Genomic DNA, 72089 nt, shown 5'->3' with positions numbered 1-72089 from the left:
AGGCGTAGACTGACCACGTGGGTGGAACAACGGAGTTAGGGTCCTAGGGGTATTGCTTTACTTTGTCCTTATTTCAGCGTCACGTTCCTGTACTCGGGACTTACCCACTCATTATTTTACGTTCTGGGCACAGAGAACGTAACTTTATCATCGGCCAAAAAAAATCTGTTATTTTTACCAGGGTGGCCTTGAAATTCGGTCCTCATGAATCCGGCAGTGCTAGGACATAATCCCAGCCAGATTTTGGCAAATCAGATTCAGGAACTCACTCAGATGGTTCAGGATCTTACCCTTCGGGTGAGATCGCAGGAAGATCTTTTACGATCCTCCCCGGGTATGATTCCTGAACCAAAGATACACCTTCCTGACCGCTTTTCGGGTAACCGAATAGATTTCTTTAATTTTAAGGAAGCCTGTAAACTTTATTTTCGTTTAAGGCCCCGGTCCTCAGGTACTGAGTCTCAGCGGGTGGGCATAGTGATGTCTTTGCTTCAAGGCGATCCACAGACCTGGGCTTTTGGCTTGAAATCCGACGATGCAGCCTTGCAAACAGTAGATGCCTTCTTTAAGTCGTTAGGCCTTTTGTATGATGACCCAGATAGGGAAGCGTCGGCTGAGAGCCACCTGCGTGCACTTAAACAGGGTAAAAATCCTGCAGAGGCATATTGTACAGAGTTTCGCTGTTGGTCGAACGACTGTGGCTGGAATGATCCCATCCTGCGCAGTCAGTTTTGCCTTAGTCTGTCTGAAGTAATCAGCGATAGTCTCCTTCAGTACCCAGCTCCGGAGACTTTAGATAAGCTCATGGAGCTTGCTATTAAGATTGACCGTCGTCTCCGAGAGCGGAGGGCTGAAAGGGGGTCTAATTTCAGGTCTAGTCCATGTGTGTATGCTCTCCCTGAGGACGTCGAGGAGCCCATGCAAGTGGGTCTCTCCCGGCTATCCCCAGAAGAAAGAGCCAGAAGGCTAAATTTAGGGCTCTGCTTATATTGTGGTGGCAAGGGACATGTTGTGCGTAACTGCCCAAATAAACAGGGAAACACTCTGACCAAGTGAATTGTGAGGGGGTTCACTTGGGTCTGCAGTTAATCTCCTCAAATGATTCCTTGTTAGTTCCTTTAAAAATTTCTTTTGGAAGTCTCAGTTCATTTGTTTCAGCCTTCATTGACAGCGGAGCTGCCGGGAACTTTATGGATCTTGCTTGGGCTCAGGCTTTGGGAGTTCCGTAGCTTCAATTAGATAGACCTATCACTATGCACGGACTAGATGGTGGTCCACTCTCTAATGGGGTAATTACTCATCGGACCCCTCCAGTACAACTGACAGTAGGGGCCTTACATTCCAAAAAAATTTAGTTTTATCTCACCCATTGTCCGGCTGTGCCTGTCAGCTTAGGTCACCTCTGGCTTGCCCTTCATAATCCCACCATAGATTGGGGGTCTGGGGAAATTTACGGGTGGGGTTCCTTCTGTGTAAAAGAATGTATTTCTTGTCCAGTCCGGGTCACGACTGTTACTTCGGAACTCATACCTTCGGTATATCAGGATGTTTTCTCTAAGGGTAACGATGATATCCTGCCACCCCATCGGTCAGATGACTGCGCCATTGACCTTGTCCCTGGTACCACTCTGCCTAAAGGGAGGCATTATGCTTTGTCTGGCCCCGAGACAATGGCCATGGATGACTATGTACAGGAAAGCCTGAAGAAAGGGTTTATTAGGCCCTTGAAATCTCCGTTAAGTGCAGGGTTCTTTTTTGTTGAGAAAAAAGACGGATCTCTAAGACCATGCATAGACTATCGGGCCTTGAATAAGATTTCTATTAAAAACACCTACCCCTTACCGTTGATTTTAGTGTTGTTTGATCAGCTCCGCACTGCGGTTATTTTCTCCAAAATCGATCTCAGAGGAGCCTACAACCTCATCCGAATAAGATCTGGGGAGGAGTGGAAGATGGCTTTCAGTACTCAGTCCGGACATTACGAATATCTTGTGATGCCGTTCGGGCTGTCTAATGTTCCTGCGGTATTTCAGGATCTTGTTAATGACGTCCTCCGCGACTTTTTAGGGAAGTTCGTGGTCATTTATTTGGACGACATTTTAATTTACTCTGAGTCTCCTGAACAGTATGTTGTCCATGTGCAGCAAGTGCTTCAAAGGTTGCGGGAAAACCATTTGTACGCTAAATTGCAGAAGTGTGATTTCCACATCACTGAGGTGTCCATTTTAGGGTATATTATTTCTCCAAGAGGGTTTTTATGGAACCTAAGAAACTCCAGGCTATCCTAAATTGGACGCAACCCACTAACTTGAAGGCAATCCAGCGTTTTTTGGGTTTTGCGAATTATTATAGGCGTTTTATTCATGCCTTTTCAGATTTAGTTGCTCCTATTGTGGCGTTAACAAGGAGCTGATCCTTCCAACTGGACGCCTCAAGCCGAGTCTGCCTTCCTGGCCCTAAAACAGGCCTTTGTCTCAGCTCCAGTTCTCAGACACCCCAACCCTGATCATCCCTTTATTGTCTAGGTGGACGCCTCAGAGGTTGGAGTGGGAGCCATTCTCTCTCAGGAAGACCCCAAGTCTCTGGTGTTACACCCTTGTGCCTTCATGTCCAGGAAATTCTCTTCTGCTGAATCAAACTATGATGTTAGTAATCGAGAGTTGCTGGCAGTCAAATGGGCTTTTGAGGAATGGAGGCACTGGATTGAAGGAGCGAAGCATACCATTACTGTGTTCACTGACCACAAGAATCTACAGTATATTAAATCAGTAAAATGGCTTAATGCTCGGCAGGCGCATTGGGCACTGTTTTTTACACAATTCAAGTTCATCATCACCTACAGGCCCAGTTCTAAGAATACTAAGGCCGATGCCCTGTCACGTTGTTTTCTTCCTGATCACAATAACCACTCTTCCACAACTCCCATTGTCTCAATGTCCGTCATCCGGGTCGGCCTAACACAGGATTTGTTCCCACAACTTGTCTAGGTTCAGCAGCAGGCTCCCAGTGATATTCCTGTTGGTCGTCTCTTCATTCCTGAATGCTTGAAAGGCAGTGTCCTCGCAGAGTTTCATGATATTAAGGTTGCTGGTCATCCTGGTATTGCTAAAACCTTGGAGTTAATCTCTCGCTCGGTGTGGTGGCCTAATCTTTCCAAGGATGTAAGGGAATTTGTCCTTTCCTGTCAGGATTGTGCTAAGCACAAAGTGTCCCGATCCTTGCCGGTCGGGCAACTCATGCCTCTTTCAATTCCGCTCAGGCCATGGTCACACATTTCCATGGATTTCGTGGTGGATCTTCCTCTTTCATCTGGATTCCGGGTAATTTGGGTAATTGTGGACCGTTTTAGCAAAATGGACCACTTCATTGCTTTACCCTGTTTACCCTCCGCTCAAGTTCTGGCAGTTCTGTTTCTCTGCCATGTCTTCAGGCTTCATGGTTTACCCGTGGATATAGCCTCATACTGGGGACCACAGTTTATTGCCCGTTTTTGGAAACATTTTTGTGCCTCGTTAAACATGAAACTCTGTTTAACATCTGGATACCGTCCACAGTCTAACGGGCAGACGGAACATGTGCATCAGTCACTAAAACAATATTTACATCTTTATACTGCCAAACTTCAGAACAATTGGTCAGATTTTCTTCCTCTGGCTGAATTTGCCTACAATAACTCTTGCCATTCTTCCACCAAGGAATCTCCATTCTTTTCGGTCCTGGGCTTTCACCCTATAGCCAATTCCTTTACTCCCCATTATCCAGCTTCTGTGTTGACCTTAACCTCCCGTCTCAGAGTCATTTGGAGAAAGGTACACCTTGCTCTTAAGAAGGCTGCTTTCCGAGATAATTTTTTTTATGACGCCCATGCACATTTAAGGTAGGGGATAAGGTGTGGTTGTCAACCCTCAACATCAAGCTCCGACAACCCTTGGCTAGATTGGGACCCAGATTTATTGGACCATTCCATATTGTTAAAAAAGTCAATCCTGTAGCTTTTCGGCTGCAGTTGCCAAAGTGGCTTAAAATCGGCAACACTTTCCATTGTTCTCTATTGAAGCCATATGTTTTTTGCAGAAGATTTCCTTGGAAGATTTTCCAGGGTAGACCTCCGGTGGATGTTCAGGGTCAACAAGAATTCCTAGTGGAGAAGGTCTTAGATTCTAAATTTTCTCATGGTCGGCTCTATTTATTGGTTCATTGGAAAGGGTACGGCCCAGAGGAAAGGTCTTGGGTACTGGACAAGGATTTGCATGCCCCTAGGCTTAGGAGGATGTTCTTTCAGGATTTTTCTCATAAACCCGAATATAGGGGTTCTTTAACTTCTCCTCAATGGGGGTTACTGTTAGAAGCGGCGGCTCGCGCCAGTGCCTGACCGTTGCTAAGCAACGGTCCTGGCATGTCACGTCCGCAGCTTCTTCCCCTGCTCCCCGCACGCGCCTGGCAATGCAAGGACGCTGTGCGGACTGACCCGCCAGATTCTTGGCAATGGACCGCGTTCCCCATTGCCAGGTAATTAAATTAGCACCTGTCAGCATGTGGTCATGCAGCAGGGCACCTGCACAACATTTTCAAATTAGGTTCTCTGCAGCTATTGGTACAGGGACCTGTTATAGTCTCCTTCAGTGCCTTACACAGATGCCGGTGATAGCTTCCTGTGAGCTGTTCCTGCTCTGGAGAATTCCCTGTCTGGTGTTCAGTTATCCGGTCAACCTCGTTCCAGTGGTCCTGTGTCCAGGTGTTCAGAGGCTTGTCATTGGAGTCCTTCCAGCCCTCCAGTCAGTGGAAACCGGTGTCTATGATCTCAGGATTCTCGTTCACCTGCGGTTTGTCCCCCGGTGTTGTGAGTTGCGGCGGTTGTCGCGTCTCGCGGCCTAGGCCATAGTATTTGCATTATATCTGTTGCTGGTGTTTTTGCAGAGGTCTCCGTCCCAGCTGTCCTCTCCGGTTCATGACGGTGCCGTGTAGGGTGTGGACAGTGTACCTTTGTTGCCTTTTTCCATTGGCGGCCGTGCCGCACATTCGTTTAGTTTTTAATTCAGTAGTAACCCCTAGATCTGTTTGTTTAGTTAGAGGTCCCCTTGTTCCCATCCAGTCTCAGTTTACGCCTTGTCTCATATTAAGACCGGGGGGCATCGGAGTTGGGCAGACCTAATCCGCCCTTCAAACACAGATGCTATGGGCCCAAGAACACATAGTCTCACAGACGTAGACTGACCACGTGAGTGGAACAATGGAGTTAGGGTCCTAGGAGTACTGCTTTACTTTGTCCTTATTTCAGCATCATGTTCCTGTGCTCAGGACTTACACACTCAGTATTTTACGTTCGGAGCACAGAGAACGTAACAGTGGCACTATTAATAATAGCACTGTTCAGCAATATGGATCAGACAATAGAAGAGCAGGAGCAGCAACAAAGTAGTAGTGTTGCAGCTGCTGCCAGTCATGGTAGTGCAGGTGGTGCCTCCCTCATTGTTGCTGTTTTTCCTCCTAAATAGGGTATTTGTTGCGCCCTACCTATAGCTCAGGTTGTTGAGGTGCAACAACATACATAGCATGCAATACACATCTTCACCACTGGGTGACTAATGCTCCACTAATCCAGTACTGTAGATAGTGTAATAGTGTACTGTAATAGTGTACTCTTAGCAAGCTCTGGCAAATGGCAAGTTACAACTGTAATGTTATACACACAGACCAACGGTCAGATGGAGAGAGTCAATAAGGAACTTGAAATGAATAGGACGCTGTAGAAAATATTAATTCTCTGTCAGAACCAAAAAAATAAATCAATAAATAAAAATAGTGTATACAAACGCAGACTTATGTGTTAAAGCAATGGTCCATAGCTCAGTCTTTTAAAAAGAAGACTCTTGTAATTTTAAAAGTCACACTTGTATATTTGTGTAATAAGTAGCATCTACATTTTATTTTTCTTATTTTGACTTTATATCTGTGTGCATGTCTGAGACTGTATACAAAGTATGACAGGACTTGTTTTGGCAAAATTAGAAAAAAAAACTGTGGATGCTTGTTTTTACACAAATGTACAATACAAGTGTGTCCTTTGCGGGAATTGAACCCTAGCACACGGGCATGTGTATAACTCTGAACTGTGCTTTTCTTTGTGTGCATTGGAGACACTGAGTTAATTTACAGATGTGTCCTCTTACATCCTTGCTTCAGTCACTCTAAACAGCCCTTGAAGTCACACCTTGTTGCGGTGGGACTCAGTAATAGGACGCACAAGCAGCTTATGCTGATTAAAATGAAATGCAGCATGCCTATATTCTGGGTGTGACTTCAACTGTATTTGCATACAAAATGCTCTGCTACAGTGTTTTCCCACAAAACACTGTAACATTTCATTTTGGATGCAGATAGAGCTGCTATTACACACAGAATAGTGAAGTGCATGGTAACCATCGGCGATACCACTAGACCAACATAGCCACAGATATGTACAGTAAAGTAGTTCTTGCGCTATATTGTATTTCACTGGAGACCTCACTCATGTGCAATGGTGATTATTGCACTACTCTTATTTTATTGGACTCCTCACACATGCGCAATGGTGATTTTCAAAAGCGGCATCTGGTGGATGAACGCTGGTATTACACTCACTGGTAATGCCATACACCACACTATGCTCTTTGCGCCACCCTGCGACCAGGCACACTGCGACTCCGTGATCGGAACAAACACCATAGACGGTATAGATGAGTGAGGCTCCATCTGTACTTCAACATCTATTAAAAGTTGTCCTGTGGACACAAAGTTTAAAATAAGGCACCTGCAATGTAAATATGTCCCAATGTTAAAGAAAACATCACCTCTAACAATAAATAAAATGTTTACTGCTAAAAAAACATATATATTTTTTTAAGCAATTTTTCTTTATTGAAGCATATGATGTATTTCATATAAAAAACAAATTTGACATACATGACAATAATGTTATGTGCTATAATAACTGCATGAATCACATATGTATTTAGAAAAAAAAACATGTGAAATATAAACCATGTCAATATCATAAATTTTATAAGAATGTCTGGGCCTGTGAATCGTGGTCATCCGGAGGGGTTGAATTCTTTTGGGGGGATCCTAAGTGTATACTCATGTTTCATACCATATTGTACCACGAAAACACTTCCGTAATTGGTCCCCTAAGTTGTGAGGATAGAGTGGCAATGTACTGTATCAAAGAAGTACTGAATTTTTCTTTTTTTCAGTTAGGCTACTAGCCAATCCATCCTAAAAACATAAGAATTGCTTTTCTAAAAATAAAAGTGAAAATGGTCTGATGGCTGGTTGCATCAACATTTGTAAAATGCATTCCTTGGCCATCGCTGATATAACCAGTAATAATATGCATACTCCCTTTGCCATACGGGTGTTCCTATGTAAAATGCCAAATATAAGTGGCGATTGGCATATCTCCATATTTGGGACCAAAACCAGTATATCACGGGGAATTCCCAAAGACAATGTAATAGGTCTACCCTCAAGGAACCGCATCTGGGACAAGAGTGATCCTCTGCTATTCCAATTATATATCTGCAGTGAAGGGAAGTATATGTTTTGTGGAGTATGTTAATGAAAATTTCAGCATATGGCCATGCATGTATCATTCTAATTGAATTGTTTAGTGTTTTGTAAGAGTGTCTGCAGAGTTAAGTATAGATATTGAGCTCTCAATTGAGCAAGCCCAGTTGTTATCATGTCATATTTTAGGGGATTGTTTAAAAATAGATAATGAATGGATATGTCTTTATAACTTGGAGCAGTAATTTATCCAGGGGGTTATTCCTTTCTGCTAGTGGCATTTTTCTAGAAAGAGTCATCACATAATTTTAGGCTTGAAAATAAGCTAAGAAGAGTAGGGATTTCCTAGTCAAGGAGTCTGTAAGTTGCCGAACAGAGGTAAGGGCTATTTCAGATGATAAAGTAAAAGGATATCTCAATTTTGAAAGTCCGTGTTATGTATTAGGGGGGGGGGAGAGAAATAAATGGATTTAATGCGAGCTGGTGTCAGAGGATATGCCAAAATCTGTGAGTAGACATTAGTAATGGATTAGATTGAACCCATAAAGGAATGTCGCTATCATGTAAATGAAGAAACGTGGTCATGTGACTCCATCTAAAGAATCTAAAGATATGATTGCATACATATTGCTGTTATGTAACCAGTCTCTCAAATAATGGAGTTGAGCAGCATATAAATAGTTATATTAGGTAAGTTAATACCCCCATTTGTTATACTTTGTTGTAGTCTCACAAGTCCTATTCAAGCTCTCTTACCATTTTAAATAAAGACGCAAATCAACTGTTCAATCTCGATAGTGTCTTTTCTGGTCAATAAAACCAGAAGGGACTGAAGGGGATAAAGTAGTCTAAGAAATAAAATAATTTTTACTAGATTGGCCCTGGGCACCTCCTCCATGTTACTTTATTTGCAGTGAGTTCATGCAAGGTATTTATCAAAATCTGAAAAAATCCTGAAACATAAAAACAAGCAGTCCAGTATAAGCTACCAGCATTTTGGTCTGACAAATGCACTCTCCACCGCCAACACCCTTACCATCAACCTCCGTATCAATGATTGGAAGTAATCCTTCCAAAAAACTGGTTTGTGGTGGCCCAAACAAGCCAAGCACTTTAGCCAAAAAAGTGTCAGACCCTGTTGCTAAAATGCTTAGTTTGTTAATCTGAGCATGTAGCATGTCCTTTTTAATATAATACATAAAGGTAGGTGGGAGAGCCCAAGGACAATTCCATTTTCCACCACTTTTCTGTTAAACTGAGCTTGTATCATGTCCTTTTTAATATAATACATAAAGGTGGGTGGGAGAGCCCAAGGACAGTTCCATTTGTCACCACTTTTTTTTTCATTATGGGTTGCATTTTTGGGGGGGGGGGGGGGGGGGGCATTGGGTATGGTATTTTTGCTTAGACAAACTTTTTTTAGGTTATTACTCTACTACATTACTAATTTGCCACACATTTTTAACTAGAAAAGAATACAATAATAATATCCAAGGATTCCATCCTGACAAGGTTTGTAACAAAAGAGAAGCAAAGAAATTGCATAGTTGTTGCAGAGCTATTCAGCCTTTCTTACATTTTTGGAATCAGTAACCTTGCCCACCCTTCAGTATGTACATTGAAAGATTGCTTAGCACAGCAGGAACATTGTGAGTGATTGATGTAGGAGACTACTACCTATAAAAGTTAAGTAATTGGTGTTCACCAAAGGGAACTACAAATTGTTTAAGGAACACCTTAGTTATCCTTTAAAATGGGTATGCAAGTCTAGATTCCAGTGGGGAGGAACTAATATTTGGGGAAGAAAATTATGATTTTTTTTTGCATCAGTTTAAGCAAAAATGATGCCTAGGACAATGATGATGAAATAGTTATTGTCAATATTGACAAAATAGCTTCTGAGCCCCCTGCCCAAAAAAATGTAAGACATATTGAAATATTTGTAATTCTCATTATAAAACTATTACAGAATGTTGGTTAACTTTATTTTGGTACAATTTGCAATAAAGAGCAAAAAAAAAAAAAAAAATCTGAAAATTAATGTTAATCTTATTTCATATTTCTTTTGAGTGGACCCACCCAAAAAAATTAAACACTGTCTGCAATACAAAAAAAATTCATTCCCTATGTCACAGCAGAAGTGACAAATCCAAGCCATTTTATTGGTCACTTTATAAGTTTGCTTGTTGGAATTGGAGGTGTAGAGTTTTCAAAATAACAATCATCTACATAGTTACAGATACACATTTCTTCTTCATTGTGTGATTGAGAATTAAATTTTAAAATAAAATGTAAAATAAATAATCACTATAAATTAAACAATAATGGATGCAAGATGTTCATGTAATGTTCTCCAGAGCCCTGGCTATCAGCACCCTGACCCAAACCCCAGAGGAGGGGGTGCTCCAGGTGCTGAAAGCCTGTGTCCTTTAGAACATTGCACATACAGCATGCAGTCTTCATTTGTAAAAATAAAAAGTGGTGGGTAGTGGAACTGAAAGGTGAGGGGCTCCTCTCACAAGTCTACAGCATTGTTATTTCTTCCACAAAGCCAAACTTCTTAATCTTTGCCTAAGAGGATGCTCATGATGAAGATATGGGGCTTGATGTAATGCAGTCCGAGTTAGCCGGAGGGTGCGGGATGCCGGCCGAACTCAGACATTTTTTAAAGTGGCAATCATTTACAAGGTGCCTCAAAAGTGATTGCCCTTTTAATACTATAGAAAAAAAATCTAAATAATCAGTTACCTCTTTTCCACTGCATTTAAATTCCCAGGTTTTTGTACCAGAATGTGCATCAATTAGGAATTTAGTTTAGTGATAAAGGAAACAATCTAGACCACAACCCTGCTCACTACGGGGGTTGGTGCTGAGACCCAGGAACTTGCTGCACCTTAGTCCTGGAAATTACTCGGGTCAGCAGTAGAAAAATCGTATTAGAGTAGGAAATATCTAACAAAGACTGCACTGGAGAGGTATGGAGAGGATATCAATTTCCTATCTAGGATAACATATCCAGCATTAGAAAGTATCAAATAAATACTGGGACCATACTAAGGATCTGATTTTGTTTTTGGATTGAAGGGGGTTATTCAGAGATGGATGCAGATCTTACATCCGCAGCAAGATCAGCGTTCATCTACTCACATGGTGGGGGCCACCCAGCCCAAGGTAAGGCCGTCCAACATGTCTGTGGTGCCACCCCGCGATGGGTTCGCAATGTAATTGCTCATGTATCGATTTAAACAGATATTTGACACAGCGCACTAAATACTATTGTTTCAGCGAGCTGTTGTATCTAGGTGACCAGCCTATATGCAAACAAGTAAAATAGAATGATGCAGCGCTCAACTTAGGTGAAGTTTAGTATGTGCTCGATTGACAAATCAGAAATAAATGTACATGCAAATGAAAAAAAATTTTAATACAGCTTTACTGTATGCAAGGGATGCTAGATCAATGTCAAAACAAACCAATGCGTTAAAACAAATGCGGTGGTGTATAGGGTGCAAGATGTCAAACTAGTTAGTTCAATAACAAATAAAAAGTTCTGTATGCTCTCTTTGAATGAGACTGTGATACGTCCAGATAGGTGACTGTAACAAAGACTTGGCTTTATGATAGGAATAGTGTCTTTTCTACTTCATTGATGTAGTGGCGTAGTAGGCTGCCACTAGTCCTGTGCATCTTTTAGAGTTGCAGAGTGCGGCGTCCCGCTAACTCTGTACAGTGTACATTGGGAAGCGGTGGCTTGGGTCGTTGGTTGCGGTGTTGCCCCAGGGTTAGGACATGGGTGATGCTGGGTGGGTCAGAGTGAAATGGGGCTCCGGACTTTCTCCTGTCCCTAACAGTGTCAGCTCCCAAATGCTTGTCACGGTACAGACATAGCATAGGGGGCCAGACGCCCATGGGACGGAGGTTGTCTTTGGCGGGGACCCGCCGGGTTAGGCCTGTATCGATTTAAGGTCGACCCCTGGCTGCACTGGTAAGCGGTCAGGCACCATTTTTTTCTCAGAGAAGCTGCATTTGACATCATGTAGCCTCCTCAAAAAAAGCTCCCGTCATGCCCCCGTTTTGTCCGCCACACACCTGTAATGCTGCATCTCCACCCAAAATGCAAGCGGCTTTGCATTTTCATCCATCTCTGACTCAGGCCCTTCATTACCAAATCAGAATCAGGCCCTAAGTGTCATCACCTCAGAATTATCATTGTGATAGACAGGAGGAGAGTAGTCATTTCTAGGTGAGGGAGAACAACCATGATATAGCATAGGATTCTTATACAAGAGCCACACCAATTTGAATCAACTTGGTTCAAAATTGGTGTTGGTGAGTATAGCCGGCAATTTACACCCAGCAAAAAATGTCCATGACCTTAGCCAATATAAAGAGATGGCCTCTGCACCATAGGCAAAACATGAAAAGGAATTGATAGACAAATACAATACCAGTACCAAAACAAGGTGGTCATCCCACATCTCTACATGATGATGATGCAGATTATTATTATTATTATTATTATTATTACTATTATTATATTAGAGTGATAAGTATTTTATCCAAAACAAGGAATCAGTTTATCAGAAATTGATTTCAATGTTGTTTATTTTGTAACAGACCCTACTTTTTATGTTTCCTTTATATTTATAAGAGAATTAAGTATCAAATTTAGAATTACAGTACCTACTTTAGTTGTTAGGGACAATTATCACTTGAAGAAGCTTACTAATCTTATAAATACAAATTTTTTGCTTTTTATTTATTCATCAATAAATGTATAATTATTTTTATTTAGATTTAGATATATTTTTATTTGCATGAATTTATAAATATTTGAATTGGTTTTTTTTAATTGTTTTTGTAAATAATAATAATAGTAAGTCTGTGATATCATTGTTTTTAATTAAATCGTTTGTGAATCATCAATATTGTATATTGTACAAACTTTGTGTTCAGTCTATTGTGGCTGATAATTATTACTGCATTATATTGCATTGCTGTGTGATCATTTCTGTCTCTCTTACATTCTCTAAGCTGAATATTTATAATCTATAGGGGAAAATGTTTCATTTTGCATTTATGGCATAAGGTATTTGATGATGGTCAGCTTGTTAGCCTATCAGTATTGGAATCTTTGGTCATATGATTAACAAAGGTATCCTCTATTATCAAAATATTCTCCTTAAACTGCTATGTGTTTATGTGTGGATTTAAAAATGAGCAAAATAATTTTTAATTATCTACTAAAAAAAATGTTCCTGGTAAATAATGTAATAGAAAAAAAAAATCTTTTGTACTATGGTTTGAGGATTGTGGATTGAAGAATCTTATTTTTGGCTGGTGATTAATACTTTATTAATGAACTTTGCATTGATTGGGTGAATGAAGTTTAGAATGAAGTAGCAATTGAATGTCTCTAATGAAACCTCTGTCGATTGCACTTGATATCTATGTGGGTATTTGTTTTTACGGTGAGCTTTCTAACCATATGGTATCTGATTTTAGTGGGTTAATTACTATCCTTACACAGATACACTGAACAGAAGAGCAGCAGTATGGTAAGCCTAAATTATACTCAATGATTATTCTGCTTGATTAAACATTAATGAGATCCAACGTTACAGGCTCAGTGAATCGAATTTACTATATCTTTATTTATTATCTCATAATATGTGTTTACTCTTGCCTCTTCATTGAGTTTATACTCTGTTTCCAAACAAGGGACTTGCCAATCAGTGCATGTGAGATGAGTGTATAAACTAGAAAAATCCTTACACTTAATACACACTATAATATTATCTATCCAGTATTTCTGGTTTGAACGAAAATCTGGTAATGTATGGGAGGAAATGACAAATGACCACTTGTTCCCAAACACTGGAAAACAGATAAAAATGGACGTACAAACAAATCGGTTAAATCTATTTGATTTGATAAATGCATCTGAACAAACATTTTTTTCCATTTTTCCGCTTTTGGGAACAAATGGTCATTTGCTCCCATACATTACCAAATTTTAACTCTAACCAGAAAGATTGGACAGATAATCTTATAGTGTGTATCCAATTTATTTGTGATTAAAGTATGTGTTCCTAACCTTTTAATTAATTGAAAATATTTGTTTTATAAACTCCGAGGAAAGTCAATATACAATATAAGGATTTTAATGTTCTTTGTATGTGTAATAAAGAACTTTAAACATTAGGTTTAAAAAACAAATTTTTATGAATAACATTGATCAGTCTTTCAGTTTATTTTTTATTTTTCAGTGCATTTGACAAAATAATTCAAACTATTCACAACTATTGAATAGTGCGGTGTATATATAGCATACATGAGGAAAAGCTGATGTGCATAGAAAATAAAATAAAAATATACACTATATGGCAAAGACAAAAAGGCATCAACAATTGCTATGTGTAAAATAATTAGACAAAGTCACTATTTACTTTTTCTTTGGTTTTGGTTTTGCCAAAACCATGCTCAGTGTTTTGTTTTTGTTTTTTTGTTTCTGCCAAAACCACTCTCAAGTGTTTTAGCTCAGATTCAAATTAGTTTTTGAATTTGTTGAAAATGTATAGAAACATCTAAAGTCATGTCATTTGTACCTACTTTTGTTCCTAGAGAATTATTATCCTTTAACAACATTCATTTCAAGTCATTTCCAGTTAGTTTTTACCATCTCACAGATGACAATATTGTTCATCAACATTAGCCAAAGGCTTCAGCAAACTGGTTGGCTAAACAAAATGACAGAGCAGACAAACACACACCAGTATTTTAAAAGAATACACTACATACAGTATATGGAACATTGCTGCACAGCAGTGGCAGACAGGATGACAGTTTATTAAACTGTACGACCCATACAATGTTTCATTAAAAAGAACTAGATTAGAGGCTCAAAGGCAGTACTTCAATCACAGAAATTGCTACTTTTGTGGCTGAAATGCTTGGCTTGTTTGGCATCACACAAAAGACCACAACTTTGTGGTTTGGTTAAACCAAGCTACCAAAGGGATTAAGGCAGCTAACAGTGTTGTTATTTATATTCGTATATGGAATATGTCAGACTCATCTTCCTCCTTATCCTCCTCTTCACTCTTCTAAAATCATCATCATCATCATCATCATCATCATCATCATCACCACCACCACCACCACCACCACCACCACCACCACCACCACCACCAACAACAACACCACCACCACCACATAGTATTACCTCATCCCCACTGGAATCCACCATTATAGAAGACATTTCTGTTTGTTGTTATTGGTGGCACAGGTCTTCAACATATAATTTCTAATTAATTTTAATGAATATCAATTTTTTTCAATTTTTTGGAAGTAGCCTCATACACTGATGGTTTCCAAGGTTCCAAGCTGTTTGGAAAACTCTTTCCGAATACACACTATAGGGTGGGCAGCTTAAGCACACCAAAGTGCGTTTGCACAAGAGGCTCCAAACTGCCTTTTCTCTTACGTCCTAGAGGATGCTGGGGTCCACATTAGTACCATGGGGTATAGATGGGTCCATTAGGAGCCATTGACACTTTAAGAGTTTAAGAGTGTGGGCTGGCTCCTCCCTCTATGCCCCTCCTTCCAGACTCAGATTATAAATTGTGCCCGGAGGAGTCGGTCACAGCTAGGGGAGCTCCATAGGAGTTCTTTTAGTTTTATTATTTTTGTTAGAGTTTAGGCACAGGGAGGCTGCTGGCAACAGCCTCCCTGCTTCGAGGGACTAAGGGGGGGAGTAGTGTCCGCCATGTGGGGTCTAAGCCACTATCTCCACTGACAGGACACTGAGATCCTGAAGGGATTAAACATTCGCCGTCACAGGGGATCACTCACCCCAGCAGCATGCCACCACCCCCTTACAGAGCTAGATGATCAGTGGCGAGTTAGTCACCGCCCCCCCTGGCAAGCGGGGAGCTGGTGTGAAGGTACACAGTGCGGCGCTGTGAGGGGTACCCTGAGCCAGTGCCTACACCCTACACTGTCCAGGTAGCCTGTCAGGGTCCCAGGATCGCTGCCAGCATAATTCATCAGGCCTGTATAATCTTCAGAAGAGCGGGAAGCAGCACCATGAAAGGTGGCGGAGCTTCTCCCCAGAGCATACCCAGTAGCGTTCAGCGCCTTTTTCCTGCCTGCAGAAGTGCTGACAGGGAGAGCTGTCCCTCCAGATCAACTCCAGATGCCTTGTACGGTTCCAGGGGGTTGTAGAAGGGGTGGGGAAACAAAGGTTACTATTCAAACCTTTTTGTGGTACCAAAACCACATGGTTCGGTCAGGCCCATTCGGAACTTAAAATCACTAAACCCTTTTCTGAGGTAGTTAAAGTTCAAAATGGAGTCCCTGAGGGCGGTGATATCAGGTCTGGAGGAGGGGCAATTCCTGGTATCCCTAGATATCAAGGATGCATACCTCCACATTCCAATTTGGCTGCCGCATCAGGCTTTTCTCCAATTCGCACTATTAGACTGTCACTATCAGTTCCAGGCACTGCCATTCAGCCTGTACACGGTACCGAGGGTGTTCACCAAGGTGATGATGGAGATGATGGTTCTCCTCTGCAACAGGGGGTGAATATAATCCCGTATCTGGATGATCTGCTGATAAAGGCATCATCCAAGGAGAATCTGATGCAGTCCATTGTTCTCACGACTTATCTGCTCAGGGAACATGGTTGGATCCTGAATTTTCCAAAGTCACATTTGGAGCCGACCAGGAGGTTGTCTTTTCTGGGAATAATCCTCAACACAGAAGTGCAGAGGGTGTTTTTTCTGGAGGAGAAAGCGTTGGTGATACAAACAATGGTCCGGGATGTCCTGAAGCCAGCTCGGGTTTTGGTCCATCGGTGCATTTGACTTCTGGGGAAGATGGTGGCCTCTTACGATGCTCTGCAGTATGGGAGGTTTTATGCTTGGCCCTTCCAACTGGATCTCCTGGACAGGTGGTCGGGATCTCATCTACACATGCACCAGAGAATACATCTGTCACCGAAAAACCAGGATTTCACTCCTCTGTTGGCTGCAAATGCCTCACCTTCTGTAGTGCATTGTTTACACTATCTACAGTACTGTATTTCTAGTTCCAAATTGTACTGGACTGGACTTACTTGTTGGGTGCAGTGTGGTGGGGGACAGAGGCTGCTGGTCCTCCTCCTCCATGGCCTGGGGCAGTGTAGGACCTATGAAAACAAAAATGAATGCCAAAAAAAGTTAATTACATGAAATACTTTCTTTGACACAATACAGTACAGTACATGTAACTTTCAATTGCATTCTCACTGCAAAGTCCACACATGCTGGACAGTATCCTCACATCTTCTGTACAGTATCAATGGCCTTTTCCTTATAGACTGTAAGCTTGTGAGGAGGGCCTCCCCACCTCCATGACTGTCTGTCATTACCCACTACAGTACTGTTACTACTGTAAGTAAAACACAGCAGAGTAAAAATGTACTCCCCACACACTCACCAACTACTGTACCCCCCAAAAAATAAAATATAGTTTCAGTACAGTACATTGCTTACACTGTCTACAGTACTGTATTTCTATTTCCAAATTGTACTGGATTGGACTTACTTGTTGGGCAGTGTGGTGGGGAACAGAGGCTGCTGGTCCTCCTCCATGGCCTGTGACATTGTAAGGCCTGTGAAAACAAAAATTCCATGAAATACACTTTTTGAAACGATTTCTGTGTTGAATATAACAAAAATTGAGTCAGGTTGGAGGAGAGTAGATTTCGCACACAGAGACAAAAAGGTTTCTTCACAGTAAGGACAATACTGTATGTGTTTGGAATTCCCTGTCTGAGAGAGTAGTAAAGGCGGACTCGGTCAATACATTGAAGAATGGGCTACAGTAGATAAATTCCTAATAGATAAGGATATACAGGATGGTGGTTAGATTGCGTACTACAGTCAAAAAAAGCAGGAATAAACACAACGGCCGCCATCCACAGCAGATAAACTTAGTACAAAAAATATACAGCATACAGTAAAAGACAACAAATAGCTTTAACCCAATGGGCAAATTGTCTTTTTTTCAAACTCAGAAACTACAGAACTGTATGTTACAGTACAGAACAGTACTGTAGATTACTGTACTTATTGCACTGGTGCTCCTTCTCAGCCTCTACCTCCATGTCAAGAATGCAGAGGTCAGAATCAGGGGATAGTTGGGGAGGGTTAGGATACCGTATCTCACCCTGTTGGGATTGCTGCAATCAGGATGCCGCTGTCGGTCACCTGACCGCTGAAATCCTGACTGCTGGTCACGCGAACCCAACCCATTGGTTTAACACAATGTACAGTACGGTACAATACTGTAGATTACTAACCAAGTTGGGGAGACAGATTCTCCTCTTCCTGCTCTCCCTCCTCTTCTTCCTCCTTGCTGTCAATTATAATTACTGAATGGAAAATAAAAAAAAAGATTATAAACAATATACAGTAGAGTACAGTTACTACAAAATTGCACAGTAGTCTTCAGTAGTACAGTGATACAGGAGGCAGAGATATATTCATAATACAGTAGGAGCAGAGTGACTGTCCAGTGGTAGGGGACATACAGTACTGTACTGTACCTGTATTTAAAATACCGGCTGTCGGGATCCCGACATTCAGAATGCCAAGTCTGGAATCAAAGTATGATTGGAGGGTTAGGCTAGTGGAGGGTGGGTAGGATGCACTATTTTGGGTACCATACTACAAAATGGATATTGTGGAACTAGAAAATGTTCAGAGGTGGGTGACCAAACTCATCAAGTGGATTGAGACGCTGAAATATGAGGAAAGGCTTGCTAGGCTAGGCATGTTTACATTGAAAAAGAGGAGATTAAGAGGGGACATGATTAACCTTTACAAATATATAAAGTAAGGGGACAATACACAGAGCTTGCGGAGCAACTGTTTTTGATAAGATCGACACAGAGGACACATGCACATCCGCTCAGTTTGGAGGAGAGGAGATTTCACACACAGAGGCGAAAAGGGTTCTTCACAGTAATGGCAATACTGTACATGTTTGAAATTCCCTGCCTGAGAGAGTAATAAAGGTGGACTCGGTCAATACTTTTAAGAATGGGCTTGAGAAATACCTACTGGACTTACTATACTGTGACTGTGGCTCCTCCTCCCCCAACTCCTCCCCCGACTCCACGTAACTGATATCTGTGTTGAATATAAAAAAAATTATAAACCAAAAAAGAAATGTCAAATTTTACATTGTTATTTCCAATACTATTGGGCTATAGTATTGTCCAATACTTTACAGTAGTACAGTGCCACAGGAAGTACAGTACAGGAGGCAGAGAGACATTCTTAGTAGGAGTGTAGAATGACCGTCCATTGGTAGGGGGACATACTGTACCTGCATTTAGAAAACTGTACCAGCTGTCATGACCCTGGCATTCAGAATGAAGATGCCGGAATCAGAGTATGAATGGAGGGTTAGAGTGTAGTGGAGGAGGGTTTGGATACCGTACCTCAACCTGATGGGATTTCTGCAATCAGGATGAAGCTGTCGGTCACTTGACTGCTGGAATCCTGACCACTGGTCACGCGAACCCAAGGCATTGGTACACAATTGGAAAACTCACCTCTTCAGACAAGCCTACTGTATCAAATTCCAGACCAACCCATATAACCTTCAATGCTTCCCTATCTAATTACATCCTCTCTGTACAGAACACATAACATCACATATTTTCTCTTTCTTTACTCTCACACCCTCCTGACCCTTTGATAACATTACAGGATGATCATATCATACAACCCATTAAGAACCTAGCAATCTGGCGGACCATTATGCAATAGGTACAGTAGCATCTACTGTATGCTTGTGAATCAATGCCTATTTCCCTATAGATTATAAGCTTGCGAGCAGGGCCTTCCTACCTCTACTGTATGTCTGTCTATTTTTACCCAGTTTTGTTCTACAGTATTACTGTTATTCTAATTGTAAAGCGCAACAGAATATGCTGCACTATATAAGAAACTGATAATAAATAAATAAATAAATGTACAATACAGTACAGTAGAGTACTGTACAGTAGATTATAATTCTTACCAGGCTGGCCTAGTTTATACTTGACTGTTTGGTTTAACAATTCATACCATCAGAAGTTTGCTATTATAAAAATCTAATTTTGCTGAATAATCACATACATAAAATAGACAAAATCAAACCAAGTCTCAAGGACCTTGTACTAAGAGATGACAATCTACAACCACCATCAATAACTGCATGATGTGGGTATAACATAGAGTTAATAAAAAAAAAAAACACCTGGTCTGTCTAAAATGATCACAATACTCATAATATTTAAAGGATATACAAAAACAATTTTAAAAATTACATACAAAAATATCCTTAGGTTTATAATTTCTTATAAACAAAATACAGAACATCTCAGCTACATAATAGTACTGTTTGTGATGAGTCACAGGAATACTGAACAACCCTCCAATTTCAGATAAGTAGTTCAAGTTTTTTGCATCCTACCCCTGGTCCTATACATACAGTATGTGAAACAAAACATGGATTCATTTGTGGAAGCCATTACACATCTTTGTGATTCAATGCCCATATAAAAGCTGTAATTTGGAAAATCCATCCTTAAGATTAAACAAATACTTTATATGTACATATATCTGGTTCAGTATGCGTTACTGATGGTTGGGATGTCAGCCGTCCGTATACCGACAATGGCAACCCAGCTGTTAGTATGCCGGCAGCGAAGCTCGGCATACTATTTTAGCTAAGGAATTGTGACGCTCCTTCAGCAGTGATCTGCAAAACTTATGCCATCTCTCACTCCATATACGAGTGATGCCATGTGGTGGGGGTTCATGGGCGATGGTTATTTTGTCAGTTTGCTACAGTATGCGATAGAGACTGTGCCGTAATGTGCATAGACCTCACTTATCCCTATCACCCCTGTGTATTTTAGCTAGGGGATTGTGACGCTCCATCAGCATTGGCCCATAGCCTGCAAAATCTGTGCTGTTGCTTGCTCCGTAGCCAAGGGCCTCCATGGGGCAAGGAATCACAGGCGGTAGCCATTTCAATTGAGTCTGCCCTGCTACAGAATTGTATGAGTACCGTATGGTGCATAGAACCTTAACAGTAGAACTGCTCCTGAAGCTTTGCCCTGGTTTATGTAAATAAAAAAAATAATAAATTGTCTGGAAAAAACTAACATGCATTCGTACTTTAGGAATCGAACCTGGGACTCTAAGTATAGGAAGCGGAACACTTCACCACTTCGCTGCAGACAGATGACTAAATCCATTGGTTTTGATTATGCCATAATGGCTACGGGATTAGGACGCTAACATACAATATTCCTAATATCAATCGGCGACAATGTACTTCTAACACGTCCATTTCTGTCAGTGTACACTACTGGTTTTATGTTGCTTTGTCTGCGGGACTTGGATGCTTACATATTTCTAAAGTACTGTAAATGGATCATATATGCTGTGCTATTTGCGTCTGTACTGTATATACTGTATGAAATAATGTAGCATAATGAGACACTGTATTTACTGTATGCAGCGTAATGAGACGCATTAGTAAAGTAATTCCTACTATGTATTTCAGTATTTTATTTTATGGGAGACCACACGCATGCACAGTGGTTATTGTAAAAAGTGACATCTGGTGGATGATCGCAGGTATTACACGTAAAGGTAAAGTCAAACGCTCTGTGCGCCTCCGTTCGATTAGGCGTGTCTCTCTGTAACTAGGTGCGCCTCCCTGCGATCCGGTACGCTGTGTATGCCCGATCATGACTAACACCTCAGCCAGTCAAGATAACGGAGGACCCATCTGTATACAACATTTATGAACTTCACTTGATAAATCTTTGTTATTCAGTCAAACTTGTCATTTATTATATTTCAAGATGCTGACACACCCGGGATTCAACCCCAGTCAGGCACTCTATTCATTAAGCTATCTGCTCTTACATGGAGCATTGTCTGAATATCAGCAGAAGTATCAAGAAACATCCTCTTTCGAGCCATATTTCACAATGTCAACAGTTAGGTCAAAATAGGAAGATTTCAGTTAAAGAAATTGAACAAATAAAGTGTACCAATAGAGGGGGGATAGGTTCAGCAGATTATATAAGAGGGAGGACTTTTGGATATACTGTTTAAACACTTTGGTACCCTATGGCCTTAATGATACTTTAGAGTTAAATCATTTATAGAGGAAGAAATATATTGATACCTCTGCTGATATTATGTGCATACCTGTGTTTTATTATTTTTTTTATATCTTATTCTTATTTTTTATATCTTATTTTTATTTGTATTATTTTTTCTCTCTATGCTATGTATCTAACAGAAGGAGCACTACAAGGGCTCTGGCTTTTTGTGATCTATTTTAAATAGTGTTTGTTTGAGCATCCATTGTTGTGAAAAATATAACAACATAAAAATGTTTTCACAGTTTATTGAGTATTGAGAACAAAGTCATGCTTTGCTAAATATAATATCTGGTGAAAATAATATATCTGTATAAGATTAATTGGTAGTAGTAATTCTATCCATTTGCTAGATCTGAAATTAATATGTATGTCTTAAAGATTACAGAGTATTTATATTTAGCAATCCCTTGTATACATGGTTATGCTATGTGGGTATTAGATGCTTGTGTAAGAAAATACAAAACAGTTATCAAAATGTATCGAGAGAGGGGATATTCTCCTCCCATTATTTCACACAGCTGAAAAAAGAAACTGATCATTTAATTAGGCAACACATGTGTATTCAGTCCTGAGGCAATAAATGGAATAGAGGGACTCAAACGTAATTGATCTGAGGAAGCCGCCAATGCTGTAAGCAGGAAAACGCGTCATCAATACCTTACACCATCGTGAGCTGGCCAATGCACGCCATGCAGGCATTTGTTGTGTGCGCTGTAGAGCCGAGGCGAACTACTGCACATGGAGTGTAGAGCGGAGTCAGCCGGCTGTGTGCTATGGAGAGGGAGGCAGCCTAACTATCATTGTGCAGTGGTGATCTGGGAATACAAGGTTCCCTGTGAGTGGGGGTTTCTGTGGTGGAGAACGAGCCTCTTACATCAGCAGCTGCTGCTGATGGCTCCAAACTGAGGGTTGGCGGACATCCTCACTTACACCGAGGAAAACACCTCAGGATTTAATATTGGACCCCACCCAGACAAGATCACGCCTTGAGTCCTATTGGAGAAAGAGCACTATATAAATAAAATTATTATTATTACTTATTACTTATATTGTAGCAAACAGTGGCCTGAGGACCTTGGAACAACTCAGGATTAAGGGTAACACCAACAAACTCACATATATATATTCATTCAGCCTGTTATTTAAAATTCACAAACAAGCACATTAGTGCTACTGACTGCTAATCATTACAAGTACTGGTTTGCTGAAATACTTTTTACATCTGACTCACTGCATATCACTAAAGAGCTGTCTGTATACAAATGTGACAGACCTGTCTCTGGGCTAAAGTAACTTTATATTGTTGCAATATTAGACCACAAGGCAATAAGCAGAATTATTTTCAGCTGCCACACAGAATTTGATCATTATTATGTATCTCTGGACTAGGGGAATCTTTACATAGTAATGTATATTGTTGTGATTTTATAATACTCACTGGCCGGTGAAATTTTTACTTATGCTATATATATATATTTTGTGATGATAGTTTGTTTTAAATAAAATGTAAGTACTTAAATAAATATTGTTGTTGTGCTAAATTCCGGTGCTTTTCAAACACTAGCTTTTTGGGGATTCCAGACTAGAAGTGACTGTCCCAGCATCAACCGGGAAGAAGGTAAGAGACCACCAGACCACCACACCACCGGGGATTGTTTGTCAACATTTCATCATGTCTACATATTATCAGGATAGACTTGCTGATCGTGGACATAGTCACTTATGACATGCTGAGCAAGCTGACATGCTGAATGTCAACAGTTCAATCCTGTCGACATTCTCATGTTGACCTGATGACTGTCAACATGATAACTATTGACATACCACACCCATATAAACAGATGTTATCAGATTTGCCTGTATTTACTATACAAAATATTTCATGTATTCAAATAAACTGATAATTGGGACACAGGAGGGCTGTGAACCCATTGTGTGAGCACATTAAAAAGTGCATTTACTTGTACATGTCTAACATATGCTCCATATGTATTCCAGGAATTACAAGTGTATATAGTCACACACCATAATAGCATAGGGAAGTTTGGTTATACGGGGTTATTCAGTTTTGTTACCAAACCAAAAATGTTAGCAACTTGGCAAAACCATGTTACACTGCAGGTGGGGCAGATATAACGTGCAGAGAGATTTAAATTTGGGTGGGTTATATTATTTCTCTGCAGGATAAATACTGGCTGCTTAATTTCTACACTGCAATTTAGATTCCGTTTGAACACACCACACCCAAATCTAACTCTCTCCGCACATGTTACCTCTCATTGACCTGCTGTGAAACATGACTTTGCCGAATTACTAACTAATTTGGTTTGCTAACAAACCTGAATAAGGACCATAGTGTAGACATAGCATGGAGATGTGACTGGACAGTATAAAAACTTGAAAATTCACATCACCCTATTTGTACATAAAATTATGTTTTGAAGTTTCAAATGAAAAATAGAGAATAGAATCTATACAGATACTAACAAATGCTAGAGTTAAGTTTGGAACATATTTTTAAATGAAAACAAAAATTAGAGCTAGTACCACTGATCATAATCATCATCCTTGAGTCTTACACCAATGAGAGATTGTTGCCTCCCAACCACCTTATCAGCATTATTGCCAAGCTCTAGCTTAGTTGCAGTTACAGTATGTGATCATTTTCTTGCTATTCTCGACTAGGCTTCCCAGTTATCCTGTAGGCAACTAGTAGCCAGCAATTTTAAACTGTCTTTTATTGTAGTTCTACTGAGGACTCAGATCATATTGCCAAGTTCGGATCTCAGATATAAAAACCGAATCTTGCATGTTTTGGATTGCGTGTGAGTTCCGTCTTCAAAATTTCAGGTGCTATTTCACAATGAAAATAATTGAAAATGAATGCTATTGACATTAATAATGCTGTCTGAACATAAACAGGTGTTCAGCTGTTTTTATAAATTTTTAAAGAATTCCAGAGTCAAAAACAAAAATCTTTACGGCGGTTTTGCCAAAACCAAATCTAAAGCCAAAACATGACAATGATTTAGAACAAAAACCAATACACGAGGGTCTGCATACATCTGTAATTCAAACATGTCAAGTCTGTTAACTTGATATGTTAGAATTCAAATGCATTTATGCCCTGCCATAAACTACCAAATTATAGCTCTCTTTTTTCTCATCTACATTTGTAATAGCTTATTAAACAATCTAGTAAAATACTAACATGTGCAGCAATCATTAATCTTTAATAATACTTTAGCCAATTACAAGCCTGCTTTTACATTAATAAAGCTATCTAACTTGTAAACTGATGTTCATTAGTTACTGATAAAAGATAAAAAAATTGATGACTTGACTTGCAGTCAAAGAATCTTACAATTATTCATAGAAATCAAACATTTGTTCACCCTTAGATGTTCCTGCAGTTTGTCTATATGTTTACTAAACTTCTAAAAATAGTTTAATAGTACAAAGTTACTTTTCTCTTCGTTACTTCTTTGTCAACTTCTGGTTATAGCAGGTACTTTCTTTCTTTAATGTAAACAACCACTTTGCAAGTTCTTTGTAATTATAACTAGTGGATTACAAGTTATACACAAGTTATTTTAGTATAAAAACTAATAAACTTTAGTAGCAGACAGATGTACCTGTACTGTATAAAAATAGTTTTCAACAGTATAAATTTAGTATAAGACTCTTTATTACTTGGTATCTTAATATCTTGTAGTTGTGTAGTACAAATGTACTAGAAAGGTGAAAAATATAGGCCCTCATTCCGAGTTGATCGCTCGCTAGCTGTTTTTAGCAGCAGTGCCAACACTAAGCAGCCACCCTCTGGGAGTGTATCTTAGCAGAAGTGTGAACGAAAGGATCGCAGCTCTGCTACAAAAAAAGATAGTGCAGTTTCTGAGCAGCTCGAAACTTACTCCTACCTTGCGATCACTTCAGACTGTTAAGTTCCTGTTTTGACTTAACAAACACGCCCTGCGTTCGGCCAGCCACTCCCCTGTATCTTCAGCCACTCCTGCGTTTTTATCTGGCAAGCCTGCGTTTTTCAGCACACTCCCATAAAAACGCTCAGTTACCACCCAGAAACACCCACTTCCTGTCAATCACTCAACGATCAGCAGTGCGACTGAAAAGCGTCACTAGACGTTGTGTGAAACTACGTCGGCTTTTGTGAAAGTACTTTGCACGTGCGCACTGCGTATCATGAGCATGCACAGATATGCCGATTTTTAGCCTGATCGCTGCGCTGCGAACAACGGCAGCTAACGATCAACTCGGAATGACCACCATAGCCAGGTGCTAAGAGCAAGGTAGTCATTCAAAGCCACAGGTCAAACACACATAAGCATGCTGGCCTGATGAGCATCATCATCTACAAGGGCCATGATGCCGAAGCAGCATGGCTCTACTCCTCCCCCACTGCCACTTGTCGCATCCAACATCGGCAAGTGTGTATGCACACTTGCCGATGTTGGATTTGAGCCGATGTTGGATTTGAGCCAAATTTGTGCTGTTTCTACGCCTATACTTTTTCTGTTAGTCTGTTTATACGTATATAAATTGGCAATGTGTGCTAACAATAAGCTTCTGTTCATCACTTGTTTACAGATCATTACCATCAACTGCATATTATGAATATTCTACCTCTAGATCTGCACCAGTGCACTGTGGCTCAGTGTGAAAAGTCTGCACTGCTGTAACCAGTCCAGCATACCCCAGTTTCCAATTAGGCATTCACCAACAACACTGTTAGGCACTTTTAGGATGGTATTTATTAGAGATGAGCAGCTTCGGTTCGTCGATAACCGCCCCCCCCCCCCCCCCCCCCCCGAAATTCACGTGGTTTACACGGGTCCGAGGCAGCCTCAGTTCTTCCCACCTTACTCGCAAAACCCGAATGAGGGAAACCGTCATCATCCCGCTGTCGGATTCTCTTGAGATTCGGATTCCATATAAGCCACGCGGCGCCGCCATTTTCAATTGTGCATTGTAGATTGAGCGGAGAGGACGTGGCTACGTTCTCTGCCTGAATAGCCCAATATCAGCTAAATATCAGCTAAATATCTGTGCTCAGTATCAGTGCTGCATTGTGGTGACCAGTATACTACAGTACAATTGTCCATTGCTGTATCTTGCTGCTCCGTGTCAGTTCTAGTATCCTGAACAGTGCTCAATATCTGTGCTCAGTATCAGTGCTGCATTGTGGTGACCAGTATATAATACTGCAGTACAATAGTCCATTGCTGTATCTTGCTGCTCCGTGTCAGTTCTAGTATCCTGAACAGTGCTCAATATCTGTGCTCAGTATCAGTGCTACATTGTGGTGACCAGTATATAGTAGTACAGTACAGTAGTCCATTGCTGTATCTTGCTGCTCCGTGTCAGTTTTAGCATCCTGAACAGTGCTCAATATCTGTGCTCAGTATCAGTGCTGCATTGTGGTGACCAGTATATAGTAGTACAGTACAGTAGTCCATTGCTGTATCTTGCTGCTCCGTGTCAGTTCTAGCATCCTGAACAGTGCTCAATATCTGTGCTCAGTATCAGTGCTGCATTGTGGTGACCAGTATATAGTAGTACAGTACAGTAGTCCATTGCTGTATCTTGCTGCTCCATGTCAGTTCTAGTATCCTGAACAGTGCTCAATATCTGTGCTCAGTATCAGTGCTGCATTGTGGTGACCAGTATATAGTAGTACAGTACAGTAGTCCATTGCTGTATCTTGCTGCTCCGTGTCAGTTCTAGTATCCTGAACAGTGCTCAATATCTGTGCTGCATTGTGGTGACCAGTATATAGTAGTACAGTACAGCAGTCCATTGCTGTATCTTGCTGCTCCGTGTCAGTTCTAGTATCCTGAACAGTGCTCAATATCTGTGCTCAGTATCAGTGCTGCATTGTGGTGACCAGTATATAGTAGTACAGTACAGTAGTCCATTGCTGTATCTTGCTGCTCCGTGTCAGTTCTAGCATCCTGAACAGTGCTCAATATCTGTGCTCAGTATCAGTGCTGCATTGTGGTGACCAGTATATAGTAGTACAGTACAGTAGTCCATTGCTGTATCTTGCTGCTCCGTGTCAGTTCTAGCATCCTGAACAGTGCTCAATATCTGTGCTCAGTATCAGTGCTGCATTGTGGTGACCAGTATATAGTAGTACAGTACAGTAGTCCATTGCTGTATCTTGCTGCTCCATGTCAGTTCTAGTATCCTGAACAGTGCTCAATATCTGTGCTCAGTATCAGTGCTGCATTGTGGTGACCAGTATATAGTAGTACAGTACAGTAGCCCATTGCTGTATCTTGCTGCTCCATTTCAGTTCTAGTATCCTGAACAGTGCTCAATATCTGTGCTCAGTATCAGTGCTGCATTGTGGTGACCAGTATATAGTAGTACAGTACAGTAGTCCATTGCTGTATCTTGCTGCTCCATGTCAGTTCTAGTATCCTGAACAGTGCTCAATATCTGTGCTGCATTGTGGTGACCAGTATATAGTAGTACAGTACAGCAGTCCATTGCTGTATCTTGCTGCTCCGTGTCAGTTCTAGTATCCTGAACAGTGCTCAATATCTGTGCTCAGTATCAGTGCTGCATTGTGGTGACCAGTATATAGTAGTACAGTACAGTAGTCCATTGCTGTATCTTGCTGCTCCGTGTCAGTTCTAGTATCCCGAACAGTGCTCAATATCTGTGCTCAGTATCAGTGCTGCATTGTGGTGACCAGTATATAGTAGTACAGTACAGTAGTCCATTGCTGTATCTTGCTGCTCCGTGTCAGTTCTAGTATCCTCATCAGTGCTCAATATCTGTGCTCAGTATCAGTGCTGCATTGTGGTGACCAGTATATAATGCTACAGTACAGTAGTTCATTGCTGTTCTCGCTGCCCAGTGTCAGTTCTAGTATCCTCATCAGTGCTCAGTATCACTACTCATTGTCTTGTGCTGCATTGTGGTGACTAAAAGTCCAGTGTCTTGTGCTGCATCTTGCTGCTGTAGGGTGCAGTGGTAGTGTCCTGTCACTGTGCATAGGTCATCATCATTCCAGTCACAGTGGTATCTAATTCCAGACATTACTGCTGTCTAATTCCAGATATATTACTGGCATATAATTTCACACATTAAAAAATGGAGAACAAAAATGTGGAGGGTAAAATATGGAAAGATCAAGATCCACTTCCACCTAGTGCTGAAGCTGCTGCCACTAGTCATGGCAGAGACGATGAAATGCCATCAACGTTGTCTGCCAAGGCCGATGCCCAATGTCATAGTAGAGAGCATGTAAAATCCAAAAAGCAAAAGTTCAGTAAAATGACCAAAAATCTGAATTAAAAGCGTCCAGTTCCTGATAGTCAAATTGAAGATGTCACTGTTGAAGTACACCAGTATGAGGATATGGATGTTGCTGGCGCTGAGGAGGAAGTTTATGAGGAGGATTCTGATGGTGATGTGGTTTGTTTAAATCAGGCACCCGGGGAGACAGTTGTTGTTCGTGGGATGAATAAGGCCGTTGACATGCCTGGCCAAAATACAAAAAAAAAATCACCTCTTCGGTGTGGAATTATTTCAACAGAAATGCGGACAACTGGTGTCAAGCCGTATGTTGCCTTTGTCAAGCTGTAATAAGTAGGGGTAGGGACGTTGACCACCTAGGAACATCCTCCCTTATACGTCACCTGGAGCGCATTCATCAGAAGTCATTGACAAGTTCAAAAACTTTGGGTGACAGCGGAAGCAGTCCACTGACAACTAAATCCCTTCTTCCTCTTGTACCCAAGCTCCTGCAAACCACACCACCAACTCCCTCATTGTCAATTTCCTCACTGGACAGGAATGCCAATAGTCCTGCAGGCCATGTCACTGGCAAGTCTGACGAGTCCTCTCCTAACTGGGATTCCTCCGATGGATCCTTGAGTGGAATGCCTACTGCTGCTGGCGCTGCTGTTGTTGCTGCTGGGAGTCGATCGTCATCCCAGAGGGGAAGTCGGAAGACCACTTGTACTACTTCCAGTAAGCAATTGACTGTCCAACAGTCCTTTGTGAGGAAGATGAAATATCACAGCAGTCATCCTGTTGCAAAGCGGATAACTCAGGCCTTGTTAGTGTTAGACGTGCGTACGGTTTCTACCGTTAGTTCACAGGGAATTGTTTGAGGTAGTTTGTCCCCGGTACCAAATACCATCTAGGTTCCACTTCTCTAGGCAGGCGATACCGAGAATGTACACAGACCTCAGAAAAAGTGTCCTAAAAAATGCAGTTGTACCCACTGTCCATTTAACCACGGACATGTGGACAAGTGGAGCAGGGTAGACTAAGGACTATATGACTGTGACAGTTCACTGGGTAGATGTATTGCCTCGGGCAGGAACAACAGCGGCGGCACCAGTAGCAGCATCTCGCAAACGCCAACTCATTCCTAGGCAGGCTACGATTTGTATCACTGCTTTTCAGAAGAGGCACACAGCTGACAACCTCTTACGGAAACTGAGGAACATAATCGCAGAATGGCTTACCCCAATTGAACTCTCCTGGGGATTTGTGATATCGGACAACGCCACCAATATTGTGCGGGCATTACATGTGGACAAATTCCAGTACGTCCCATGTTTTGCAATTACAATTAATTTGGTGGTGCAGAATTTTTTGAAAAATGACAGGGGCGTGCAAGAGATGCTGTTGGTGGCCCGAAAAATTGCGGGCCACTTTCGGCATTCAGCCACCGCGTGCCAAAGACTGGAGCACCAGCAAACACTCCTGAACATGGCCTGCCATCAGCTGAAGCAGGAGGTGGTAACGAGGTGGAATTAAACCCTCTTTATGCTTCAGAGGACGGAGGAGCAGCAAAAGGCCATTAAAGCCTATACATATGCCTATGATATAGGCAAAGGAGGGGGAATGCACCTGACTCAAGCACAGTGGAGAATGATTTCCATGTTGTGCAAGGTTCTGCAACCCTTTGAACTTGCCACACGTGAAGTCAGTTCAGACACTGCCAGCTTAAGTCAGGTCATTCCCCTCATCAAGCTTTTGCAGAAGCAGATGGAGAGATTGAAGGAGGAGCTAAAACGGAGTGATTCCGCTAGGCATGTGGGACTTGTGGATGGAGCCATTAATTCGCTTAACCAGGATTCATGGGTGGTCAATCTGTTGAAATCAGAGCACTACATTTGGGCCACCGTGCTCGATCCTAGGTTTAAAGCCTACATTGTATCTCTCTTTCTGCAGACACAAGTCTGCAGATGTTCAAAGACCTGCTGGTGAGACAATTGTCAAGTCAAGCGGAACGTGCCCCGCCAACAGCTCTATCATTTTCTACCGCCACTGTGGCTTTATTTTACCTAAGTTGTCCCCCCTCCAGTGTGTACTCCGAAAGAGTGTTTAGTTCAGCCGGTCACCTTGTCAGCGATCGGCGTAGGAGGTTACTTCCAGAAAATGTGGAGAAGATGATGTTCATCAAAATGAATTATAAATTCCTCCGTGGAGACATTTACCAGCAATTGCCTCCAGAAAGTATATATGGACCTGTGATGGTGGATTCCAGTTGGGAAAAATTAATACTCAGTGAGGAGGATGTACACGGTGAAAAGTGTGAGGAATCGGAGGATGATGATGAGGTGGACATCTTGCCTCTGTAGAGCCAGTTTGTGCAAGGAGAGATTGATTGCTTCTTTTTTGGAGGGCGCCCAAACCAACCAGTCATTTCAGCCACAGTCATGTGGCAGACCCTGTTGCTGAAATGATTGGTTTGTTAAAGTATGCATGTCCTGTTTATACAACATAAGGGTGGGTGGGAGGGCCCAAGGAAAATTCCATCTTGCACCTCTTTTTTTATTTATCTTTGCATCATGTGCTGTTTGGGGACTACTTTCTTAAGTGCCATCCTGTCTGACACTGCAGTGCCACTCCTAGATTGGCCAGGTGTTTGTGCTGCCCACTTGGGTCACTTAGCTTAGTCATCCAGCGACCTCGGTGCAAATTTTAGGACTAACAATAATATTGTGAGGTGTGAGGTATGCAGAATAGACTGGAAATGAGTGGAAATTATGGTTATTGAGCTTAATAATACTATAGGATCTAAATTACCCACAAATTCTATGATTTTAGCTATTTTTGAGTTTAAAAAAAAAAAATCATCCGAATACAAAACGCATCCGAATCCAAAACCCGAAAGGGTGGTTTTGCCAAAATGCGTCTGAATCCAAAGCATCACCGCGGACCTGAATCCAAAACCAAACCACAAAACACGAAAAATGCCCGCTACACATCTCTAATATCAAATACAGGAATAAAAGCTTGTCCATATGTAATAGCTTATCACATCAGTTCAGCAATCTCTTGGAGGATGAAATCTCTATGCATTGAACTCTGTGCTGCCAGCATTTGGACATGATGTGACCAGAGGTCAGCAGTGGAGAATCATAAGGGATAGCTGAAGAAGTTGTTTTTTTACAATGAAATACAGATGCTTTTAAAAAATTGTCATCTCAACAGAACCGTATTTACTGTATATGTATATGGATTGGAAGAGGGAAAATTGTACAAGAGTTTACAAAATAATACAGTATAGTACATATTGTGAATCTCTGCTCCCAAAATATAAGTATTGTCAAATAATTTCTATAATGTGCACTCATGCAAGGTGTCTTTGCACTGAATGCAAAACTTCAGCCTAATGCCCCTATCCACCACCAATACCCACTCCCCAGCCATCAGAATGAAATTATGACTTAAAAGTCCTCAATCATGACTTGCATTAAATACAACAAAGATGTTTCTTTCCAAGACATCCTTAATTTTGTGATAGGCAGACTCAGTAGCACCCTCAGATCCTGGTGCCCTAAGCAGCTGCCAAATGGTAGAGCTGGCTCTGCTCATGGAAGGTACAGTAAGCTCTAGTATTATAGTGTTAATATTTTGAAAGGTATAGAAAGTATTCTTTATCGGGGCACATACTTTTAATACTGGTATATGTTAAAATTTTACTTTTCTTTATATTCTTTAATACAATGTATTCTAAAACCCTATATAATGCGTATTCATTAGAAATGAGCGGGTTCGGTTTCCAGAGAACCGAACCCCCTGAACATCCCGTTCTGAGCCCGGAGCCGAGTTCTGCTTGGGACTTCCTGCCAAACTCGGAAACCAGAGCAAGGCTAAACTTCATCATCCCACTGTCGGATTCTCACAGGCTTTGCGTCACCGTCATTTTCACTCTGGACTTGGAGAGTGAGGGAGACAGACCTCTGTCTCTCTCTGTGGTTGGTGGCATCGGGTGGGGTTAGTGGGTCCTCAGTAGAGGTGCTGCTGCAGTAACTGTGGTGTACCTGTGCTGTGTTAGTGGTGCTGTCCTGGCTGTCCTAGCTGTCCTATCTGTCACTGGTGTTTCATGTGCTGTTATGGCCTGATGCTGCAGCTGTACATTGGTGTTGCTGTTCTGGCTGTCACTGTGTTGCACAGGGTGCAGGGGCACTGTCCTCCTGTATGCTTTCAAATATAGGGGTGTTGCTGGCCCTGTGTGTTGTAAAAATTCAAGAGTGTAGTTGTTTAAAAATTACAAGCACACTGCTCCTGTATGCTGTAAAATATAGGTGTGCTGCTGTTCAAATAACATTACATTGGTCCTGTACATTGTAAAAATCCAGGGGTGCAGTTGTTAAAAATTACAAGCACACTGCTCCTGCATGCTGTAAAATATAGGGGTGCTGCTTCATGTTGTAAAAATTCAGGGGTGCAGTTGTAAAAAGTTACAAGCACACTACTCATGTATGCTGTTAAATATAGGGGTGCTGCTGTTAAAATAACATTACACTTGTCCTGTATGCTGTAAGAATACAGGGGTGCTGTGAAACTAAAGGGGTACTGTTCTGTGTGCTGTAATAATAAAGGTGTGCTGTCCTGTGAAATGGAGAACAATTTGGATAAAAAAATAGTGGGAAATCAGAAACCACTTCCATTTCCTAGTACTAGTGCTGAAGCTGCTGCTGTTACCAGTCATGACATTGACAATGCAATTCCATCATTATCGTCTGCTAAAGTCGATGCCTAATGTCATAGAGGGCATGCAAAATCCAAGAAGCAAAAATGAATAATCAGAAAAAAAAGAAATTATCTGATGAGAAATGTAAATTTGGCAATATGCCATTCATGACAAGCAATGGCAAGGAAAGGCTAAGGCCTTGGCCTATGTTCATGACTGTTGGATCAGCTTCTTATGAAGATGGAAACCCTCCTCCATCTCAAAAAAAAAAAAAAAAATAAGTTTGTTAAAGCACAGGAAAAAACAACTGTGCATTCAGAGATATCACAAATCCCGAGGAGAGTCCAAGTGCATCCACGGTTGCAGTGTCTAGGCCTGACCTTCCCAAGACTGTATGGAAAGAGGAGGCTCCTACCACCATTTGCATGCCACTTGCAAGTGCTGGGAAGAGCACTGCCAGTCCAGTTGCTGATATTGAGATTGAGGAAGTCACTGTAAATGTACACCAAGATGAGGAGGATATAGGTGTAGCTGGTGCTGAGGAGGAAGTTGACGATGAGGATTCTGATGGTGATGTGGTTTGTTTGAATAAGGAACCAGTGGAGACAGTTTTTGTCCATGGGATGATAAAGCCCATTGTCATGCCTGGGCAAAATTCCAAAAAAGCCTCCTCTTCGGGGTGGAATTATTTCTCCACAAATCTGGACAACAGGTGTCAAGCCATGTGTTGCCTTTGTCAATCGGGAATAAGTAGGGGTAAGGACGCTAACCACCTATGAATATCATCCCTTATACGTCACCTCCAGCACATTCATCAGAAGTCATTGTCAAGTTCAGAAACTTTGGGTAAGGGCATAAGCAGTCCACTGACACCTAAATCCCATCTTCCATTTGTACCCAAGCTCCTGCAAGCCACACCACCAACTCCCTCAACGTCAATTTCCTACTCAGTCAGTAATGTCAATAGTACTGCAGGCCATGTCACAGGTATGACTGACGAGTCCTCTCCTATCCAGAATTCCTCCTGAGGATCCTTGAGTGGTAGGCCTACTGCTGCTGCCGCTGCTGTTGTTGCTGCTGGAAGTCAATCGTCATCCCAGAGGGGAAGTCGGAAGACCACTCGTACTACTTCAACTAAGCAATTGACTGTCCAACAGTCCTTTGTGAGGAAGATGAAATATGACAGCAGTCACCCTGTTGCAAAGTGGATTATTGAGTCCATAACAACTATGCTGGTGTTAGACGTGCATCCGGTATACACCATTAGTGCAGTGGGATTTAGACAGTTGATGGATGTACTGTGTCCCTGGTACCAAATCCCACCTAGATTCCACTTCACTAGAAAAGCAATTACAGGATTGTACAGGGACATTAAGAAAAGTGTCCTCAGTGACTTGAAAAATGCAGTTGTACCAACTCTCCACTTAACCACGGATATGTGGACAAGTGGTGCAGGGCAAACTAAGGACTACATGATTGTGACAGCAGACTGGGTAGATGTATTGCTTCCCACAGCAACAACAGCAGCAGCACCAGTAGCAGCATCTCACATTCGCCAACTCATTCCTAGGCAGGCTACTCAGTATATCACCAGTTTCCATAAGAGGACCACGCTGACAACCACTTATGGAAACTGAGGGACATCATCGCACAATGGCTTACCCCAATTAGACTCTCCTGGGGATTTGTGATATCTGACAATGCCAAAAGAATTATGGGTGCATTACATCTGGGCAAATTCCAGCACGTCCCATGTTTTGCACATACAATTAATTTGGTGGTGCAGATTTTTTTGAAAAATGACAGGGGCATGCAGGAGATGCTATTGGTGGGCAAAAAAAATTGCAGGCCTCTTTCGGCATTCAGCCACCGCATGCCGAAGACTGGAGCTCCAGCTATCACTCCTGAACCTGCAGAGCCATCACCTGAAGCAAGAGGTGGTAACGAGGTGGAATTCAACACTCTATATGCTTCAGAGGATGGAGGAACAGCAAAAGGCCATTTAAGCCTATACATCCACGTACAATATAGGCAAAGGAGGGGGAATGCACCTGACTCAAGTGCAGTGGAGAATGATTTCCGTCTTGTGCAAGGTTCTCCAACCCTTCGAACTTGCCACACGTGAAGTCAGTTCAGACACTGCCAGCTTGAGTCAGGTCATTCCCCTCATCAGGCTGTTATGCACACCAGTGCCTGCAGGAATGTACTGGTGTTTGAACTGTTATGCAAAACAAATGGACTCACAGACAGACTGGGGAATATGACATAACGTACACAGAAGGTAATAGGGTAACAAAATACACACAAAGTGAACAGAGAAGCCCAGAGGCTAAGGAACTGGGTGTCTCCCTTGTATTAGTAATGCTCAGATGAGAAAAGCAAGATGTTGTGTTTTAATACGTAGAGAACCCGAAATGCTGTTGCTAAGGGCAACAGCAAAACCCTAAAGGGTTACCAACGGGTGTGGCAGTAAACTCCTTGGTCAGAGATGGAATGATAGACACAAGGAGAGTCTCCACAATCCTAATTCTCACTTGCAGTGCACAGGTTCAGCTTACTGCCACTAAACTGACCCCTGACACCTAGCACAGTGAGACAGGATTAGACAGGCAAGTCTTAGAATACAGCCGCAAACTTGCTAAGTTCACAGAGTAGTAACAGAACCCCAGCAAGCTAAACGACTGACTCCAGTCTTACTGCTAGGTCTGGATTGGCAGAGTGTAATACCAAATCCCCAGGCCTATTTGCAGTAAGCAACAAACAAATACAAAGCTACACAGTACTGGCTAACTTTCAGGAACTGACTAACCAACAAAGATTCAGCAGCATCTGCTTACCCTAAGAAGAGGCCTTATAAAGCAGGTGCTGTCCACGCCCCACTCAGACCTCACAGACTGTGAGCACAAAAACCAGCACCGGATCCCCTACCGTGCACAGAGCCTGTAACCACTGCACAGCAAAAGACCCGAACCGGAGTATCAGCTGCGCTCAGGTTACTCTGCTAGCACTTGTCTCCCGGTTGCCATGACGACGTGGCAGCACAGGGCAGGAGACCCTAACAGTACCCCCCCTCTGACGAGGGGTCAAAGAACCCCTACCACCGGGTTTATCGGGGAACTGCGAGAAGAAAGAGCGTATCAGTCTGGGGGCATGAAGATCACAACTGCGCACCCACGACCGCTCCTCCGGGCCATACCCCTTCCAGTGCACCAAAAATGACAGCCGACCCCGAACCACCTTGGAGTCAAGAATCCTTTCAACAACAAACTCCCTCTGGCCACGTATCAGAAGAGGGGAAGGTCTTCCACTGGAAGAAGGATTACTAATCGCCCGTTTTAAAAGGAAACAATGAAATGTTTTATTGATACCCAAAGAACGGGGCAGATCTAACTGAAATGCCACCGGATTGATAACCCTGGTGATCTTATAAGGGCCGATGAACCGGGGGCCTAACTTATGAGATGGCTGTCTCAACTTCAAATTCTTGGTAGACAACCAGACGAAGTCTCCTAATTTGAAGCTGCAGGGTCTTTTCCGCTTATCAAAAACCCTTTTGGTCACTAATGACACAGACACAAGGGCTTTCTTCACTTTCCGCCAAATACCTCTAAGGACCGAAACCACAGAGGAACCACCAGGCGTGGAGTCCAGGGGGTCAAAAGAATTGGCCTTAGGATGATGCCCATACACACAAAGGAAGGGAGAGATCCCTGTAGCAGAGTGAGCCGCGTTGTTATAGGCAAACTCCGCCATGGACAGATGAGCAACCCAGTCAGTCTGACACTTGGAGACATAACACCTGAGGAACTGCTCCAAGGACTGGTTCACCCTTTCAGTCTGCCCATTAGACTGCGGATGGTAGCCTGACGACAAGCTGACAGAAATCTGGAGATCGGAACAAAATGCCCTCCAGAATTTGGCCACAAACTGGGATCCGCGGTCAGAGACCACATCAAGTGGCAACCCGTGGAGACGCACAACATGCAGCATAAATAATTCAGACAGGCGTCTGGCCGATGGCAGCCCAACCAGTGGAACGAAGTGCGCCATCTTCGAAAACCTGTCAACGACAACCCAGATGGCTGTCATCCCCGAAGAATTTGGGCAAGTCCACCACAAAATCCATTGAAATGTGGGTCCATGGCTTAGATGGGATAGAGAGTGGATGTAATGGGCCAACAGGAACCCCTCTAGGAGTCTTATTTCGGGCACAGATGTCACATGCCCGAACCCACTGATCCACATCCTTAGCCACCGAGGGCCACCACACCGCCCTAGATAGCAACTCCCGAGTTCTGGCAATACCCGGGTGACCTGCCGACTTCTTGGCATGGAATTCCAGGAACACTCGCTGTCTTAACCTAGGAGGCACAAACAAAAGACCTACCGGAAGGTCTGGAGGAGCCTGCTCCTGTGCTCTAAGGACTAATGATAAGAGGTCCTGGGTAATGCCCACTTTAATACATGATGGGGAAACAATGGGCAACGGCTCCTCGGTGGTCTCCTGGATTGGAGCAAAACTCCGCGAGAGCGCATCAGCCTTGATGTTTTTTGACCCAGGGCGATATGTTATCAAAAAATTAAAGCAAACAAAAAACAAAGCCCATCGTGCCTACCTGGCATTGAGACGCTTCGCTGACTCTAAATATGCCAGATTCTTATGGTAAGTGAGAATTGAGACCACAAACTTAGCCCCCTCAAGCCAGTGTCTCCACTCCTCGAGTGCATCCTTAATAGCCAACAATTCCCGGTTACCCACGTCATAATTCATCTCGGCAGGCGAAAATTTACGGGAAAAGTAAGCACAGGGATGAAGGCGATTATCAGACACTCCCATCTGAGAAAGCACTGCCCCAATACCCATCTCAGAGGCATCCACCTCCACCACAAAAGGACGCTCTGGATCTGGGTGTCGCAGCACCTTGGCCGAAACAAATGCCCTTTTGAGACAGGCAAAAGCCGCTTTAGCCTCACAAGACCAGTGAGCAACATCCGCCCCTTTCTTAGTGAGTGCCACCAAGGGCGCCACTATAGACGAAAATCCAGCGATAAATCGTCTATAAAAATTCGCAAAGCCCAGGAAACGCTGAAGCGCCTTCAAACTAGTGGGCTGCACCCAATCCAGGACTGCCTGTACCTTGGAACCCTCCATTTGGAAACCTTCTGGGGAGATAATATATCCTAGAAATGCGATTTGCTGAACTTCAAATTCGCACTTCTCCAGCTTCGCCCCAAGCCGGTGGTCTCTGAGTTTCTGGAGGACTAAGCGTACATTCTTCCGATGTTCCTCCAGGGAATGGGAGAAGATTAGGATGTCATCTAAGTATACAACTAAGAATCTATCCAAATATTCCCTGAGCACATCATTCATGAAATCCTGGAAGACTGCCGGGGCATTACAGAGCCCAAAAGGCATCACCAAATATTCATAATGCCCTGAGTGGGTATTAAAGGCAGTCTTCCATTCATCCCCCTCTCTTATTCGGATTAGATTGTACGCACCGCGTAGGTCAATCTTAGAAAAAATGGTGGCAGTACGAAGCTGGTCAAACAAGACCGAAATGAGAGGCAGTGGGTATGAGTTTTTAATCGTGATACGGTTCAATTCCCTGAAGTCGATGCGGGTCGCAACAAACCGTCCTTTTTACCCACGAAGAAGAACCCCGACCCAACTGGAGACTGTGAAGGTCTGATAAATCCCTTAGCCAAGTTCTCCTGAATGTACTCTGCCATAGCCTGAGTCTCAGGACGTGACAGGGAGTACAACCTGCTCTTGGGAAGCTTAGCATTTGGCAACAAATCAATGGCACAGTCATAGGGGCGATGGGGAGGTAGTACCTCTGCAACTTTTTTGGAGAACACGTCCGCAAAATCTGCATAACACCCTGGCAATCCTGGCAAACTTAGCTGCGAGAGCCTGACTGGAAGGCTCAAGCAACTCCTGAAACAATCAGTACCCCAACTAAGAATCTCCCCAGAGACCCAGTCAAATTGAGGATTGTGGGCCCTTAACCAGGGTAACCCCAACACCAATGGGGCAAAAGTACAGACAGTCACATAAAAGGACAATTTTTCAGAGTGTGTGGCTCCAATAAACAAAGAAATCTGGCTAGTGCAAGAGGTAATTTTACCTTGGGATAATGGTTCCTCGTTTAACCCACAAATCTCAATTTCCGATGCCAAGGGTACTAAGGGAACAGAGTGTTTCAGGGCGAATTGGCGGTCCATAAAAACCCCGTCGGCCCCACTGTCCACAAAGGCCTCAGTCTTGACAGTTTGACCGAGGATCTTCAAGGTCACCGGAATGATAAAAGTCTTCTTGGGAAATTCTGACTTCTGGCCTGACAGGATATTTCCCATCACCCTCAGGCCCTGAAGTTTTCCGGCTTTTCTGGGCATGATACTACCACATGACCTTTATTCCCACAGTACAAACACAACCCCTGCTGTCTCCTCCGCGTCTTCTCACGCGAGGAGAGGCGGGTAGCCCCAATCTGCATAGGCTCCTCGGAAAATTCCTCAGAGTCTGAGGTTCCCTTGGGAAGGAAGGAAATCTCAGTCTCCCTTTCAAGCCTACGCTCTCTCAGCCGTCTATCCACCCGGATGGATAACTGCATGAGCTGATCCAAGCTATCAGGCAAGGGATATTGTACCAGTTGGTCCTTTATCTGGTTAGAAAGACCTCTTCGGTACTGGTGTCTCAGGGCTGGGTCATTCCACTGGGTATCATGGGCCAACCTCCGAAACTCAGTACAGTAAACCTCAACTGGCCTTCGCCCTTGCTTAAGGATCGAAATCTGAGCCTCGGCTGAGGCCGTCTTGTCAGGGTCATCATACAACATGCCCAGTGCCGTAAAAAAAGCATCAACACTTTTAAGCGACGGACAGTCAGGCTGCAACCCATATGCCCAGACCTGTGGGTCTCCTTGTAGCAAGGAAATCACTATGCCCACCCGCTGAATCTCCGACCCAGAAGACTGAGGCCTAAGCCGGAAGTATAGCTTGCAGCTCTCCTTGAAACAAAAGAACTGCGAGCGATCTCCACAAAAACAATCCGGGAGATTTACTTTCGGCTCCTTAACCCCTGCAGGTGCTGCTGCTGCGGGAGCTCCGCCAGCAGCCTGGGAGGTGTGCATTTTAATGGACAAATCATTAAATTGTCGAGTCAGGACCTGCACCTGATCGACCACCTGTTGCAACGTATTTTGAGGGGTATGCTCCATATTCCCAGAAAATTTCAACAGGAGTATTAGGCTGCTGAATATGTTATGCACACCAGTGCCTGCAGGAATGTACTGGTGTTTGAACTGTTATGCAAAACAAATGGACTCACAGACAGACTGGGGAATATGACATAACGTACACAGAAGGTGATAGGGTAACAAAATACACACAAAGTGAACAGAGAAGCCCAGAGGCTAAGGAACTGGGTGTCTCCCTTGTATTAGTAATGCTCAGATGAGAAAAGCAAGATGTTGTGTTTTAATACGTAGAGAACCCGAAATGCTGTTGCTAAGGGCAACAGCAAAACCCTAAAGGGTTACCAACGGGTGTGGCAGTAAACTCCTTGGTCAGAGATGGAATGATAGACACAAGAAGAGTCTCCACAATCCTAATTCTCACTTGCAGTGCACAGGTTCAGCTTACTGCCACTAAACTGACCCCTGACACCTAGCACAGTGAGACAGGATTAGACAGGCAAGTCTTAGAATACAGCCGCAAACTTGCTAAGTTCACAGAGTAGTAACAGAACCCCAGCAAGCTAAACGACTGACTCCAGTCTTACTGCTAGGTCTGGATTGGCAGAGTGTAATACCAAATCCCCAGGCCTATTTGCAGTAAGCAACAAACAAATACAAAGCTACACAGTACTGGCTAACTTTCAGGAACTGACTAACCAACAAAGATTCAGCAGCATCTGCTTACCCTAAGAAGAGGCCTTATAAAGCAGGTGCTGTCCACGCCCCACTCAGACCTCACAGACTGTGAGCACAAAAACCAGCACCGGATCCCCTACCGTGCACAGAGCCTGTAACCACTGCACAGCAAAAGACCCGAACCGGAGTATCAGCTGCGCTCAGGTTACTCTGCTAGCACTTGTCTCCCGGTTGCCATGACGACGTGGCAGCACAGGGCAGGAGACCCTAACACAGGCTTTTGTAGAAGCAGCTGGAGAAATTGAAGGAGGAGCTATGATGGAGCGATTCTGTTAAGTATGTGTGACTTGTGGATGGGGCCATTCAATCGCTTTACCAGGATTCAAGGGTGGTCAATCTGTTGAAATCAGAGCACTACATTTTGGCCACCGTGCTCGATCCTAGGTTTAAAGCCTACATTTTAACTCTCTTTTTGGCAGACACAAGTCTGCAGAGGTTGAAAGACCTGCTGGTGAGAAAATTGTCAAGTCAAGCGGAACATGACCCGTCAACAGCTCCTCCTTCATTTTCTCCCGCAACTGGGGCTGTGAGTAAAAGTATAACATTTCTGAGCCCACCCGCTTGTGGTGATGCAGGGCAGTCAGTATCAAGTAGCAAGTGTTGGCATCTGGTACGGACTGAAGTAGTTGCCAACTATGATGTTCATCAAATTTAATTATATATTATTTTTAACCTACACTGTCAATTTGTATATTACAAGCTATATTGTATTGTAGGATGATACTTTATTGTAACTTTGAAATAGTTGGTAACTGCTGTCTCAGTGTTTGTTTTAGTTGAGTTTTATGGCATGCTCTGTAACTGGGGGTGGGGTGTTAGGCCTTGATTGCAATTACCAGACACACATGGATACTTACCATTCATAAGGAAAGATGCTAGGCTGAACAGCAGCCTGGCTGAACAGGGTTGTCTTAGAAGTGTTGTTTTAAAAGGGTTAAGAAAATCTTACAATATAGACTTACCAGGACTTACCAGGACAAAAACAAACAGAAACATCCCACCAACATTGCAGAAAAACGACCACCCTTCCTTTCATTCCAAAACAAAATTACCTGTGCAGTTTTAGCGTATGTATATATCTTTCCAATTATAATCCTCATGACCTCTAAGAACAGAATGTAACCAAGTTTGTACAAAACCCTTTACATTGTGATTTGCATGTGACTGTACTGTACATACCCATTGGTCATTTTGCTTTGCCATGCTCAGTTAACATACAGCGGAACAACACGAGTAAATAGGCACCTGAACATTTAACTTGAACAAGTGAAACCTTACACTCTCAGCCTAGATAACTGGTTTAATCACAAACAAACTATGTACCACAAATTGATTTTCTGCATTGCTCTTCATGGAGTATTCATAAAGACCACTACATCATTCAGTCTCCCAGCAACTCAGCCCTCTGTGCATTTTGTCCCCCTCAATTATACACTCCCCTCTTATTAGCACTCATGAGCTGTTTACTTCCCTATATTCATTGACAATAACATCTAATACCTCTCACCATAAAAAACTTTCACAAACCTCTGACACCCACATTTATCTCTCTCTTCTGCTTCTGATAGCTGGTGACATTTCACCAAATCCTTGACCCAGCCACTTGCATCACTCACATTCACCTGATTCACAGCAACATATAATTCCAGCTTACCTAATAAACATCACATGTCTTCCATCATCCTCCAGATCACCAAAATGTGCCTTATGGAATGCACGCTCTGTTAGTAACAAATTAACATCCATCCTTGACCTCTTCATATCTAACAACTTCAATCTGCTGGCTATAACAGAAACCTAGCTCACACAATCAGACACAGCTTCCCCTGCAGCACTGGCACATGGTGGTCTCCACTTTACACACACCTCCAGGCCTGGTAACCATAAAGGAGGAGGAGTTGGACTTTTACTTTCCCAATCTTTCGCATACACTGTTCTACCACCGGTTCCATCACTCACATTTACATAATTTGAAGTACATTCCATTAGGGTTTACTCTCCTTTCTCTCTGCGTGTTGCAGCTATCTGCCACCCACCTGGGCATCCCAAACAATTTCTGGAAGATTTTTCTGCCTGGCTCCCTCACTTCCTATCCTCTGACATCTCCACCACTATAATCATGGGTGATTTCAATATTGCTATTGATTGTCCAAAATCTGCTGTTCACGCCTCCAAACTACTCTCTCTAACCTCCTCTCTTGGCCTCTCCCAATGGACTGACTCCTAAACTCATCAGGAGGGACACTGCCTTGATCTAGTATTCACCAGACTATGCTCCGTCTCTGAACTCACTAACACTCCTTTCCCCCTCTCAGATCACAACCTTATCACCTGCATGCTCTCCTCAGTTAATTCAAACTCTGTGTCGCTGAAGTCCTGCAGTCCTCTTTTTAATCTTAAAGAACTTTCCACTTCACGCCAACAACTGCTTTCACCTATTTCTGCATTCACCTCTCTTGAGATGGCTGTATCACACCTGAACGAGACTCTAGAACTAGCCCTTGATGAAATGGCTCCAGCTACCCATCACACTCTACATAGGCATGTCAATTATGGCACTCCAAATTAACTAAACAACTACAAAAACTCACATGAAAACTTAAACATCAGTGGTGTAACTCTCGTATTTCAAGTGACTTCCTCACATATAAGACTGTCTACCACTCTTATAGAAATACCCTGGATACTGCCAAACATATTTCCAAACTCTTATGTCTGCTCAAGCCTCTAACCCCAAACGACTCTTTAATACATTTAAATCACTTCTGAATCCTCCCTCACCTAACCCACCAGCCACTATCAAGGCACAGGATCTTGCTTCCTACTTCAAGGAGAAGATTGATAAAATCGGAGATTAAATGGTATGCTCTTTGGCAGCCAGTGACCTGCTCCGTTCTTTATCTGAAATCTCTGGCACTCTCTCTTCATTTGATCCCACAAATGAAGATGAAGTATCATCACTCTTCTCATCCTGCTTCTCTACTACCTCTCCTCTTGATCCTTTACCCTCACAAATAAGTAAAGCTCTATCTCTGGTGCTCATCCCTACCTTAACTAACATCTGCAATCTCTCTCTCTCTACTGGTATTTTTCCTTCACTCTTCAAGCATGCAGTGATTACTTCCATTTAAAAAAAACAAAATTCTGACCCTAACGCTCTCTCAAACTACCGCCCTATCTCTCAGCTCCCTTGTCTCTCTAATAGTGTTCATGCTATGCTTTTTTAGCAGGGCGTCGCGCCCTGCCCGATTTTTTAAAGGAAAGATCCGCCCTGCCCTTTCTGTGGTGCCCTGCTAAAGCAGCCTGCCTACTTCCTGCTCTCCTAGCGTGTATAGATTTTATGGGAGAGCATTTGGGGGAAGCCCAGCACCTCCATAGGTCCTAGGCACACCCCCTTTTGTGATGCTGCTGGCCACCCATGCCCCCTTTAGTGACGCTGCCGTCCGACCCTGCCCCTTTAGTGACGCCGCCGGCCACCCATGCCTCCTTTATTGACATCTGTTGGGGCCGCACTGCCCGCTCTAAAGATGTCTTAGAGCCATGCCCCCAATTTGCATAGCCATGCCCAGTTTTCAGCCGCTCGCACCTGTGCTCCCACAGACCGGCGCCCTGCCCTCAAAAATTCCTAGAGGGAAAACTATCTCTAAGCTACTTGAGAGACTTGCCTACACTCGACTCACACACTTTCTTAACTCACACACTTTATTGGACCCACTTCAGTCAGGCTTCCGTTCCTAACACTCCACAGAGACAGCACTGACTAAAGTGGTTAATGAGTTGGTCACTATGAAGTCTAAAGGCCACTACTCATTACTTATTCTTCTAGATCTATCTGCTGCATTTGACACTGTTGACCACTTTCTTCTCATACAAACACTACAATCCCTAGGTCTTAAAGACACAGCCCTTTCTTGGTTCCTATCCTACCTATCTAATCGCTCCTTCAGTGTTTACTTCTCTGAATCTACCTCCTCTTTGCTACCTCTTTCAGTTGGAGTACCGCAAGACTCAGTCTTGGGTTCTCTGCTTTTCTCTATCTATACCTCATCTCTTGGTAAACTAATCAGCTCTAGTACGCAGATGATACTCAAATCTACCTTTCCTCCCCTGACTTGTCCCTATCTGTACTGGGCCGTGTCACTGAATGCCTTTCTGTCATTTCAACCTGGATGACATCTTGCCACCTCAAACTTAATATTTCAAAGACATAATTATAAGAGTTAATTATATTTCCACCGGCCAATAGTAGGTACCAACCTGATATCTCTATCACTGTTGAAAACTCGACTATCTACCCTACCACACAAGCTCGCTGCCTATGTGTCATTCTTGACTCTGATCTGTCCTTTGTTCCCCACATTCAATCTGTCTCAAGATCATGTTACATGCATCTAAAAAACATATCCAAAATACGACCATACCTTACACAAGACACTGCTAAAACTCTAATCCACGCTCTCATTATCTCCCGCATTGATTATTGCAATAGTCTCCTAACTGGTCTTCCCAAAACAAGACTCTCCCCACTACAATCCATTCTGAATGCAGTGGCGAGGCTAATCTTCCTTGCTAGACGTTCATCGTCTGCAGATCCACTCTGTCAGTCCCTCCATTGGTTACCTGTATTCTACCGTATTCAATATAAAATACTTTTACTCACACACAAGGCCATTAACCAAACTACACCAATGTACATCACTTCACTTATCTCTGTGAGGAGGATGTACACACTGAAAGGGGTGAGGAATCGGACGATGAGGATGACATCTTGCCTCTGTAGAGCCAGTTTGTGGAAGGAGAGATTATTTGCTTCTTTTTTGGTGGGGGGATTAATTGCTTCTTTTTTTGTGGGTGCCCAAAGCAAACCAATCATTTCATCCACAGTCGTGTGGCAGGGTACCCGGTCTCTAGGTCGACAGAAACTAGGTTGACAGTGTCTAGGTCGACCACTATTGGTCGACAGTAACTAGTTCGACAGGAATTCTAGGTCGGCAGGGTCTCTAGGTTGACATGTTCTAGGTCGACAGGTCAAAAGTTTCTACATGAGTTTTTCAAATTTGTTATCTTTTTTGAACTTTTTCATAATTAACAATCAATGCGGATTATGATTGGGAATAGTAACCTGTGCCGAGCGCAGTGGTAGTGGAGCAAGGCACCTTGCCCAAAGCATGGCGAGCGAAGCGAGCCATGCCAGGGAACTCTGTGCACTAATTGGGGTTCCCGGTCACTGTACGGAGAAAACGACCCCAAAAAAATACCTAAAAAACTCATGTCAACCTTTTGACCTGTCGACGTAGACCATGTCGACCTAAAGAACCTGTCGACCTAGAAACCCTGTTTACCTAGTTACTGTTGACCAATAGTTCCTAACCTAGACACTGTCGACCTAGGTACTGTCGACCCTCCATACCACACCCGTGTGGAAGACCCTGTCGCTGAAATGATTGGTTTGTTAAAGTGTGCATTTCCTGTTTATACAACAAAAGGGTGGGTGGGAGGGCCCAAGGACAATTCCATCTTGCACTTCTTTTTTTTCTTTGCATCATGTGCTCTTTGTAGCCTAGTTTTTAAAACTGCCCTCCTGTCTGATACTGCAGATGGACCAGGTGTTTGTGCCGCCCACTTGCGTCGCTTGGCTTAGTCATCCAGCTACCTGGGTGCAACCTTTTGGCCTAAAAACAATATTATGAGGTGTGAGATGTACATAATAGACTGGAAATGAGTGGAAATTAATGTTATTGAGGTTAATAATACCGTAGGATAATTCTGTGATTTTAGCTGTTTTTATGTTTTTTTAAAAATCATCCAGATTCAAAACCAAAACCGGTGGTTTTGGCAAAACTAATCTAGATCCAAAACCAAAACACAAAACCCAAATAGTGTCTGCCGCACATCTCTAGTATTCATAGGTGTGCGCAGCTAATTTTATTAGGGTAAGCACTGCTGGAAGGGCGTGTCTAGCATCTCCTTTTTGGCGTGTCTCGCACTGCCTTTTGGACATGTCTCGCACCGCCCAGGGACATGTCTAGCACTATTTTACATTCTCTCAGTAAAACCACATGGCTTAATCTAATTTATCCCTAGTTCCTAATAATACAAGTAGATATAATACACCCCAGAGAAATAAAATTAATCATAATGGGTCGACCAGTGGCCGCTACTGACTGTCAGCTACGGAATAATCCTGAGTCCTAGCTGCCACTTCACCTTATCACTGCTTACACTTCCCCAACCAATCTCTGACCCAGTGGCGAAACTAGAGAGTGGTGGACCTAGGTACAAAATTCACATTACGCCACACAGTCTGAGCCAAAATCGCATTATGCCACACAGTATGAGCCAAAATTCACATTATGCCACATGGTATGAGCCAAAATTATGAGCCAAAATTCACATTACGCCACGTGGTATGATTAAAGATTTACATACGCTACATGGTATGAGATGAAAATCACATTAAGCCATATGGTGCACGTGTGCAGATCCCCTGGATGTGGCAGCTGTGTGTGACTGCGCAGCTGCAGCCAGGCCTGAATAAACCCAATAGTACCCCCCCCAAACACATTATATAATTCCCAGTGCGCTCCCAAACACATTATATAATACACAGTGCACTTCTAAACACATTATATAATTCACAGTGCCCTCCAAAACACATTATATAATACAAAGTGCCCTCCCAAACACATTTTGTGATACATAGTGCCCCTCCAAATAAATTTTGTGACACATAGTGCCGCTCCAAATACATTATATAGTACACATTATACATTACTTGTGGGTGCGATCGCCGCTAAGTGCTCCTCGCTGCCGGCCACTACATACCTTGACTTCCCTCCTCTCTACTTCGCCCCCCTCCTTCCGGCAGTCCTGTTCACCTGTGGGTTCTGGCAGCAGGTGCAGCTGGGAAATGCACCCTCTACTGTCCCTGCATAAAGATACCTTTATGTGAACATAGTCTACTTAATATTAGTGTTTTTGAGAAATCTCATCTCTGAGCTAGTATTACCAGTTGTGACGCCTCACCATTTCGTTTTTTCTATCTTCTTTCTTCTATATGTACTGTACTCATGCTCCTGCAGTGGTATAAGGAAAGAAAAGACCAATTTAGGATTCAAGGAAGCTATTAGGTTGCGTTTCTAAGATGTGAGCTGCTGCCTGGAATAGGTTAGTCCCACCTAAAATAAGGATAAAGCAAGAGAAAATGGAGGCAGCACTAATCAATAAACAGATGGATTGTCTGTTAATATCACATTTAATAAAATATTTTAAAAATTCATTCATACAATAAGTTAAAATTGTTTAATATGAAATACATTGTAGGCATAAAGGCTCCTAGTCACCATATATCTTAAGCATACCACATCTCGCCTGTTCCTAATAGTTCACAAGGGACCATATAGGTTTTGCAAGTGGACAATAGTGTTTTCTTAGGACTGATGGTGCAATGAAAGGAACGGGGAATTTTGCTTCCACCGCTGGAGGAATAACAGTCCCAATAATATTAGTTTAAACTGGGGAGTTCACACCAGTGTTGTGGTGGCTTAATAAAAGTCTGATCCTTTGTAACAGAAACAGTCCAACTGTAGCTGAATACGGGTCCAGTGATGGTTCAGGCAATGATACGTCCTTTCAGTGGGTTAGGGTGACAGAAGAGCACACACCTCACGCGTTTCACAGCCAGAACTGCTGCTTTTTCAAAGGCCCTGCAGTGGCATGTCTGCCCCCCACTTCCCCTGTCAGCGGGACTGCTGACCTGGTGTAGCGAGGGAAGGGAGGGCAGGTGTAGAGAGCTGGGGTGGGCAGGCATAGACAGTGGGGGTGGCCGGACATAGAATGCGGGTGGGAGAGCATAGAACGCGGGGGGGGGGGCATACAGTGCGGCCGAGGGGGAGGGTTTCCACAGTGTCAGGACTAGATCTGCATGGCGTGCATGCTCTGCGATCAATTGTAGACAGGCATGTGTGTGGGGGAGAGACGGACATTAGGGGGTGCCTGTGCACCCCCCATGCACATGCCTATGTGTGTATTATGGCAAATTAAATTAAAACAATGTCCACTAAAAGGTGGGTAAGTAAAGTGAACTTGATAAGATCCCATAGAAAAAGAGTAGCCCAGTATCCCATATAAAGGGGAGGTTTATCAAAGCTTTGAGAGTGATAAAGTAGCGAGAGAGAGAGAGAGAGAGAGAGATAGAGAGGAAGTACCGACTAAGCAGCTCCTACCTGTCATCTTTCAAAAAGTCTGTGGGCCAAATTCAGACCTGATCATGGCAGCACTGCAGGGGGGGGGGGGGGGGGGGCAGATATAACATGTGCAGAGAGAGTTAGATTTTGGTGTGTTAAAACTGAAATCTAAATTGCAGTGTAAAAATAAAGCAGCCAGTATTTACCCTGCACAGAAACAATGTAACACACCCAAATCTAACTCTCTCTGCACATGTTATATCTTCCCCACCTGCAGTGCAAATGATTTTGCCCATCTGCTAACAAATTTGCTGCTACAATCATGTCTGAATTATCTCTCTCCGAACTTTGATAAATCTCCAAAATAGACTTGTTATAGAAATAATTCTATCTCATGTTGACTGACAAATTTTAGTGGATATAGGGTGTAATTCAGAGTTGATCGCAGCAGCAAATTTGTTAGCAGTTGGGCAAAACCATGGGGGTCATTCCGAGTTGATCGCTCGTTAGCTATTTTTTGCAGCGCTGCGAACAGATAGTCGGTGCCTATAGGGGAGTGTATGTTTGCTTTGAAAGTGTGTGAATGCATGTGCAGCCGAGTGGTACAAAAAAGTTTTGTGCAGTTTCTGAGTAGCTCAGAACTTACCCAGCTACTGCGATCACTTCAGTCTGTTCTTGTCCGGAATTGACGTCAGACACCTGCCCTGCAAATGCTTGGACACGCCTGCGCTTTTCCAAACACTCCCAGAAAATAGTTAACACCCACAAATGCCCTCTTCCTGTCAATCTCCTTGTGATCGGCTGTGCAAATGGATTCTTCGTTAAATCCATCGCTCAGCAACGATCCGCTTTGCACCCATATGACGTGCCTGCAGTGCACATGGTTTTGTCCAACTAACAAATTTGCTGCTGCGATTAACTCAGAATTACCCCCATTAACAAGTATTCTAATGATTAGTATGGAGAGATGTCGTATTCACTGTGACAATTATATTGTGACATGGGGGTTATTCTGAGTTGATCGCAGCAGCAAGTTTGTTAGCAATTGGGCAAAACCATGTGCACTGCAGGGGGGGCAGATATAACATGTGCAGAGAGAATGAGATTTGGGTGGGTTATTTTGTTTCTGTGCAGGGTAAATACTTGCTGCTTTATTTTTACACTGCAATTTAGATTGCAGATTGAACACACCACACCCAAATCTCTCCTCCCCTGCAGTGCACATGGTTTTGCCCAACTGCTAACAAAGTTGCTGCTGCGATCAACTCAGAATTAGGCCCATAGTGGGTTATGCAGGTCCACAATAACACTGTTCCCGAAGCCAATGTGCACACACAGGTCCCATCCTGCATGTGTATTAGCAGCCAATGCGATCTGTCTACATTGGTTGCAAACACCTCTGCCTGATTGCTAGGCGGATGCGTTTGTGGGGCAGGGTGGGGGGAGCGACGGAGGGTTGTGGGGGAGTTGCAGGCAAAATGGGGGCAGGTCATGGCATTTTTATGGCAGATGTGACATACAGCTGCTGCTATCAGGAAAATGATGGCGGACCGCTTGCATATGCAGCCAAGCTATGGCTGCAGAGGGTCACCCATAGTTGCTGTGGCCGCAATTAAATTGCAGTCACAGCTGCTGTGCAGGATATTCAGCATGCTGAGTGGCCTCACCCTGCGGTGGGCAAGAAAGAATTGCAGATTCTGCTTTTTAGCAGAATCTGCAATCCTTACTGAATAACCCCCTTAGTGTGACAATTCTCTGATGATATGGAGCTATGTTGTACTCACAAGGTAGCATTGCTATAAACAAACTTCACAAGGGCATAAATGCTCCTTTTGTTCAACCACAACATAAAACTCCAATAAATATATATTTTTTACAACAGTATCATATTGTTCTTTCATAGGGATGACGGCGGTCACAATACCGATGCCGGGATCATGAACGCTCAAGGGGGGTAATTCCGAGTTCATCGCTCGCCAGCAGTTTTAGCAACCATGTAAACGCTATGCTGCCGCCCACTGGGAGTGTATTTTAGCTTAGCAGAAGTGCGAACGGTTGTATCGCAAAGCGCCTGCAAAAATTTTTTGTGTAGTTTCAGAGTAGCTCAAAACCTACTCAGCACTTGCGATCACTTCAGACTATTCAGTTCCGAATTTGACGTCACACACCCGCCCAACGTTCGCCTAGCCATGCCTGCGTTTTTCCTGGCACGCCTGCGTTTTTCCAAAAACTCCCTGAAAATGGTCAATTGACTCCAAGAAATGCCCACTTCATGTCAATCACTCTGCGGCAACCAGTGCAACTGAAATGCATCTCTAGACCCTGTGCAAAACTGCATCATTTGTTGTGCCCGTACGTCGTGCGTGCGCATTGCGCCGCATACGCATGCACAGAATTGCCATTTTTTTAGCCTGATCGCTGCGCTGGGAACAAATGCAGCTAGTGATCAACTCGGAATGTCCCCCAATAGCCTGCCAGTTGGCATGCCGGCTAACAGAGACTTTTCACACTCGCGGGTGTCCACGACACCATAGAGTGGGAATCGAACCTGTGGCGAACGCAGCGCCACTGAGCCTGCTGCGTGGCGAGTGCAGCAAGCCTACCATGGGCTTTGTTACACTCGCCCCTTCCCCCCAACAGGCCATCTAACATTGGGGATCCCCGCGTCAATATGGTGACCGGTGGTTTCCCGACTGCCAGTCACACAAACCCAGCCCTGAGAATATACATCTCTTATTACATGTCTTTTATAATTAAATGTTCACACTTCTAAAGTCAGATGTAACGAGTTTTGTGATTTCTCACTGTTATTAACTTGGTATTCTCTTTGGGGCTAATTCAGACCTGATCGCTGCTGTGCGTTTTCACACAGCAGTGGGCGATCAGGTCTGAACTGCGCATGCGCTGGTGCTGGGGGTGGAAGGGAACAGCCGGCGTCCTTGGGCCGCCGTTTTGGGGGTGCGGTCCGGGCAACGCAGGCATGCCCGGACCATGCGGGGGTGGGCTGCGGCAACTGCGTGACGTCACACGCAGCCACTGCGACACGGAGAGTAATGGGTAGCTCCCTGCCAGCGACCAGGATCTGTGCTGGTAGGGAGCTACTCTTCAGGTGCAAAAGCATTGCCGCTGTGCGATGCTTTTGTACCTGTGCGGCGGGGGGAGGGTCAGACATGTGGGGCGGACTAGCGCTGTGCTGGGTATCCCCCTGCATGTCAGGGTGGATGATCGTAGCTGTGCAAAATCTTACACGGCTACGACCAGGTCTGAATTAGGCCATTTATCTATTTTTATACCTACCAATCCTAGTAATCTAGAATACATTGTTCACGTGATAATAATCTACCATGACTCACTAACAGATACACAGTTGAGTGGATTGACACCAGCAATATAAGAGAAATTAACCCCTTCAGAACAATGAGCATTTACGGTATTCAAAATGTTCAGATTTTTGGCAGCAATTTAAAAGGATCAGGCAACCCAATGTTGCCTTTTTTGAAAAAGAGTCAAGATGGGAAATGTGCATCAACTCCCATGATGGACAGTCCAAGGATTCCCTGACTGTTTAATATTGGCAGAGGCAGTTTCATTATATGCAGTTATTAATACATTGTTCATTGTTTTTTAACATGATGCTATTGAAATACTAACCTGTATGCGGATATGCAGCATCACTTCTAGCGGCACTGATACAGCTTTGCTGTACAGAGTTACCATGTGATGTGCTTAGTGCAGTGGGCCTGATTCATGTTTGTCTGTAAGTAAGAAAAGCAAATAACCATGGGCCTAATTCAGACCTGATCATAGCAGCAAATTTGTTGGCAGATGGGCAAAACCATGTGCACTGCAGGGGGGGGGGGGGCAGATATAACGTGCAGAGAGACTTAGATTTGGGTGGGGTGTGTTAAATCTGAAATCTAAATCACAGTGTACAAATAAAACAGCCAGTATTTACCCTGCACAGAAACAAAATAACCTAGCCAAATCTAACTCTCTCTGTACATGTTACATCTGCCCCCCCCCTTCCCCCCACCTGCAGTGCACATGGTTTTGTCCATCTTCTGACAAATTTGCTGCTACAATCAGGTCTGAATTAGGCTCTATGAGTCTGGAACAAACCATGCTGCAATGCAAGATGAGCATATATATTTAACAGAACTAATGTGAGTCAGGAGAAATACAGTAGTGAATAACAGAGCAAATGTATAGAATTAATCAGTATGCTGAATTTAATAGAATTTCAAATATGGTTAATTAATAACTAAGACCCTCATGTGGTAATTGAAAGTTAAACCAACTGGATGCAGTCAGGATCCCGGGTGTCAGGATCCCGGCTGTCAGAATAAGGACGCCGGAATCCCAACACTATTCGAAATGCCGACACGGCATCCCAAATAGGTACACATTCCAGCGCTGGAATCCCAACAGCCAGGATGCAGAATTTCTAGACACTGCCGCACTGGAGAAGTAACACACGGGGGGAAGGGGGGGTTGGGTTTAGGCTATGGGGGGAGGGTTAGGGTTAGGCTGTACCCTGGAAGGGTTAGGATTAAAGTGCAAGGAGGGTGGTTAGGGTGAGGTTAGGTTTTACAGCAAGGACAGGGGGTTAGGTTTAGGCCCTTACGGTGGATGGTTAGGGTTAGGTACTAAGGGGTTATGTTAGGGTTAGGCTGTGGGTAGAGAGGGTCCACATCGCAGACTGCTAAATAAACTTGAAAGTTTGGGATTGGATATTAGGATTATTGAATGGATAAAATCTTGGTTGAAGAATAGAAAACAGAGATTTGTGGTAAATGGAGTGCATTCACAGGAGGGAAATGTTACCAGTGGAGTACCCCAGGGATCTGTACTTGGACCAGTGCTTTTTAATATCTTTATTGGTGACATTGCAAATGGCATTAAAGGGAAAGTATGCTTTTTTGCAGATGACACAAAGGCATGCAACAGGGTAGACACACTAGAGGAATGGTGAAGAGTGTGGCAATTACAGTTTAATGGCAAAAAATGCAAAATCATGCACTTGGGTCTCAAAAATCCAAAGGCTAAATATAGTGTATTAATGGCACTATACTGGAAGCTACTGAGCAGGAAAGAGATCTAGGAGTCACTATTTCAGATGACTTAAAGGCAGGTAAGCAATGTAACAAAGCAATGAGGAAGGCTAGTCAGATGCTTGGCTGCACTGGGAGAGGAATTAGCAGCAGAAAGAAAAGTAATAATGCCACTGTATAGGTTATTGGTACGGCCTCATCTAGAATACTGTGTTCAATTCTGGAGGCCATATCTTCAAAAGGATATTAAAACATTAGAAACTGTACAAAGAAGGGCAACTAAAATGTAGAGATGTGCACTTGAAATTTTTCGGGTTTTGTGTTTTGGTTTTGGGTTCGGTTCTGCGGCCGTGTTTTGGGTTCGACCGCGTTTTGGCAAAACCTCACCGAATTTTTTTTGTCGGATTCGGGTGTGTTTTGGATTCGGGTGTTTTTTTCAAAAAAAACCTAAAAAACAGCTTAAATCATAGAATTTGGGGGTCATTTTGATCCCAAAGTATTATTAACCTCAAAAACCATAATTTCCACTCATTTTCAGTCTATTCTGAATACCTCACACCTCACAATATTATTTTTAGTCCTAAAATTTGCACCGAGGTAGCTGTGTGAGTAAGATAAGCGACCCTAGTGGCCGACACAAACACCGGGCCCATCTAGGAGTGGCACTGCAGTGTCACGAAGGATGGCCCTTCCAAAAAACACTCCCCAAACAGCACATGACGCAAAGAAAAAAAGAGGCGCAATGAGGTAGCTGTGTGAGTAAGATAAGCGACCCTAGTGGCCGACACAAACACCGGGCCCATCTAGGAGTGGCACTGCAGTGTCACGCAGGATGGCCCTTCCAAAAAACACTCCCCAAACAGCACATGACGCAAATAAAAAAAGAGGCGCAATGAGGTAGCTGTGTGAGTAAGATAAGCGACCCTAGTGGCCGACACAAACACCTGGCCCATCTAGGAGTGGCACTGCAGTGTCACGCAGGATGGCCCTTCCAAAAAACACTCCCCAAACAGCACATGACGCAAAGAAAAAAAGAGGCGCAATGAGGTAGCTGTGTGAGTAAGATAAGCGACCCTAGTGGCCGACACAAACACCGGGCCCATCTAGGAGTGGCACTGCAGTGTCACGCAGGATGGCCCTTCCAAAAAACACTCCCCAAACAGCACATGACGCAAAGAAAAAAAGAGGCGCAATGAGGTAGCTGTGTGAGTAAGATAAGCGACCCTAGTGGCCGACACAAACACCGGGCCCATCTAGGAGTGGCACTGCAGTGTCACGCAGGATGGCCCTTCCAAAAAACACTCCCCAAACAGCACATGACGCAAAGAAAAATGAAAGAAAAAAGAGGTGCAAGATGGAATTGTCCTTGGGCCCTCCCACCCACCCTTATGTTGTATAAACAGGACATGCACACTTTAACCAACCCATCATTTCAGTGACAGGGTCTGCCACACGACTGTGACTGAAATGACGGGTTGGTTTGGACCCCCACCGAAAAAGAAGCAATTAATCTCTCCTTGCACAAACTGGCTCTACAGAGGCAAGATGTCCACCTCATCATCATCCTCCGATATATCACCGTGTACATCCCGCTCCTCACAGATTATCAATTCGTCCCCACTGGAATCCACCATCTCAGCTCCCTGTGTACTTTGTGGAGGCAATTGCTGCTGGTCAATGTCTCCACGGAGGAATTGATTATAATTCATTTTAATGAACATCATCTTCTCCACATTTTCTGGAAGTAACCTTGTACGCCGATTGCTGACAAGGTGAGCGGCGGCACTAAACACTCTTTCGGAGTACACACTTGTGGGAGGGCAACTTAGGTAGAATAAAGCCAGTTTGTGCAAGGGCCTCCAAATTGCCTCTTTTTCCTGCCAGTATAAGTACGGACTGTCTGACGTGCCTACTTGGATGCGGTCACTCATATAATCCTCCACCATTCTTTCAATGGTGAGAGAATCATATGCAGTGACAGTAGACGACATGTCCGTAATTGTTGTCAGGTCCTTCAGTCCGGACCAGATGTCAGCATCAGCAGTCGCTCCAGACTGCCCTGCATCACCGCCAGCGGGTGGGCTCGGAATTCTGAGCCTTTTCCTCGCACCCCCAGTTGCGGGAGAATGTGAAGGAGGAGATGTTGACAGGTCGCGTTCCGCTTGACTTGACAATTTTGTCACCAGCAGGTCTTTGAACCCCAGCAGACTTGTGTCTGCCGGAAAGAGAGATCCAAGGTAGGTTTTAAATCTAGGATCGAGCACGGTGGCCAAAATGTAGTGCTCTGATTTCAACAGTTTGACCACCCGTGAATCCTTGTTAAGCGAATTAAGGGCTCCATCCTCAAGTCCCACATGCCTAGCGGAATCGCTCCCTTTTAGCTCCTCCTTCAATGCCTCCAGCTTCTTCTGCAAAAGCCTGATGAGGGGAATGACCTGACTCAGGCTGGCAGTGTCTGAACTGACTTCACGTGTGGCAAGTTCAAAAGGTTGCAGAACCTTGCACAATGTTGAAATCATTCTCCACTGCGCTTGAGACAGGTACATTCCACCTCCTATATCGTGCTCAATTGTATAGGCTTGAATGGCCTTTTGCTGCTCCTCCAACCTCTGAAGCATATATAGGGTTGAATTCCACCTCGTTACCACTTCTTGCTTCAGATGATGGCAGGGCAGGTTCAGGCGTTTTTGGTGGTGCTCCAGTCTTCTGTACGTGGTGCCTGTCCTCCGAAAGTGTCCCGCAATTCTTCTGGCCACCGACAGCATCTCTTGCACGCCCCTGTCGTTTTTTAAAAAATTCTGCACCACCAAATTCAAGGTATGTGCAAAACATGGGACGTGCTGGAATTTGCCCATATTTAATGCACAGACAATATTGCTGGCGTTGTCCGATGCCACAAATCCACAGGAGAGTCCAATTGGGGTAAGCCATTCCGCGATGATCTTCCTCAGTTGCCGTAAGAGGTTTTCAGCTGTGTGCGTATTCTGGAAACCGGTGATACAAAGCGTAGCCTGCCTAGGAAAGAGTTGGCGTTTGCGAGATGCTGCTACTGGTGCCGCCGCTGCTGTTCTTGCGGCGGGCGTCCATACATCTACCCAGTGGGCTGTCACAGTCATATAGTCCTGACCCTGCCCTGCTCCACTTGTCCACATGTCCGTGGTTAAGTGGACATTGGGTACAACTGCATTTTTTAGGACACTGGTGAGTCTTTTTCTGACGTCCGTGTACATTCTCGGTATCGCCTGCCTAGAGAAGTGGAACCTAGATGGTATTTGGTACCGGGCACACTACCTCAACAAATTGTCTAGTTCCCTGTGAACTAACGGAGGATACCGGACGCACGTCTAACACCAACATAGTTGTCAAGGCCTCAGTTATCCGCTTTGCAACAGGATGACTGCTGTGATATTTCATCTTCCTCGCAAAGGACTGTTGGACAGTCAATTGCTTGGTGGAAGTAGTAAAAGTGGGCTTACGACTTCCCCTCTGGGATGACCATCGACTCCCAGCAGCAACAACAGCAGCGCCAGCAGCAGTAGGCGTTACACGCAAGGATGCATCGGAGGAATCCCAGGCAGGAGAGGACTCGTCAGAATTGCCAGTGACATGGCCTGCAGGACTATTGGCATTCCTGGGGAAGGAGGAAATTGACACTGAGGGAGTTGGTGGGGTGGTTTGCGTGAGCTTGGTTACAAGAGGAAGGGATTTACTGGTCAGTGGACTGCTTCCGCTGTCGCCCAAAGTTTTTGAACTTGTCACTGACTTATTATGAATGCGCTGCAGGTGACGTATAAGGGAGGATGTTCCGAGGTGGTTAACGTCCTTACCCCTACTTATTACAGATTGACAAAGGCAACACACGGCTTGACAAATGTTGTCCGCATTTCTGGTGAAATACTTCCACACCGAAGAGCTGATTTTTTTGGTATTTTCACCAGGCATGTCAACGGCCCTATTCCTCCCATGGACAACAGGTGTCTCCCCGGGTGCCTGACTTAAACAAACCACCTCACCATCAGAATCCTCCTTGTCAATTTCCTCCCCAGCGCCAGCAACACCCATATCCTCCTCATCCTGGTGTACTTCAACACTGACATCTTCAATCTGACTATCAGGAACTGGACTGCGGGTGCTCCTTCCAGCACTTGCAGGGGGCGTGCAAATGGTGGAAGGCGCATGCTCTTCACGTCCAGTGTTGGGAAGGTCAGGCATCGCAACCGACACAATTGGACTCTCCTTGTGGATTTGGGATTTCGAAGAACGCACAATTCTTTGCGGTGCTTTTGCCAGCTTGAGTCTTTTCAGTTTTCTAGCGAGAGGCTGAGTGCTTCCATCCTCATGTGAAGCTGAACCACTAGCCATGAACATAGGCCAGGGCCTCAGCCGTTCCTTGCCACTCCGTGTGGTAAATGGCATATTGGCAAGTTTACGCTTCTCCTCCGACAATTTTATTTTAGATTTTGGAGTCCTTTTTTTACTGATATTTGGTGTTTTGGATTTTACATGCTCTGTACTATGACATTGGGCATCGGCCTTGGCAGACGACGTTGCTGGCATTTCATCGTCTCGGCCATGACTAGTGGCAGCAGCTTCAGCACGAGGTGGAAGTGGATCTTGATCTTTCCCTAATTTTGGAACCTCAACATTTTTGTTCTCCATATTTTAATAGGCACAACTAAAAGGCACCTCAGGTAAACAATGGAGATGGATGGATACTAGTATACTTGTGGATGGACGAGCGACTGCCGACACAGAGGTAGCTACAGCCGTGGACTACCGTACTGTGTCTGCTGCTAATATAGACTGGATGATAATGAGATGAAATCAATATATATATATATAATATCACTAGTACTGCAGCCGGACAGGTATATATATTTATTATGTAATGACTGATGACGGACCTGCTGGACACTGTCAGCTCAGCAGCACCGCAGACTGCTACAGTAAGCTACTATAGTAGTATGTATAAAGAAGAAAGAAAAAAAAAAACCACGGGTAGGTGGTATACAATTATGGATGGACGAGCGACTGCCGACACAGAGGTAGCTACAGCCGTGGACTACCGTACTGTGTCTGCTGCTAATATAGACTGAATGATAATGAGATGAAATCAATATATATATATATATAATATCACTAGTACTGCAGCCGGACAGGTATATATATTTATTATGTAATGACTGATGACGGACCTGCTGGACACTGTCAGCTCAGCAGCACCGCAGACTGCTACAGTAAGCTACTATAGTAGTATGTATAAAGAAGAAAGAAAAACAAAAAACCACGGGTAGGTGGTATACAATTATGGATGGACCAGCGACTGCCGACACAGAGGTAGCTACAGCCGTGGACTACCGTACTGTGTCTGCTGCTAATATAGACTGGATGATAATGAGATGAAATCAATATATATATATATATATATAATATCACTAGTACTGCAGCCGGACAGGTATATATATTTATTATGTAATGACTGATGACGGACCTGCTGGACACTGTCAGCTCAGCAGCACCGCAGACTGCTACAGTAAGCTACTATAGTAGTATGTATAAAGAAGAAAGAAAAAAAAAATCCACGGGTAGGTGGTATACAATTATGGATGGACCAGCGACTGCCGACACAGAGGTAGCTACAGCCGTGGACTACCGTACTGTGTCTGCTGCTAATATAGACTGGATGATAATGAGATGAAATCAATATATATATATATATATAATATCACTAGTACTGCAGCCGGACAGGTATATATATTTATTATGTAATGACTGATGACGGACCTGCTGGACACTGTCAGCTCAGCAGCACCGCAGACTGCTACAGTAAGCTACTATAGTAGTATGTATAAAGAAGAAAGAAAAAAAAAAACCACGGGTAGGTGGTATACAATTATGGATGGACCAGCGACTGCCGACACAGAGGTAGCTACAGCCGTGGACTACCGTACTGTGTCTGCTGCTAATATAGACTGGATGATAATGAGATGAAATCAATATATATATATATATAATATCACTAGTACTGCAGCCGGACAGGTATATATATTTATTATGTAATGACTGATGACGGACCTGCTGGACACTGTCAGCTCAGCAGCACCGCAGACTGCTACAGTAAGCTACTATAGTAGTATGTATAAAGAAGAAAGAAAAAAAAAAACCACGGGTAGGTGGTATACAATATTATATATATATTATATACAATTATATATATATATATATTAAACTGGTGGTGACTGGTGGTCAGGTCACTGGTCACACTATCAGCAACTTGCAAGTAGTACTCCTAAGCAGACAATCACAATATATATTATACTGGTGGTCAGTGTGGTCACAATGGCAGTGTGGCACTCTGGCAGCAAAAGTGTGCACTGTACGTTATATGTACTCCTGAGTCCTGCTCTCAGACTCTAACTGCTCCCCACTGTCAGTGTCTCCCCCACAAGTCAGATAATATACAGTCACACTATCTATCACTTCAGCAAGTAACTAGTACTCCTCCTAATGCTCCCCAAAATTACTACTGTGTCTCTCTCTACTGTCTCACTCTCTTCTCTATAAACGGAGAGGACGCCAGCCACGTCCTCTCCCTATGAATCTCAATGCACGTGTGAAAATGGCGGCGATGCGCGGCTCCTTATATAGAATCCGAGTCTCGCGATAGAATCCGAGCCTCGCGAGAATCCGACAGCGGGATGATGACGTTCGGGCGCGCTCGGGTTAACCGAGCAAGGCGGGAAGATCCGAGTCGCTCGGACCCGTGTAAAAAAACATGAAGTTCGGGCGGGTTCGGTTTCCGAGGAACCGAACCCGCTCATCTCTACTAAAATGGTGCATGGCCTACATCACAAAACATACCCAGAAAGACTAAGAAATCTCTATATGTATAGTTTGGAGCAGAGAAGGGAAAGGGGGAACATGATAGAAACTTTCAAATAAATCAAGGTTTTTAACAAAGTCCAGGAGGGAAACATTTTCAAAATGAAGAGAAGCAATAGGACACGAGGACATGCACTGAGACTGGAGGGAGGGAAGTTCAGGGGAAATTTGCGGAAAAATTACTTCACAGAAAGGGTAGTGGACAAGTGGAATAGCCTCCCATCAGAGGTGGTAGAGGCTAAGACAGCAGAGCAATTTAAACATGCATGGGATAGACATAAGGATATCCTTACAAATAAATAAGTATCAAATAAGGTTAGAGATAAAAATAATGTTAAAAAAAAAAAAGGGTCAGACTAGATGGGCCAAGTGGTTCTTATCTGCCGACAAATTCTATGTTTCTTTCTATGTTTCTATGTTAGTGTTAGGGGGTAGGGGAGAGGGTATAACACTCCTCACTCACCCCTGTTGGCTTTTTCACAATCAGGATCCCGAAGCCGGTATTTTGAACATCAGGATCCTATGCGCCGGCTTTTCCTACTGAACCCCCAACCATCCTGGCTATAGTTTCCTAGGAATAAATTAAATCCATAATAAGGCGGAATTTTAACAAGTTAGACTTATGCTAAGATTAATAGAGGATTAGCATTTTTGTATCTATTACTGTACATCTGGCTTGTTGCATTATATACACAAAACAATGCTGAAGAGATTAAGAAATTATACACCTTTTAGGGCAATTTATTTTGTATAGACTCATATACTGAAGTCCTGCTACTATATTAAAAGGTGATCATATAAAGAAAATGTATCTTATTATTATCAAGGAATAAGTAATCCTGCTGTGTCTAAATTAAAGAGGTGTAGTAATATCAGATAATTAATATAGCCCTCAGAAATAGAATACCATAGAAACATTATGATATCTTTCACTGAATAATGGTAATTGCATCTGGATTATCATTAGGAATTCTCTCCACTTAATGAGTGATCATTTTCTCCATAATTAGATAATAATAGTACTCAGTCAGTAAGTTTGAGAACACACAAGACTGGAAATATCTAACTATACTAGTGTGCATATCATATAATAAAATACATGTAATAAGAGGCATACTGTATATTAAAGAACAATTCAACATTGTTGCAAAAAAAACAACAACTATTTATTAGAGTTGTATTTTCCTAAAGTGGTATGAACAAAAGGAGAACTGTATTCATGTCTTTGTGAAATATGTGTATATTAAATGCCACCTAGAGAGTACTACATATATCCATAGGATCAGAGAGTTATCACAATATATTTATCACAGTGAGTAACACATCTCTCCATAATGTAGAGAATTCTAACTATATAAATCCAAGGTCACTATGCCTGACTTTTAACTGGCACTCTTTGATTCAGTTTGTCATATTTCACATCACTTAGGTTTTTATAATTTGCAGTTTTAATAATAAAGGTTACATTTGAAAATATATCAATGCTAAAAGTGTAAGCTCTAATAAACAATACTTTCCATTCCAAATCTCTACAGAATGGATGAATAACTTGGAGAGATAGCAGCTCCTCCTGTATGATCCTTAACAGTAGTGTATCTAGAATACAGACATGAAACAATAGAACAGGAAGGTGCACATAGTGTAGTATACAGTATATGAAAACAAACCATGATTAAGTGGTAAATATTTTGTATACTTGTGCTGTACAAGTAAATAAATGAGCTTAACTTAAAATGTTCCACTGCTGGGTTTTGGGAATTGTTATATAATCCACCCCTATGACACCTCCTTTACAATTTTACAACTCTCAAGATCTGGAATATAGCCCGGAGCCAATACACAAAAGGGATTCATAGTATGGTAATATCATAGTTCATAGTATTAGAAAGACAGGGTTAAAATCACATCGTATACAAACTTGGAAAATAGCATAACAATAATTAAGTGAGTCACCCAGATCCTAGGAAAGAGATGGCAAGTCCACTGCACACTGCACTCAGGTGAGTGCTAGCTCCTAATGGCATATACTGTATTCTTGCTACAGTATGTGTGAGTGTCCACAAAAGTAAACAGGATCATCAAATGATTTGTCAATAATGACTTGAAATTAGTGATGTGCACCGGAAATTTTTCGGGTTTTGTGTTTTGGTTTTGGATTCGGTTCCGCGGCCGTGTTTTGGATTCGGACGCGTTTTGGCAAAACCTCCCTGAAAATTTTTTGTCGGATTCGGGTGTGTTTTGGATTCGGGTGTTTTTTTACAAAAACCCCTCAAAAACAGCTTAAATCATAGAATTTGGGGGTCATTTTGATCCCATAGTATTATTAACCTCAATAACCATAATTTCCACTCATTTTCAGTCTATTCTGAACACCTCACAATATGAATTTTAGTCCTAAAATTTGCACCGAGGTCGCTGGATGACTAAGCTAAGCGACCCAAGTGGCCGACACAAACACCTGGCCCTTCTAGGAGTGGCACTGCAGTGTCAGACAGGATGGCACTTCAAAAAAATAGTCCCCAAACAACACATGATGCAAAGAAAAAAAGAGGCGCAATGAGGTAGCTGTGTGACTAAGCTAAGCGACCCAAGTGGCTGACACAAACACCTGGCCCATCTAGGAGTGGCACTGCAGTGTCAGACAGGATGGCACTTCAAAAAAATAGTCCCCAAACAGCACATGATGCAAAGAAAAAAAGAGGCGCAATGAGGTAGCTGTGTGACTAAGCTAAGCGACCCAAGTGGCCGACACAAACACCTGGCCCATCTAGGAATGGCACTGCAGTGTCAGACAGGATGGCACTTCAAAAAAATACTCCCCAAACAGCACATGATGCAAAGAAAAAAAGAGGTGCACCAAGGTCGCTGGATGGCTAAGCTAAGCGACACAAGTGGCCGAAACAAACACCTGGCCCATCTAGGAGTGGCACTGCAGTGTCAGGCAGGATGGCACTTCAAAAAAATAGTCCCCAAACAGCACATGATGCAAAGAAAAATTAAAGAAAAAAGAGGTGCAAGATGGAATTGTCCTTGGGCCCTCCCACCCACCCTTACGTTGTATAAACAGGACATGCACACTTTAACAAACCCATCATTTCAGCGACAGGGTCTGCCACACAACTGTGACTGAAATGACTGGTTGGTTTGGGCCCCCACCAAAAAAGAAGCAATCAATCTCTCCTTGCACAAACTGGCTCTACAGAGGCAAGATGTAGAGATGAGCGGGTTCGGTTTCTTTGAATCCGAACCCGCACGAACTTCACTTTTTTTTTCACGGGTCCGAGCGACTCGGATCTTCCCGCCTTGCTCGGTTAACCCGAGCGCGCCCGAACGTCATCATGACGCTGTCGGATTCTCGCGAGACTCGGATTCTATATAAGGAGCCGCGCGTCGCCGCCATTTTCACACGTGCATTGAGATTGATAGGGAGAGGACGTGGCTGGCGTCCTCTCCATTAGAATAGATTAGAAGAGAGAGAGAGAGAGAGAGATTGTGCAGACAGAGTTTACCACAGTGACCAGTGCAGTTGTTGTTAAGTTAACTTTTATTTAATATATCCGTTCTCTGCTATATCCGTTCTCTGCCTGAAAAAAACGATACACAGCAGTCACACAGTGTGACTCAGTCTGTGTGCACTCAGCTCAGCCCAGTGTGCTGCACATCAATGTATAAAAGCTTATAATAATTGTGGGGGAGACTGGGGAGCACTGCAGGTTGTTATAGCAGGAGCCAGGAGTACATAATATTATATTAATTTAAAATTAAACAGTGCACACTTTTGCTGCAGGAGTGCCACTGCCAGTGTGACTAGTGGTGACCAGTGCCTGACCACCAGTATAGTAGTATATTGTTGTATACTATCTCTTTATCAACCAGTCTATATTAGCAGCAGACACAGTACAGTGCGGTAGTTCACGGCTGTGGCTACCTCTGTGTCGGCAGTCGGCAGGCAGTCCGTCCATCCATAATTGTATTATAATATATACCACCTAACCGTGGTTTTTTTTTCATTCTTTATACCGTCATAGTGTCATACTAGTTGTTACGAGTATACTACTATCTCTTTATCAACCAGTGTACAGTGCGGTAGTTCACGGCTGTGGCTACCTCTGTGTCGGCAGTCGGCAGGCAGTCCGTCCATCCATAATTGTATTATAATATATACCACCTAACCGTGGTTTTTTTTTCATTCTTTATACCGTCATAGTGTCATACTAGTTGTTACGAGTATACTACTATCTCTTTATCAACCAGTGTACAGTGCGGTAGTTCACGGCTGTGGCTACCTCTGTGTCGGCAGTCGGCAGGCAGTCCGTCCATCCATAATTGTTTTATAATATATACCACCTAACCGTGGTTTTTTTTTCATTCTTTATACCGTCATAGTCAGTCATACTAGTTGTTACGAGTATACTACTATCTCTTTATCAACCAGTGTACAGTGCGGTAGTTCACGGCTGTGGCTACCTCTGTGTCGGCACTCGGCAGGCAGTCCGTCCATCCATAATTGTATTATAATATATACCACCTAACCGTGGTTTTTTTTTCATTCTTTATACCGTCATAGTGTCATACTAGTTGTTACGAGTATACTACTATCTCTTTATCAACCAGTGTACAGTGCGGTAGTTCACGGCTGTGGCTACCTCTGTGTCGGCACTCGGCAGGCAGTCCGTCCATCCATAATTGTATTACAATATATACCACCTAACCGTGGTTTTTTTATACCACCTAACCGTGGCAGTCCGTCCATAATTGTATACTAGTATCCAATCCATCCATCTCCATTGTTTACCTGAGGTGCCTTTTAGTTCTGCCTATAAAATATGGAGAACAAAAAAGTTGAGGTTCCAAAATTAGGGAAAGATCAAGATCCACTTCCACCTCGTGCTGAAGCTGCTGCCACTAGTCATGGCCGAGACGATGAAATGCCAGCAACGTCGTCTGCCAAGGCCGATGCCCAATGTCATAGTACAGAGCATGTCAAATCCAAAACACCAAATATCAGAAAAAAAGGACTCCAAAACCTAAAATAAAATTGTCGGAGGAGAAGCGTAAACTTGCCAATATGCCATTTACCACACGGAGTGGCAAGGAACGGCTGAGGCCCTGGCCTATGTTCATGGCTAGTGGTTCAGCTTCACATGAGGATGGAAGCACTCAGCCTCTCGCTAGAAAACTGAAAAGACTCAAGCTGGCAAAAGCACCGCAAAGAACTGTGCGTTCTTTGAAATCCCAAATCCACAAGGAGAGTCCAATTGTGTCGGTTGCGATGCCTGACCTTCCCAACACTGGACGTGAAGAGCATGCGCCTTCCACTATTTGCATGCCCCCTGCAAGTGCTGGAAGGAGCACCCGCAGTCCAGTTCCTGATAGTCAGATTGAAGATGTCAGTGTTGAAGTACACCAGGATGAGGAGGATATGGGTGTTGCTGGCGCTGGGGAGGAAATTGACCAGAAGGATTCTGATGGTGAAATGGTTTGTTTAAGTCAGGCACCCGGGGAGACACCTGTTGTCCGTGGGAGGAATATGGCCGTTGACATGCCAGGTGAAAATACCAAAAAAATCAGCTCTTCGGTGTGGAGGTATTTCACCAGAAATGCGGACAACAGGTGTCAAGCCGTGTGTTCCCTTTGTCAAGCTGTAATAAGTAGGGGTAAGGACGTTAACCACCTCGGAACATCCTCCCTTATACGTCACCTGCAGCGCATTCATAATAAGTCAGTGACAAGTTCAAAAACTTTGGGTGACAGCGGAAGCAGTCCACTGACCAGTAAATCCCTTCCTCTTGTAACCAAGCTCACGCAAACCACCCCACCAACTCCCTCAGTGTCAATTTCCTCCTTCCCCAGGAATGCCAATAGTCCTGCAGGCCATGTCACTGGCAAGTCTGACGAGTCCTCTCCTGCCTGGGATTCCTCCGATGCATCCTTGCGTGTAACGCCTACTGCTGCTGGCGCTGCTGTTGTTGCCGCTGGGAGTCGATGGTCATCCCAGAGGGGAAGTCGTAAGCCCACTTGTACTACTTCCAGTAAGCAATTGACTGTTCAACAGTCCTTTGCGAGGAAGATGAAATATCACAGCAGTCATCCTACTGCAAAGCGGATAACTGAGTCCTTGACAACTATGTTGGTGTTAGACGTGCGTCCGGTATCCGCCGTTAGTTCACAGGGAACTAGACAATTTATTGAGGCAGTGTGCCCCCGTTACCAAATACCATCTAGGTTCCACTTCTCTAGGCAGGCGATACCGAGAATGTACACGGACGTCAGAAAAAGACTCACCAGTGTCCTAAAAAATGCAGTTGTACCCAATGTCCACTTAACCACGGACATGTGGACAAGTGGAGCAGGGCAGGGTCAGGACTATATGACTGTGACAGCCCACTGGGTAGATGTATGGACTCCCGCCGCAAGAACAGCAGCGGCGGCACCAGTAGCAGCATCTCGCAAACGCCAACTCTTTCCTAGGCAGGCTACGCTTTGTATCACCGCTTTCCAGAATACGCACACAGCTGAAAACCTCTTACGGCAACTGAGGAAGATCATCGCGGAATGGCTTACCCCAATTGGACTCTCCTGTGGATTTGTGGCATCGGACAACGCCAGCAATATTGTGTGTGCATTAAATATGGGCAAATTCCAGCACGTCCCATGTTTTGCACATACCTTGAATTTGGTGGTGCAGAATTTTTTAAAAAACGACAGGGGCGTGCAAGAGATGCTGTCGGTGGCCAGAAAAATTGCGGGACACTTTCGGCGTACAGGCACCACGTACAGAAGACTGGAGCACCACCAAAAACTACTGAACCTGCCCTGCCATCATCTGAAGCAAGAAGTGGTAACGAGGTGGAATTCAACCCTCTATATGCTTCAGAGGTTGGAGGAGCAGCAAAAGGCCATTCAAGCCTATACAATTGAGCACGATATAGGAGATGGAATGCACCTGTCTCAAGTGCAGTGGAGAATGATTTCAACGTTGTGCAAGGTTCTGATGCCCTTTGAACTTGCCACACGTGAAGTCAGTTCAGACACTGCCAGCCTGAGTCAGGTCATTCCCCTCATCAGGCTTTTGCAGAAGAAGCTGGAGGCATTGAAGAAGGAGCTAACACGGAGCGATTCCGCTAGGCATGTGGGACTTGTGGATGCAGCCCTTAATTCGCTTAACAAGGATTCACGGGTGGTCAATCTGTTGAAATCAGAGCACTACATTTTGGCCACCGTGCTCGATCCTAGATTTAAAGCCTACCTTGGATCTCTCTTTCCGGCAGACACAGGTCTGCTGGGGTTGAAAGACCTGCTGGTGACAAAATTGTCAAGTCAAGCGGAACGCGACCTGTCAACATCTCCTCCTTCACATTCTCCCGCAACTGGGGGTGCGAGGAAAAGGCTCAGAATTCCGAGCCCACCCGCTGGCGGTGATGCAGGGCAGTCTGGAGCGACTGCTGATGCTGACATCTGGTCCGGACTGAAGGACCTGACAACGATTACGGACATGTCGTCTACTGTCACTGCATATGATTCTCTCAACATTGATAGAATGGTGGAGGATTATATGAGTGACCGCATCCAAGTAGGCACGTCACACAGTCCGTACTTATACTGGCAGGAAAAAGAGGCAATTTGGAGGCCCTTGCACAAACTGGCTTTATTCTACCTAAGTTGCCCTCCCACAAGTGTGTACTCCGAAAGAGTGTTTAGTGCCGCCGCTCACCTTGTCAGCAATCGGCGTACGAGGTTACATCCAGAAAATGTGGAGAAGATGATGTTCATTAAAATGAATTATAATCAATTCCTCCGCGGAGACATTGACCAGCAGCAATTGCCTCCACAAAGTACACAGGGAGCTGAGATGGTGGATTCCAGTGGGGACGAATTGATAATCTGTGAGGAGGGGGATGTACACGGTGATATATCGGAGGGTGAAGATGAGGTGGACATCTTGCCTCTGTAGAGCCAGTTTGTGCAAGGAGAGATTAATTGCTTCTTTTTTGGGGGGGGTCCAAACCAACCCGTCATATCAGTCACAGTCGTGTGGCAGACCCTGTCACTGAAATGATGGGTTGGTTAAAGTGTGCATGTCCTGTTTTGTTTATACAACATAAGGGTGGGTGGGAGGGCCCAAGGATAATTCCATCTTGCACCTCTTTTTTCTTTTCTTTTTCTTTGCATCATGTGCTGATTGGGGAGGGTTTATTGGAAGGGACATCCTGCGTGACACTGCAGTGCCACTCCTAGATGGGCCCGGTGTTTGTGTCGGCCACTAGGGTCGCTAATCTTACTCACACAGCTACCTCATTGCGCCTCTTTTTTTCTTTGCGTCATGTGCTGTTTGGGGAGGGTTTTTTGGAAGGGACATCCTGCGTGACACTGCAGTGCCACTCCTAGATGGGCCCGGTGTTTGTGTCGGCCACTAGGGTCGCTAATCTTACTCACACAGTCAGCTACCTCATTGCGCCTCTTTTTTTCTTTGCGTCATGTGCTGTTTGGGGAGGGTTTTTTGGAAGGGCCATCCTGCGTGACACTGCAGTGCCACTCCTAGATGGGCCCGGTGTTTGTGTCGGCCACTAGGGTCGCTAATCTTACTCACACAGCTACCTCATTGCGCCTCTTTTTTTCTTTGCGTCATGTGCTGTTTGGGGAGGGTTTTTTGGAAGGGCCATCCTGCGTGACACTGCAGTGCCACTCCTAGATGGGCCCGGTGTTTGTGTCGGCCACTAGGGTCGCTAATCTTACTCACACAGCTACCTCATTGCGCCTCTTTTTTTCTTTGCGTCATGTGCTGTTTGGGGAGGGTTTTTTGGAAGGGACATCCTGCGTGACACTGCAGTGCCACTCCTAGATGGGCCCGGTGTTTGTGTCGGCCACTAGGGTCGCTTATCTTACTCACACAGCGACCTCGGTGCAAATTTTAGGACTAAAAATAATATTGTGAGGTGTGAGGTATTCAGAATAGACTGAAAATGAGTGTAAATTATGGTTTTTGAGGTTAATAATACTTTGGGATCAAAATGACCCCCAAATTCTATGATTAAGCTGTTTTTTAGTGTTTTTGGGAAAAAACACCCGAATCCAAAACACACCCGAATCCGACAAAAATAATTCGGTGAGGTTTTGCCAAAACGCGTTCGAACCCAAAACACGGCCGCGGAACCGAACCCAAAACCAAAACACAAAACCCGAAAAATTTCAGGCGCTCATCTCTAGCAAGATGTCCACCTCCTCCTCATCGTCCGATTCCTCACCCCTTTCACTGTGTACATCCCCACTGTCAAAGTCAGAAAAATATCTCTATGCACACTACCATATTTGCACCTCATACAGGTCCGTGCTGCGCATGCGTACACTCTCCCGTGCGTGTGCATACTCGCTGTCGCGTGCACCCGCAGGCGCACGATGTGCGCATTTACGGTAGAGTTTATGTGATCGTAGCGTGCGACTCAATCGTTACATATTTTCACTATATAATGTATTTTGTAGATCATGGTCCCTTTGATAGATTCTGAAAGTTTAGTTAATGTAGCATGTTCCTGGACAGAGAGATCCCTCTTTGTATTGTACGAAGGGTCCAACAGGGGTCATACAGTGATGTTTAGTATCCATCGGAAGAGTATTTAATTAGCAATATTCCGGTGTTGGTTTGGAGCGGATTAATCGCTCGTGCGAATAGTTATGGACATAAGAAGTTTATGTCCATTTACTATTATTTGCACTTACTTATCCATGCGGCGGGAAACCTAGTTTCCCACCCACCTGAGCAGTTGGAAATTGTCACAGCCCACCTGTATGAATCAACCTATGACCTTTTGTTATAATGCGAGGAGGAATTCCTGTGTCCAATGAACAATGAGATTGTAGGGACCATTGAATTGTATTGTGTGTGGGGCATAAATAGACAAGCCGATCACATCCAGCTCACTCTTCAACGGTTCTCATTGCTGATAATCGGGAGCTGGATGTCCAGAGGCGCATGCGATCGTTCCCCTTTGTGCGTAAGTTTTCTCCGCAATCATATTGATCTTACTGTTATTGTGAGCCATATCTCTCTCTCTCTCTCTTCTCCTCTTTCTCTCTTATTTTCCCTTAAAACGTAATTGTATTGTATTGTATTTCCCGTGTAGTTATCTGGTTAGTTAGTCTATGTTATATTGTAGTGTATGACTTGTATTGTATTAATTCTTTTGCAAGTATAACATTCATAATATATATATAAGGCGTTGGACCCTAAGCACGGTATCTGTGTATTTCTTATAGTGTTAAGTATTCTCAGAGCGTCGGTGACGCTCGAACAGC

This window comes from Pseudophryne corroboree, chromosome 5 (assembly GCF_028390025.1).
Source record: "Pseudophryne corroboree isolate aPseCor3 chromosome 5, aPseCor3.hap2, whole genome shotgun sequence".
Lineage (NCBI taxonomy): Eukaryota > Metazoa > Chordata > Amphibia > Anura > Myobatrachidae > Pseudophryne > Pseudophryne corroboree.
Note: the sequence above shows the minus strand (reverse complement) of the source record.